This window comes from Coptis chinensis, chromosome 8, assembly GCF_015680905.1.
Source record: "Coptis chinensis isolate HL-2020 chromosome 8, ASM1568090v1, whole genome shotgun sequence".
Classification (NCBI taxonomy): Eukaryota; Viridiplantae; Streptophyta; class Magnoliopsida; order Ranunculales; family Ranunculaceae; genus Coptis; species Coptis chinensis.
In genome coordinates, this window is record NC_141463.1 from 59,610,215 (window position 1) to 59,682,303 (window position 72,089).

The 72,089-nt window shown below is 37.7% G+C and overlaps 1 long non-coding RNA gene and 2 pseudogenes across 3 annotated transcripts; 1 reads left to right on the top strand and 2 right to left on the bottom strand.

Moving 5' to 3' along the window:
• Positions 1 to 9,724: 9,724 nt before the first annotated feature.
• LOC147482210 (putative pentatricopeptide repeat-containing protein At5g37570 pseudogene) lies at positions 9,725 to 13,122 on the top strand (annotated as a pseudogene). 2 transcript variants are annotated; one of them, XR_015204391.1, is made up of 2 exons: positions 9,725 to 11,975; positions 12,813 to 13,122. The product of XR_015204391.1 is annotated as a putative pentatricopeptide repeat-containing protein At5g37570 pseudogene, transcript variant X2 (transcript). The 2 variants fall into 2 exon arrangements; XR_015204390.1 differs by having other exon boundaries at positions 12,816 to 13,122.
• A 1,007-nt stretch (positions 13,123 to 14,129) lies between these two features.
• LOC147482211 (uncharacterized) lies at positions 14,130 to 24,892 on the bottom strand. Its single transcript, XR_015204392.1, has 2 exons — positions 24,474 to 24,892; positions 14,130 to 21,642 (listed from the first exon to the last, which is right to left on the bottom strand). It is a non-coding gene; the product is annotated as an uncharacterized LOC147482211 (long non-coding RNA).
• A 6,273-nt stretch (positions 24,893 to 31,165) lies between these two features.
• On the bottom strand, positions 31,166 to 33,232 carry LOC147482212 (chaperone protein dnaJ 49 pseudogene; annotated as a pseudogene).
• Between the last annotated feature and the right edge of the window lie 38,857 nt (positions 33,233 to 72,089).

The following is a 72,089-nucleotide window of genomic DNA, read 5'->3' on the forward strand; positions in this document are numbered from 1 at the left end:
ATAAAAAGATGTGGTAGTATTGGATGGACCTGTTGATGATGAAGGTGTCATAGGGTAAGAAAGAGTCATGGATGATGATGATGATGATAGTGAAGTCCAGGTATTGGATGGAGATGATGGTGATCGATGGTCTACTCCGAACCGTGGTGAATGGGGGCAAGAAGGAGTTATGGATGATGATGATGATAGCGAGGTCCATGTATTGGATGGAGATGATGGTGATCAATGGTCTACTCTGAACCGTGGTGAAGATTTTTTTTGGGGAGGCACGCCTATGACAATTACTAAGAATGGCGAAGGAAGACAAAGTCAATTTGATTTTGATTTGGAGGAAATGGTTGATGTTGTGGTAGTTTCACCTATTGACCTGAAATCCGAAGACTTACATCAAGGATGTCAGAATCTCGACTCTTCCCATAGTCCAAAGACCCCTGAAGGTACTAGTTTGAATGTTACTCATGCTCATTTGTAGGTGAAGTTTATCCCTCCTAAAGTTGGACAACACTACCCTACTCGAGATGATCTCATCAAAGACATGAAGTTGTATACAATAACAAACATGTTTGATTTGTGTCATGCAAGTACTGCTCCTGAAAGGGTGGTGATGAAGTGTAAGGGTGTTGGATGTACATTTCATATGTATGCAAAACCGACCACTGGTTCTGATATATAGGTTATTATAACCTTGACAGAGGCACACACTTGTCCACAAGATGAAGCTGTTGCAACTAATCGACAAACAAATGTTAAGTGGGTCTTAGAAATTATTAAGTCAAAACTGAAGGACAACGTGGAATTGTGTCCAAGACAGTTGCAGCTGGAGGTGAAGAACTCACACCATACCAAAGTATCTTATAAAGTTGCATGGAAAGCCAAAGAAATTGCAATGCAGAAGGTATCAAACTTCAAACAATCAGCAAGTACTGAGTGGATATGTAGCAACAGATAACTTACATTGGTTTGCCTTGTTTTCGTGTAGATAAGGGGAAGCTTCTCTCAGTCGTACCAAATGTTGCCAAATTACTGCAAAGAACTTAAAAGGGTTGATCCATATTGTTACACCGAGCTATTGACGTCGTCATCTCCTGAGCACAAGTTTGAACGCATTTTCTTGTGTTATGGGGTAACTGTTTGTGTTTAGAAAAGATGTCTCCGTAAGTTGATTATGATTGATGGGACATTCATGAAAGGTAGATACAAGTCAGTTATCCTCACCGCTCTAGCTGTTGATGGTGACAACTACGTTTTCCCAATTGCAGTTGCCATAGTCCCGAAAGAAAATAATTAACACTGGGATTGGTTTCTCAAGAAGTTGAGAGACTATGTTGTTGGGACTGAGGAGAAATTTGTGCTTATGTCTGATAGGCATCAAAGCATTCTTCAAGTCGTGCCTAAAATCCTTCCTAATGCTACACATTGCTTTTGTGCACAACATATCTCAAACAATGTTAGTAAGGAAGACACAAAAAGGAGGGTGAAGAGGGCGGCTGAAACTTATGAGAAAACTGATTTTGTTAGAATCCTGAGTCACATATCCTGTAGCGATCTGAAGGGGTATGCAAAACTTGTTAAGATTCCGAAAGAGTCATGGTCCTGTGCATTTGCTCCAATGAGAAAGTATGGTATTTGATATATAAATCACATTGAGAGCTGAATAAGATGATACTGCCAGAGCGAGCAATGCTTGTTACATCTCTTCTGAACGGAATTCAGTTTGACATAATCAAACACTTCTATGACTATAGGTTGATGGCTTCAAATCTTAAGAGCAAACTGACCAAATATGCAGAGGATGTGATTGTCAATTCAAGATACGTTAGTCGTCCGTTCACAGCTTCGAGGGCAATTGAGTATGTTTACTCTATTGTAAGTATAAATCGTACTGACACTGTAGACCTATTCAACAAGACATGTACTTGTAGTTTCTTCCAACAAGTTGGTCTTCCTTGTAGCCATGCTATGAAGGCAATCAATGACGGTAAATTCTCTGTATATGACTATTGCTTGTATTGGTACACAAAAGAAACTATGATAGACACTTATCAAGAAGAGTGGAAACCAATAAGAGGTAAAGAACAATGGGTTTGGGTTTTGATGGAATCATGGCCAAACCATCCGTAGATGAGGTCATGCCTGGTAGGCCAACGAAGAAAAGAAAGCGATCTAAAGGAGAGGGGGTTCCAGTGCAAAAAAGAAGGTGTTCTCGTTGTGGTAGTCTTGGACACAGCATGACAACATGCATAAGGGCCACTGATGATGTAGAATGGATTGATTTTTTAGCTGGAGTTCCACTAGATTTTGAATATGAAGAGTTTATATGATTATGGGTTGCAATAGGTAAGTAGAATGCAAGACAATGTCAGCTATTTTGGTTACTTGAAAATTACTAAGTCCAGTTACATACATCTTTTTGTGGGTTCATATTGTTCTATGTACTGACATGTTATTGTAATATTAATATCAGGAACAAGTACATATATATGAACTTAATCTCTAATAGATAACTTCTTAACAAGTTCACTCACATTTTGAACATTGTCTTCGATATTCATTTTAACTGGACCATTAATGGTGACCGTCCTTAACAGGTCCATTTCCAAGTGCACTTCCAATAGGTTGTTTATCGTTGGTCTCTCTACTTGCTAGATCAATCCATCTAAAACCGTTGCACCATTCACCATTCACCATTTGCCTGCATGAGAGATACCGTCTCCCCAGACTGCATTCCTTTTTACTGACTGCATATCGCATATTTGTGGTGAAGCATCTTGGACACTTATTAATATTTGCCCATGGACAATTGATTTTCCAATGGCCAATTGATCCGCACCCAAAACAATTGTTTGTTGATCTTGCTGAATCCACAGTTGCCTTATTACTGCTAGAACCTTCACCTTCTCCTTCTCCCCCACCCATTTTGTTGGACACAGAAAATAGAAATACCCAATGAAATACAAGTCTGAGTGACTACTAATATAGCAACACTTTCCCGCCCAAAAGGTTTCCCGCCAATATGGTCATATTGTGCGTTAAATATTTGTTGCAACGGTCATACTACATTGAAGTTACCATCAGCAATTACCTACCAAGGTAGACAAAACAAAATAATCTAATTGGTGACATAAGATTCCACACAAAACATATCCATTTATGAAGAAATATCAATATAGCAAAGTAAGATCTTACATAAACGTTAAAATTTATCCTTACAGCTAAACACATATAATGTCAAACCATGTGACACATGAACAGTCAAACTCCCATGAAGATACTATCAGCAACTTACGGGAGTTACAAAATTGAAGCAAAATAACAAACTTTGACTGTAGGAGTTTAACAAAATTTCAACATGTTGATAATTTATGGTCTGTGTCACTTGTTTCCATGCGCCTAAATTGCCTCTACGCCATGGTGGGTAGCTGCTTTTCTGGCATCCATCAAATGCTTCTATAATTCCTGTTGTCGACTTTTACAAACACTATCTGGATTCAATCCACAATTAATGATATCCATTCCAATCCTCTTCCGCATTCGATGGGTTTGCATATCAATTTTGTTAACTTGGTTAGGCACTCTCCTAAGATGGCAATCCAGAAAAGCTAGGCAAAATAGCCCACAACTGTTCCCAACAGGTTGTTTGGTCACAGGCATAAACTCACGAGTCCAAGATGTGTTCATATCATGATCTGAAGATGGATCAGCACACTTGATCACATAAGCAAGACATGACTCCAATGCTAGTTGCTCATTACCAACATTCTTACCACCAAGAGAATCATATGTGTAGATTTTTCCCTCAGAATAATTGTATGCCTCAAGAATCCAGTGACTATGTTGCACTTGAAGTGGAATGATAATACCTTTGCCCTTGGCTGGCTTTGCTTGATTTCTAATTCTTCCTTTAAAAGTGTCTAGGTGCTCTATAACGACTTCAGAAGGACTATAAGATAAACTTTCTAGTCTCTGCTCAGGTGACGCTGCTCTAAAACTTGGCTCTTTAAGCTTATTCTGGAAGGTTTCATATTCTCTCATTATGAATTTCTACATCAACAAAGTCATCAATCATGAATTAATGAATGAACATTGTCTATAAAATTGTTCAACGAAATATCAACAAATGAGAGATAACTTACAACAAAGTAGACATCCTGAATGACAGTATATGAGTCTTTTTCTAGAATGTCATTATCCTTACAATGTTGGGTGTACCACCTGGACAACAGCTGCACATATATGCTCATAACCTACAAATCACATAAACCAATTAATTAGGGAATCTAATATACATGTGACTTGCGTACTTACCTCATAGTTAGTGTATGAAGCCATGGTAGTTGTGTACTTACCTCACCATCCACCCATTGTCTTCCATGTAGTGAATGAAAACTATGCACTGAGATGGACTGGTTATATCCAAACACTCTCACATCCGGAGAGCTATGTGCATCTTGTTTCCTTTTATACAGCTGCCAATAATACTGGAGTATGTTCAACTCACCTTTGGTTGTGGTTTTCATGATAAAGGTTGAAGACAAAGCCTCCTTGATCAACTCATCACATTCCTTTCTAATTGTTTCTTGCCATGACCAACCCTTCTTCCCTTCTCTTCGTTTGTTAGTTCTTTTGCTTGTCTCTTTAGTTTTTTTTCCATGTGAGCCTCCATTTGAGTCTCAATCTTGACCACATCAGGAACCACCATATCATCCTCCACACACATCATCATCATCATCCACATCATTATCATGTTTGAACTGCTTAGCAATAGTTTCATCATCATCCACATCATTCTCATGTTTGGACTGCTCAGCAACAGTTTCATCATCATCCGCATCATTCTCATCTTTGGACTACTCAGCAACAGTTTCATGTTGATAGTCCATAACATCTTTATCAGTTGTTCCTCTGGTACGTGACAAAGTTGGCAATACGGTTATGTCACCAGTGGCAGAAAACAAAGTAGAGAAATGGACCTTATCCATTTCATTGTTAAGGAGTGCCTCAACATTATCTTCATGAAAATCTATGGTTGTAGCCTCAGGAGTAACAACATCTGAGATAGCATTAGGCATTGTTTGTTGTAAAGGAGTAACAAATATGACCAACTGTCTAGAAGGCAATGGTGTAACATCCTCTGCAACAGTCAGTTGATTATTCTCCTTGGAAGGCAATGGTGTAAAATCATAATCATCTTGATCATCTTGATCATCATTGAAAGGCTCTTTGGAAGGCTCCTGAACCACGTCCTCATGTAGATCTTGCTGACTATCAACTTCAAAATCCCCTCCAGTCTTGGGCATCTCTTCACTAATCTCTCTCAAAACATTAGCTGCAAATCTCTCACCTGCAGTTTCTTCTACATCATTTTCATCTTCTGACTCATGTGCACAAATAAGATTTTTTCTTCTTTTTGGTTTCTTTGCTTCCTTTTTAATCTCCAATCCTTTTGTTTTCTCAGTTATTTCACATATGTTGCAAATTTTTCGGGTTTTGGTAGCTTGTACCGCTACTTTTTTACTTGATCTTGATGGCTAGACTATCACTTGCTCCCTGGTCACTGATTTCCCCTTCTTCTTTACAATTCTAAACTCTGAACGGATTTTGCCATCTTGGACGACTTCAATGTGAGATCCATCTTTCAATGGTCTTTTTCTTTTCCCCGTAGTCTCAGCAGAAAGATCAAATGAAACTTTCTTAGAAGATCGATGATGACTTCTTCACAATTGTTGAATCCATAACTTCTTTCTCATAACATTCTTCTGAGCAGACTTTGTACTAGGTTCTTAGACAACAACATCAGCAATGGGAGACCTTGAATTCGTTCTCCTTGTTCTCTTTGATCTTGAATCCATAACTTCTTTCTCAACTGATTTAACCTTCTTCTGAGCAAACTTTGTACTAGGTTTTTGGACAACAACATCAGCAATGGGAGACCTTGAATTCGTTCCCCTTGTTCTCTTTGATCTCGGTCCCTTCATAACCCCCTCCGATGAACCTTCACCTACACTACCTACTTTCCCCGCAGTTTGAAAAACTCTTGCATTATTGTCTCCATACCTGCCCTTATTTCACTCTTGATCTCCTTCCTAACCACCATAACCTCCTCACTTACCTGCATTGCAAAGGTAATATCCACATTTAAACATTTAAAGATATATATAAATAAATTGTATTTGCTGATATACAAAGTTATACAACATATCATATGAGTACTAAATATGTAAGCCAATTAATACTACAGAATTGTTGATATATCAACTTGAGGAACATATTAGTAAATCATCCAACACATAGAGTAGAGTTTTACACTTACAAACCCTTTGAGCAATTCAACATATCTCTCAAGCATTTCATTAGTACTATAGGGCTCTAAAACTGATGCAGCACTTTGGGTGCCCTGTTGCTGCAGAGCCTCCTTGATTACGTACATCTTCTTTAATTTCATCTTCACCAATATCTTAAGTGTAAATAACTATAACCTTTCCCTTCAAAGGCTGGAGTTTTTTCTTCCAAGTTCGGGGATGTAAGTTCTTGGAAGGCAACTCTTCCCAATCAAGTATTCTTGGGAATCTACCTTCCACTGCCCTACGAGCCCCAAAAGATGGGTTGTGAAGGTATGCCAAAACATCGAAGCATATCACACAACCATAAACTGCAACATCTCAAACAAAGGAGTGCCCCATGGAAACTTATCAAAAGCAACTAAATCCTCTACAAGATCAATAAACCTTCCATTTATAGTCCTAGAAGATCCAGGAAGAACAACTTGAAGCAACACATACAACCTATTGAGCCTAAACATATCAGTTTTATCATCATTACCATTGGATTTTGCAATTTGTAGAGCTGCTAATATTTCTTTCTCACCAGCTGTAGTTCCTTTAAAAAACCGCGAACGAAAATCAAATGATTTCTTCTTCACATCTATTGTGTAGAATGAGTTTGCTACAAGTTTCACACTGAGACCTATAATCAAAGCAACATCGCTCTTTTTAAACACCAAATCTTTCTTACCGATCCGGTAACAAAGTCTACCAACTCTGTGTGCATAAATGGCACAAACAAGTGTAGTTGTTGCGTGCATATTTCTTTGGATTTGCATAAAACTCCCAAAGCAAGATTTCTGAAAATCCTCTTTTTCTTTCTCACTAAAAGCATCGAACAATTTGTGCATTTTATCTAGTGACATTCGACAAGTCAAATTTAGCTTCCTCATTTCTCTAACAAGTAACAAGTAAACTCAAACTTTCGAATTTGGACAATTTTAATGAAAGACTAACAATTAGGTTTTCGAATTTGACTATTTTTTTCATAATTTCGCATTTCATCTGAAATAGCAACTTTCCCCCCTCAATTTATGTAATTAATTTGGGTTTTGATATATATTGAGATGATTGACACGCGGCACTCAACAACCTTAATAAATTTTCGGGGAAATATGTCCTAATTTCTTTCCCACCAAAATACACTTATCAATGCAGCCACTATAGACATACTTTATTTCTTACTCTATTGGCAATTAAATTTCATTCATTATTCCAGTATTTTTATGTTATTTTATGTGTCAAACTTAATTCACTCACACAATTAATTATATTTAGACTATTTCACTTCCAATATATGTTTAGATTTATAGATAAGTTATATTTAGACTATTTCAAATGTACCACTTTAGCTGCGAGATAAAGGAGCAAAAGTCGCCAGAACTCCAAAAGTCCAAAAGAGCTTTTGCAATGGTCCAAGCCTTGACCCAATCAGTTTTTTGATCGAAGAGATTTTGGATCCTGATGTATAAAACAAAAGCTTAAGTCTTTGTTAATGGTAGATAGATAATGGTAAGTTGGAAAAAATAATAGATAGCTTAATAGAAAGTAACCATTAAAATTTAGTTTTATTTAATTGTTTTGATTAAGTATAGTTTCAATATCTAATTCATTTCATTAGATTAAACCTTGAATTTGTTCTTCATTTGATTAGATAAATAAAGTAGTATTTTTATCAATTTTATTTTGTCAATTCCAATTCTAGATCTAATTTCATTCATGTCCTTAGTTCAATTTATCATTAAATTAGATTTCATTATTGTTTAATTAAATAAATTTCAATGCTTTATATTATGTTTAAATTTAATCTAAATGGAAATGATTTAATGATTCAAAAGCTAAACCTCCATTAGAGGGGGTTGTAGAAGCCTTGATGAAAGCTTGAGTCCCATATGTCATCGTAGAAATCGTCAGATATTTTTCTATTCCACTCTAGAAATGATTAGTTCACCATGAGAATGGGTTTAATTGTTCACATTAGTTATGATTGGTAGAAATGCCATGTATAATTAGGGATTAGAATAACCAATTGTTCCTTCATTCGATTACTTAATTATCGTCGTTAGTGGATTAAGTTGAGTTAAGGTGGAATCAATCCCCCTCTAACTCCTTATCATAGAATCAACGTAGCCTTCCCATAATTATTTAGATAATCGCATCATCTTGTGGGTAGTTGCATCGTAAGATAATTCCCTTCAAAAACTCTCATAGACTTAAAAAACCACTAGTTAGATTAGAAAACATCCATGCCAGAAAGCACTAGAGTGGAACGAACTCTATCTACATATCTCAATTGGTTGAGTATAAATCTTTGATAAACAAGAGCAAAAAGTAAAAAGTTTAGTTTAGAGAACTATTCATTTTATAGTAATTTAGCATTGTTGTCATGCTATGCTAGTATTCATTTTACGTTTATATCAGCATCCAACATACTCTTCTTTGTAAAAGGTAAGCAAATACCTTCAACATAACAACATGTCTCTAAATAATTTGTTCCTGTTAATTTTAGTAGTTTTAATGCCATCTCCAGCCATCCCAACCATCTCAAATTATGATACCCCTCATACAACCGACTATTCCGACGAAGAGAACTCGAACAAGTGGGATGAAACCTACTATACTGACGATTACACAGACGAAGAAGAAGAAGAAGAAGATGACTGGCTTCATGATCCCTACTGTACTGGAGATATTCCTATGAAGAAGAAGAAGAAGGACAATGACGAGGAGGACAAAGATGATGGGGGTGCTGATGACGAGCAGGACGAGGACGATGATGATAAAGAAGACTAATTTTGTCTGGTCTTATTTGGTTGTTTAGGTTTTATTTTCGTTAGTTATGTTATCTGTTCTTATGTTGTTTTGTTTTACCATTGTTTTTTTATGCACTTTTTGATACATTTTGTACTATAATATGTCTATTATCTTTCTTATCATTTGAACCATCAAACTTCACTTTCTAATCTCAACAATCAAAACTTCACTTTCAACAATACAGTAAAAAATGACGAAAATGATTTTGCCATTTGTTATATCTGGATGAAACTGTATGATTTGATCTAAATTGGCGAAACCGATCTTGGCCCTTCATTTTCAAGTTTTCATCTCAACATAATCGTGTGGTTGCTAATTAACACAAATCAAATCACATTGGAACCGACGGAACTAACAAAAGCAAATTTGCTTGTCCACGTGGTTCTTGTCTAGAAGTATGCGCAAAGGCAAAACAGTAAAAACAAAACCTTTGAAAAGTCAAAATGTGTGGGCGTGGTCTAATTGAGAAGGAATTGACATTATCACGGTCTAATCGGAAAATTACCCGTTAGTAAATGAAGCCCAACTAACAAAATCCAAGCCCGGCCCATATAAACCCAGACCCAATAAGCCAATAAGTGGCAACATACTCTCTCTCTTCATTTGTACATGCTCAGATGATTCTGTTCCATCCATCTTTTCATCATAGTATAATAACACGGAGTAGATTATTATTCATTCAGGTAAATCTTCTCCATTCGATTGATCATTACGATCAGCTTTTGAAGAAATCCAATGGTTTAAATGAACTGAACAAGACACATGGTCAAATGCTTGTGACTGGGTTTTGTAATGATGATTATTTGGTAGCAAAGCTTATAAGAGGTTACACGTGTTCTGGATTTTTTAAAGAAGCTATTTTATTGTATGTAGAAATGAGACGTTATTATTACGTATGGCCTAATAATTACAACTTACCTTTTGTACTCAAATCATGTGGGGCCCTTAAAGCTTTTTTTGAAGCTGAGCAGATACACAGTGATGTGGTTAAACTAGGATTTGGTTCAAATGTTTATGTCCAGACTGCACTGCTTGACATGTATGTGAAATGTAGTAGAATAGAAATTGCGAAGCAGATATTTGATACCATGACTGTGAAGAGTGTGGTTTCTTGGACTGTCATTGTTGCTGGCCTATGTAGGAATGGTTTATTAGAGCAGGCTGAAAAGATATTTAATGAAATGCCTATTAGAAATGTCGTCACATGGAATGTGATGATTGATGGACTGGCACGATATGGAGCTATTGAAACTGCACAATGCTACTTTGACCGTATGCCATGGAGAAACACGGCGTCTTGGACTATTATGATTGGAGGGTATTCAAAGGTGGGAAATGTGGACAAGGCAGGGTTTCTGTTTGATCAGATGGTTGAGAGAGAGGTTGTAGCGTGGACTGCTATGATTACTTGTTATGTTCAGAATGGCAAACCAGAAGAGGCCGTTAAACTTTTCAATGAAATGGTGGCAGCTAATGTGAAGCTTGATGGCGTCACCATGTTGGCACTAGTTTCTGCAGTTTCTCAATTGGGAAGTTTAAACCTATGTGCATGGATAGAAGATTGTATTATGGAAGGTGGTTTTAAGTCCCACCTTCGCATTCTAAATTCTGCTATAAACATGTATGTGCAGTGTGGAAGCATTGGAAAAGCTTTTGAGATTTTTGTAAAGATGCTCAAAAAAGATGTGATATCCTATAACTCTATGCTAACAGGATATGCCACTCATGGTGATGCCAAACAAGCTTTTTCTCTGTTCTCCATGATGAGTCAAGACAGTGTTGTACCAAATAGCGTAACCTTCGTTGGTTTATTGAGTGCATGTGCTCATAGTGGGTTGGTGGAGGAGGGTAGGAGGTACTTCCGTTTGATGCTTGATCTTGGGTATGTTGAACTTAAATCAGAGCACTATTCGTGCATGGTGGACCTTCTTGGTCGTGCTGGTCATTTGGAAGAGGCTCACAACCTTATATTGGGCATGCCAATTAAACCCGTGGCCAGCACATGGGGGGCTCTGCTTGGCGCATGCAGGATCCATGGAAATATTGGCTTAGCTGAGGTTGTTGCTCAAAGGCTTTTCGAGATGGAGCCTGAGAATTCCGGAAATTATGCTGTACTGGCAAACTTGTATGCAGATAAAAGAATGTGGAATTCAGTGACTCGTGTGAGGAGAGTGATGAAGGAGAAGAGTTTGTTCAAAACACCAGGAAGTAGCTGGGTTGACGTGCGCAAGGCTTCAGTATGCTTTCCAATTAATGTGTGAACTGCTTTATGTGCTCTATTTTATGGCTTAACCAGCAGCGTCCTTTATGTTGGTTAGACTTTAAGCGTGCACGAGACTTGATATAATTTTAACGGAGGCAGAGATGAGGGAGGGTGGGACAGTATGAACCAGGATTAGCATCCTGGTTTGTGTTAGTTTCAGTTTATATGGGGTTTAATTGAACAGTACAAGCTAGGCGATCTACATCTTTGTGGCTCACTGGTTATTTTCTAGTTTTTCAATCTCTGAGCCACAAGTTCTTAAGAGTTCAAAAATGCTCTGGCCTTGCCATCAATATGAAAGTCGACTCGAATTCTGAAAAGGAACCGCAAAACATTGGCATGGCCCAAAGTGTGTTGTCGCTTAGCTTTGACTAACAGCAGTGGCTGGTCCAATATTCTCAAGGAGTACACTTCCCAGAGGATGAATCTGCTGTTTGTTAGGGACAAGATCTAACATCTCTATATCCTGGCCAGGAGGCTTGGAGCCATTATCTCTGAAAGTTTTTGAATCCTTTTGAACTCTTAGCTGATTTGCATCTGCATGTGTGCGTAATGCTTCAGTGATTTTGCTATTTCAGGTATACTGAATTGAAGTTTGATATGTCCAATTTTGTAATTGACTGTTGGATTTAATGATATCCTTGGAAAAGATTGTGTGTTTACGCATGTGATCTGTAATTTATCGAATCTGCATATTGCATAGAATATATTAAGATCACTCACAAGGTTCAGTCTATTTCAAATCTTTGTCTACTCTGTGTGTGCAAGTATAGATGTCATTACATGCCATTATCACTGCACTTCATCACTATGCACACAGTGCAATTGGTCTCGCTAAATTGAATTGAAAGAAGATATGACAATTATAGATTACGAGCTCACTACAGTGAAAAGAAATACAGAACTTGATCTTCTTAGTTGAATGAAAATTAGGCCGAACCTACTATAGCTGTGTAGAGGGTGTATGTTGTGTTATGTTCTATATATCCTAGAGTTAGTGTGAAAGGCAATTTCAGGTATATGCTTAATCAAATGTATGCTTGGTATAGTTCATATATAGTTTCACAGTGGAATCTGTTTGGCATCTTATTCTTTTATTAAAAATGTATTGTGGGTTTGTTTACATCTTCATTGAAGGTCGTACAGTCAATGGATTGTATGAAAAAATTATTATTCTTGCTCTCTTTAATCAGTGTAACTGTGTAATGGTTGCAAACACCTGGTAGAAAAATAATAATTTGTGTGGTCATAATAGAGTTAGTTCTAACTCTTCGTTTTTTCCTTTTTCTTTTTTTTCCAACTATTATTTTGGCTGATAAATTTTCATTTGACTTCATGTAATTCCAAAATTTTCCCCAATATATGTATATATTAGTTTTTGTTTACTTTACATTTTTAGTTTTTGTTTACTTAAGCAGGGACTCTTTGCTTACAAAAATTTCTCAACTCTACAAGGATGCTTGGGCATTTATCATTCTCGCTCTTGAGGTACAACACACTTGAGGTACGGACCAGTTGGTTTACATCATAAGATTTCAGATCTGGATTGTGTCTTTCTTGTTGTTCTACTGAAGAATTTGCACTCTTATGTCACTTGGTCCTATACTGTTTAGCTTAGACAGAATCTCTTATAATCTCTAGATCTATTATTGAAACTTTGTTTTAAATAGTGATATTGCAGAGTTGGCACGTATCTAGATTAATGGAATTTTATTCTTGTCGATATTTCTAGGGTTCATGTTCTCCAATTGTAACTTTACTGGAGTGAACTTACATGTATAGTTCCATTATAAAACAAACTATGAAATATTCCTTAGAATGGCGGTTTCTTGAAGTTGGTAACATTAGGCCTTTTTATCTTCTTTTCCTGAAAATCGAGCAGAGAGGGTTTCTGATCGAGACTTCATCAAAATATAGTTTGTCATAGTGACCTTAAATTTGAAAAAAATACTGCATAATAAGAACTAATTAATTGATATTTTTAAAAAATTTATAACGTTCTATAGCGCTTTCGTCATGCTGCAGTTAATTGTCTTCTATGATTATACATAGCCTAGCACATCAGTTATTCTGGTGCAAACGAGTCTAAACAGAGCAACCAGAACATTTATGGACTATTAATCTATTAGTCACGCTGTGGAATAATCTGATGTGAAATCACTTAATATTGCTCATCTCGAATTTTCAAGAATTTCAGTTAGGTGAGAAAGTGATGAAGATGTCCCTTAAGCCTTGATTTTTTGGGTAATCAGCTCCATGCTGCAAACAGTAACATCTGAACTTTAACCAAGTATGGCTATAACTTATATGTTGTTGAAACTTGAAAGAGATAATGAGCTGATGGGAGAAATGTTGTTTTTGTCTTTTGTCTTGTTTTTTCTTTCCTTTGTAACTTGTACTATAGAATATCTCATCCTATCTCAGTATGCTTTGGATATATATATATACAGCCCGGCTCTTAAACGGACTAGTCCGTTTACGGACTTGTGTCTTGAACAGCTTATATAGTGTCATGAACAACTTATATAGTGTCTTGAACAACTTTTTTAATTTACACTTATTAATTTTTTAATTTATGTTTATATACGACACTATATAAGTTGCGCAAGACATTATATAAGCTGCGCAAGACACTATATAACAAGTCCGTAAACGGACGTCCGTTTAAGAGCCAGGCTATATATATATAAAGCTATACTTTACCGATAAAAAAAAACTCTCGAAAGAGATAACACATGCATATTAGTTAAGTTGTTCCCGCTCGCCCTATTTATTGTATTGTTGGGGGGGATTAAGCTAGCTCATGCTGTTGCCAAGATTATGAGATTGATGTAATGGGGTCACACCTCTTGAATTGTTATATATTGAGCTACCTCATGCAAGAACCTTTGTATTCTTTTGCTTTGAATGTTTGAAGATACGAGCCTTAACATGGTTCTATGATTTAACACTCGTACCTAATTGCTTTGGAGTTGTATGGAGACGGTGGATTCGAGTTTGTATATCTATGGCTCGGTTCTCTATACTTATCAATGGTGTTCCACATGGTTTTTTCCAAAGCTCGAGAGGATTAAGACAAGGTGATCCTCTTTCACATTTTTTGTTTATTATGTGCACCGAGGTACTTAGTAGGATGATATCGTCTTTGGTGGATGAGGGTCTCCTTGATGGGTTTAAAGCTTCTAATAAAGAGGGGGCCTATTTCTATTTCTCACTTGCAATTCGTGGATGACACCATGTTCTTTGCTAGTGCCACGATGGAGAAAGCTATTACCATAAAAAATCTCTTTGCTTGGTTTGAGTTATGCTCTGGATTGAAAATCAACTTGTCCAAGTCCATCCTTTATGACATTGGGGAAGTAGATAACTTGATGGGAATTGCAAATGTATTAGGATGTAAGGTTGAGATGTTGTCGACGACCTATTTGGGATTGCCATTGGGAGCTAGAAGCAAATCCATAGTTATTTGGCGGAAAGTGATTGAAAAAGTTGCTTCTAGGCTCGCGGGGTGGAAGTCTAAAGTCGGGAGATGTACCTTGGTCAAGTCAACTTTATCTAATATCCCTACCTACTTTCTCTCTTTGTTCCCAATTCCTTTGATAGTTGTGAAGAAACTAGAGAAGTTGTTTAGGGGTTTTATATGGGGTAGTGTGGGTGGAGAAAAGAAAATTCATCTTGTGAAGTGGGATTGGCTTTGTCTTTCTAAATATGAGAGAGGTTTGGGGTGCAAGCACATCTTACTCATGAATCAAGCATTGATGACAAAATGGTTGTGGAGATTTGGAGAGGAAGATTAGCATTTGTGGCGGAGGGTGGTGGTGGACAAATATGGTGTGGGGGCTACCAAATGGATCATAAAGAAACCTTCAAATTCTTATGGAAATACTCTTTGGAGGGGCATTGTGGATGGATGGAACAAGTTTGTCAAAGTTATCACCTATACACCCGACACCGGAGAATCTATTTCATTTTGGGAAGACATTTGGGTAGGTGAAGTATCATTGAAGGAGAATTTTAGTGATATCTTCGTGTTGGCCACTAACAAGAAAGCATTGGTATTGGATTACATGGAATGAAGGGAACAAAGAGTTCAGTGGAATGTGACTTTAAGAAGAGATTTAAATGATTGGGAACTTGAATCCTATGAATCATTTTGGCTAGTATTTATAAGGAGGGGGAAAAGTTTGGCGACGTGGATAAAAGGAATTGGTTGTGGGACAACAAAGAGGAGTTCTCGGTGCGATCGTTCTATCATGTGTTGGCTAAAGAGTATGTTTTGCACAACCTAGAAGACAAAGAGATAATTCGTGACTTTCCTTACAAAAAGATATAGGCGGATTTGATTCCATTTAAAGTGGCTTTCTTTTGTTGGCTTGCTTTCTTGGGGAGAATTAAAGCCATTGATGTCTTGTATAAAAGGGGTATGGAACTCCACAATGTTTGCCCACTTTGCAAAGTGAGTGAGGAGAGTGCAGATCATCTCCTTCTTGTGCTTTTTCGAAGAATATTTGGGACTCTTTTTTCTCATCATTCCTTAAACCTTGGAGGGCACCTTCTAACATCAAAGAAGCACTAAGTAGCAAACTCATACTACAACCACTTTCTCACAAAGCATCATGGATTGCGGATCACCTCCTTAGAGCTATTGTTTGGAACTTGTGGAAGGAGAGGAACACAAGAATATTTGAGCAACTAGAAAAGACATTCAAAAGGTAGTGGAAGGGATCAAAGAAGAGTTACACGATTGGGCATGTGCTAACCCATGTTTCAAAGGGGTGACCGACCAAGATTTTATTTGTAATTGGGATACCCTTGTACTATAAAAGGGTTTGTAACCGGGCATAGGGGATCATCTTGGGTATCGAGTAGCTCTTTGCTACTTAGCCTATTACTTGTAACACTATATCTTTATGTTATTATTAATGAATTGATTTTTACCGATAAAAAAGAAAAAGAAAAAAACAACTCATACCTAATTCATAGATCCAACGCGAACTCCCCACCCTATATTTATTTGACCAATCCGTAGCACAACTGGCCTTGTTCGTTCCGGCTGCTAGCGGAATTACACCCAAAAGAAGAGGGTTTGGAGAATTTTGCTCCCTTTTGAGGAAGTAAAACGACCAAAGGCAAGGAGTTTGATCTGGGTTTTTGTCCAATTCATGTATCATAAATGTGTTGCGGGGAAACATTTATCCGTTCGGTACTCTTTCTTATTGCAGTTGTCCCATATGTTCTATCAAATCTTTGATTTTCAGACAAAGGCTGATTCGCGAAGGAGGTGCTTGATGTCACTAAAATGACGAAGGCTCCTCCGTGAATTGCTTCCTTATTAACTTACATCAAACTTCAAGAAATGGAAAAAACCACCTAAAGGTATGGTTTCTGACTTTCTATGAACTCAGATGGTTCGGTGCAACAAAATGGTAATGCCTTTGGTGGTTTGGGTCGTAATGTTGATTGTGAGGTCATATTTGCTTACCATGGTTCTTGCAAATCTAGGAATGTAGTATACCAGAAAATGAAAGGCATTGAAGTTGGTCTTCAGGGATGTCTGCTGAGACTGACTCTTCAGGGATGGGCTTTTATCCGTGAGACTGGCTCTTTTAGAGCAGTGATGATCTTGAGGGATAAAGAGAATCCCCCATGGTACTGTGCAAATCTTAAAGCATCCATCAAAGCTCTTATGGGGTTGTGCAATGAGGTGCAGGTCTTTCATGTTTATAGAGAAGCAAACAAGTTGTGCCGTTCAATTTTTCTTTGTTGACCCTAGAATTTATCAGGGTTTCAACTCCAATCATTATACTCTCATTCCTAAGGACAGTAATGCTATGAAGCTGGGCCAACATAGGCCCGTATGTATGGTAAAGTTTCTCATGAAGGTCCTATCTAAGCTCATTCAGTTGGGACTTAATGGTACAGTAGACAAGCTAGTTTCTAATGAGCAAGCATGCTTCATTGCTGGAAGGAATATTCACTCTGGTATTGGATTGGCTTTATAGATGTTCAATGAACCGGATCTAAAGAGATTTGGTGGAAATGTAGCTCTTTAAGTAGATGTTGACATATATGAATCTTTAATATATTAATAGAATTGACCCTTCACATAAGTTCGAACTTATGGAGAAATTGGCAATTTAACATGGTATCAGAGCCACTGGTTTCTGAGAGGTCTCGGGTTCAACTCCTATCAGGCGAAGATGTTCAGTCTTTCTACCTGTTTCTTTCCAGCGTATCCTGCTGAGGTTGAGAATTCTTGTTGGATGTGTTACGGAGATTTGGATCCTCCCATCTTTATACACTGGATGCACTCACTCCATCATAAAGGGCTGGCAATGGGTCGGGTAAGAACCGATACCCGATCCGGTCCGAACCAATAAAGGCGGGTCTGGGACAGGTAGTTAGCATATTGGATCGGTTCTGGGTCTTGAAAATTAGAACCAGACTATTATTGGATTGGTTATGGATTAAGTATGTACCGAACCGTTATAGGCCTGATCAAATTAAAATTTTTAGTCTTATTCTTCCTAATTTTCCTCCACCATATATTTCTATTTCCACAACATTACAATATTTAAAGTTCCAAAATAAGATATGCAAAATACATATGTAATATTACGATATGTTTTTTACATAATAAAAATATGGTTTCTATCTAAAGGAAAATCCTCCCTTACAAATTTGAATTTTAAATTATTCATTATGCCTTTTGGATTTGTGTACCTTGTTTTTGTGTTTAATAAAAAAAAATTATTTAATATTTATATAACAAAAATTAGGATCCAATTATAAAAAACTCAGTTCACCGAGTTGAAATTGAGCTTAATGGTTCGGAACGGATCGGATCCGGAATCAAAAAAAAGTTTTCAGTTCGGTTCTGGTTCTCTAACTCAAATATCTGTTCGGGTCGGGTCAGGTTCTGGGTCTGTATTGTTGAAAAACGGATCGGTTTTGGATTTGCATATATCCAGACCGATCCAACCCATTGCCAGCCCTCGCATCATTAGCTCAGCCCAACTTCATATTCTTGTTAATGGAGGGTTCTGTTGTTATTTTGCTGTGGAGAGGGGGCTAAGACAAGGTGGTCCATTATACACAAAGGAATTCCTAGTCCTGGTCATCTCTTATTTGCAGATGACAGTATTATGTTTGCAAATGGTCATATTAGGGAGCTGAGGCAGTTGGATGTAAATGAGCAAAGCAAAAAGTAAACTCTTTATCTGAGGTATTACTCTTGCTAGAAGAAGAGCCATCATAGAGGAGCTACAATTTTTTTTTTATATTTATTGGTAAGCATGTTTTAAATGAGATCAGTAACTCTTTGATGCTGGCTGGGTTCGAGCCCCAAACTTCTGGTATCATCACCCAAAGATTTTACCGACTTTGCTAGTCGGCACCTGCTAGAGGAACTACAAGTTGAAGTGGGAGCCATTCGTGAAAAATATCTCAGTGTGCCGTTATTTAAAAGAAGGGTTTCAAGACCTTGGTGTTTGCATTGTACTTGATAAAAAAAGGAATAAATGTCTAGTCGGAGTAGTAGACTATTGCCATTCCAAGAAAGGTGTATTCTCGTCAAATCTGTTTTATCAAGTATACCCCTTCACAACATGGCAGTAAGTGGCCCCAAAGCTAAATTAAAGAAGCAAATGGAATATGGACCGGTGATCTAGACAGGAAGAGGGCTGTCACTATCAGTTGGGAAAAGGTTTGTAAACCTCTCTGTCCGTGTGTGTGTGTGTGTGGGGGGGGGAATCAGAAGGCTAAGTGAGATTAATTTGTCCATGCTTATGATGTTGACCTGACTTTCAAAGCAGGTGAGGATGATTTCACAACTTTTATGAGAACTAAATACATGACTAAGGAGGGTTCTTTTATAAATTATTATACGGTGTCTTCTATTTGGCCCGGGATAAGAGTTGCATTAAAAGAGCTCGAGAACAAAGTGCAATGGGTTATAGGCGGTGAAGAGAATGTGGATGTGTGGAGGGATAACTAATCGGGTATGTCTTCCATTGAACAAAGATTATAACTGTCTGATGCAGACAGTGAAAACTGTTCAGCTAGGGTTAACTATTTAGTGATGGGTTACCCCCCCCCCCCAACTAGATAGGAAATTAGGGTCTCCCCACCAAATACACTGCAAAAAAAAACACGGCCAATTTGGCTTTTTTTTTTTAATGTGTATTGGGGTGAGTAATACTAGTTAACCCTTTAGTGATTAACCCATCAGATCGGGTGTCCACCTCAGTTACAGAGTGTCCTTCAGAATGCAGAACTTAGGGTGCAGATAGATTGATGTGGTGTCCTGACTTGAAAGGGAAGTTCTCTACACATTCAGCACATCAGGAAGTTAGGAGAAAAATATGTACAAGCATGTGTGGAGCAAGTATGTCCACCCTAAAGCGGTTGGGACTGCCTGGAAGCTGAGTCAGAACTGTGGAGCAACTGATGCAGCTGTGGAGAAGAGGGGTGTGAGACTTGCTTCTAGATGCTGTTGTTGTAAGCGACATGAAGAGGATCTGCAACATTTTCTTTGGGATTGTTTTTTGCTAAGAAAGTGTGAAACTGGCTTGCAGATAAGTTTAAGTTCAGACTAAGTTTCACAAACATGAAGGAAGCTATTCGTCTGGAGGTGAATGTCCTATAATTAAACAATTATGGACTGCATCAGTAGTAGGCACTATGGTTACATTGTGGAAACATTGAAATAAATGTGCTTTTGAGAATGCAAGTATTTCTTTGAACTTTTGTCAGAAGCAGATTAATGTCCATGTTAACGGAATTTCTCACTTATCCAAGGCTTTCATGTTCAGCACTGCTGACATTGAAAACTTAAGGAGTTGGGGAGTGGAAGGTAGATGCAGACCAGCTCAGAGAGTTCAGAGGGGTATTTGGTTGCCTCCAGCAGTTGCACAAGTTAAAGTCAATACTGATGGAGCAGCAAGAGGTAACCTTGGTCTAGCAGGGATTGGTGCTTCATATTGAGATAATGTGGGAACTTCCTTGCTTGTGATGGGCATTGCTTTAGGAGTTTCTGCAAATTTCTGGGCTGAGCCAGATTCTTCTGCAGCAGTGTCTGCATTTAGATTGAATAACATTCCCTGGCAGTTGAAAGGATGGTGGGAATTTTCTATGCAAAGGGTTCAGACTTTCTTTATATCTCACATATGGAGAGCGGGTAATACTGTTGCAGACAAAGCGACCAAGCTTGCAGCTGGTTTAGGAGTGAGTCAGAGTGTTTATAGTGGCAAACCTCCTTCGCTTCAGACATGGGAAATACCCTACGACTCCATTGTAAGAGAATTGCTTGAACTGATCATAGTGGAATACAGTAAGCATTGTGATTCTTTTATGTACTTTAATATAATATTAACTTACCAAGCAGAAAAACAAACCTTGCTTCCATTAGTTCAAACAACGAGGAAGTCATGTATTTTTGTTGAATGTGCTTAGTCGCAACTCATAAAATATGATAAAGGAGGGTTTTGTAACTTTTCGGTTATAATTAACACAGGTTTGGGTCTGCCTAACCCACTTGTCAGTTTTTTCGAAAAAGAAAAGAAAAGAAAAAAACTACGAAGAATATATTCTGGCGTATGTATCTGTGTTGTTACCTTTTTATTCCCAATAAAATGTGCTGCTAATGTTTATGTCAGATAAGTCCTGGTCTCATGAGTTTGCACAGCTACGCACAGTTATTAGATTATGTTCGAACAATAAAGATGTGAGATAACATTGTTGCAGAAAGTGCAAAAGAACACAAATTCTGTATTATGGATTTATGGGATACTTTTGGGGGAACCTAGTAGAGTTGAATAAAAGAACACTTCCGTCTGATTCTTTCGTCTTGGATGATTTGCTGAATCACATGTTCTGCTATTCCTTTCAATCCACACCTTAAACTGTTGCAGGACACTTTGTAGCATGTGCGATTGTAGACAATTATCAGTTAAATGATTCATGATCCACTGCCACTCCTTAAAAACTATTACTATTACAGTACTTGTAATTCCACAACTTGCAAGGACTTTTTACCACACCAACTTCGACCAAGGGCAATCGAGAAAATGATGCACCTGTTCAAGCACCGGAACCCAGCTTGAGCTGATAGGCAGTTGCTGCCGTTTCTAATAGAAATGGAGAACGCTAGAGAATTCTGCAGCTTGGGCAGTGGGTTCTCTCAGGGATATTCCATGTGCCATTGTGGATAAATCTTCTGAGTTATGTCGAATGTCCCTTCTTCGCCTAGCGACAGTCAAACATTTCTCTTAGTACCACATAGTGACCATGGATCACGTGATTAATAATCTACCTTCTGAGACTATGTACAGATGTACTGTGTGAATCTCTTATTTAGTCTGCACAATTCCCGTCCATATCCATGAACAGTCCAGGGAACTGTAATGGTCCAAAGTAGTTGGTATTTTATAAGATTGCCTATGGAAGCTCTAGTCTCTTCTTATGGCATTTCGAATGTCACAGTACCGTACCATATCATAGAGGCAGAGATACCAATCACACTATCACAGTGCCTCTTAGTACAGTGCATTAACGCTTATGCCTCACATTGGACACTTGGACAATGACTATAGCTTGTTTTAATGGAGACTATACTTACTAGCCAGTAATATACGTCGGTTAACTAATTAGTTAGTGGCGAGTGGTGAGTGGTGAGTGGTGAGTGGTGAGTGGAAGGAGTCTTCCAACTTCCAAACATGGACCTGGGTTGGGTCTCAATCTCTTACTGGTGCGTATTCAGACCTTTTCAGTGGGACACAAAATGGTACTATTTCACGGGATTAGGTTGGCGGGTGACCCGAATAAACGATTAATAAACTGGGAGTGACTCTTAAGAACAAAAATGTCGAAAAAGTAACTCTCAAGAACACATTTTTATTTTTGTAACTCACAAGGACCGGGTAGATGAAATGTCAAGTATATCCTTGACGCGAAATAAAAAACGGATCAGATAGATGAAATGTCAAGTATACCCCTGTCGCAAAATAATTAACGTTCCGACCCAGACGAAACAATCCGGTGTATTTAGTATGAACATTGAATGTTCATAGTCCTTGGGTATGAATATTGATTGGGTATGAACATTCAATGTTCATAGTCCTTTGGGTATGAACATATATAAACATTCAATGTTTATAGTCTTTGGGTATGAACATTCGATGTTCATAGTGAACATTCAATGTTCATAGTCTTTGGGTATGAACGTTGATTGGGTATGAACATTCGATGTTCATAGTCTTTGGATATGAACATTGAATGTTCATAGTGAACATTCAATGTTCATAGTCTTTGGGTATGAACATTGATTGCGTATGAACATTCAATGTTCATACCCAAAGACTATGAACATTCAATGTTCATACCCAAAGGACCAAGGACTATGAACATTGAATGTTCATACCCAAAGGACTATGAACATTGATTGGGTATGAACATTCAATGTTCATAGTCCTTTGGGTATAAACATTCGATGTTCATAGTCCTTGGTCCTTTGGGTAAGAACATTGATTGCGTATGAACATTGATTGTTCATAGTCTTTTTGGTATGAACATTCAATGTTCATACATCAATATATTATATAAAGTACATTCACCTATTTGGATATGAACAATCATTGTTCATACACCAGCAGAAGATATGAACACTCATTGTTCATAGCAAAATAACAGAAAGGGTAAAATCGGAAAATATTTATTTTAAATCCGGGCCATTTGTCTTTGAGGGTTATTTTCACTGAAAGGTATAACTGACATTTTAAAAAATGTAAAAAGGCGGGGCCAACTTATTTTGTCCTTGAGAGTTACTAATTTTGAAATAGTGGGTTCGTGAGTTACTTTTCTCCAAAATTTGTTGTTGTGAGTTACTCACAAAAAACCGTGTCCTCTAGACTTCATTTTCTCTAAAATTGGGCCTTGGGACCAATTTCTTCATTAATAAATGCACAGAATGACAGAAACTCTCAGCCTCATTTCACCTCAACACCAACAGTCTATGTTGCACGAACGCTGATGCGGACGTGGATGCAGACACAGACGCATCGACTCAGTTATATCTCAAAAAGGTAAGCCGCAGACGCGGCAAAAGACGCGGAAATTAATTAATATTTATAATTTTATTTTATATAAATTAAACATTAAAAACTAATTTAAATGTATCAACATTCATAAATTCAAAACTATTAAAGATAAATAGCCACAAAACTAAGTTTAATATTTCCTAATCAAACTTTAAAAATATGTCATAAGTTTTAACAAAACAAAAAATGAAAAAATTGAGTTTTTTAATATTATTTTTATTTATTTTTTATTTTTTTGAATCAAAATCCGCGTCCTGACCCGCGTCCAGCTTAGTTGACTGTGTCTTGACCGTGTTGACTGCGTCCATGCTGCGTTCGTATCTGCGTTTGATGCGTACACAGCCCAATTAGTAGGTGCGTCCGTGCTTTAGACCCAACAGTATGGGAAATGAGGGAGTCCTATTTTTATGACATGAAATATATGAAAGTGACTGTCCATCATCTGTCCAATCCACCAAGTATTTGTTCAAAGTAGTTTTTAGATGGTATGTGTAAGTGTGCACGCACTATATTGATAGAAGCCCCAGCGCTTTGATGTGTTCTTTGAACAACTGAACCAAAATGAATAGAAAAGTTATCCGACATTTATGGAGAAAGCAAAGTGGTTTTAGGATTTAATTCATCACGTATAGTTCCTTGGGGTACAAGAAGAAACAGTTGGGCCCTTTGGGCAAGCAAATTTAAAGATGGTGAGTAGAAAGTTAGAGAAGTGTGGCCAACATATCAAAATTAACAATGCAAGAATGTTAAATGATCCGATGTGCAGGCTTATTCATCCAAAATTTAAGTATGAAGTTTCCTTATTGGGCTAACGCATTTTGGGATAGAGGAAGCCATGCACCCCTAAATGCAAGAAAACATGGATATCCTTTCGTATCTCAACAGATATGCGATAGAATTACGATTTTGAGATATTTACTTTGTATATATATATATAACTATGGTACAGAATGTAAGGCAATCGTAGAATGTATAACTTACACAACTGCGCCTGGCTAGACGAGGCTTTGGATCAAAACAGATTCTACTTCAGCAGCCACATCTTTGAACATGTACAAAGTACATTGGCAGTGCAAGTCGGCTTGGGAACAGGCACCACACAAAATGGAGTGGCTACTCATTTCATCCACATGGAGAGAAACAAACTTCTCAGCTGACATAATGTCCAAGGAAAGGTGCATCACAAGGAAAGGTGCATCACTTCCTAAAGGAGCTAAACAATGGTGAAATATGCGCACAGACTTTATTCCGAGGAACCTAACTCTACATACTTCAGATTCTCTTCTTAATTTATCTTGAGGGGATTTGCACTGTAGTGCCCCCAATTGTAATGACTCTGGTCACTTGCAGCTATTCTTGCAAGTCATTCTTTTGCTTAATACAAGTTACCTTTAGCTAAAAAAAAGAAAAACTAAAAAAAAGAAAAAAAGTTGCGTGCATAATACTAGTTGGTTGGTTTGTCAAATTTCCAACATACATAGACTTAACTCAAGGTTTTAGTTTATTATTATTACAAGTATTATCGAGGTTTTTTTTTTTTTTGAAGTCTTGAAACCCCTCATTCGAGATCGATAATTAGTATGGTTTTTTTGGATTCTAATTGTAATTACATAGGGGAGGGACATCTAATTTAATATAAGGGATAATTATGTTATTTAAGTGATATTAGGGAGTTTTTTTTAAAAAAAATTATTAATAAAAGGGGACTTGTTCTAAATTCAGGGACAAAAATGGAGAATAATTATATAATTCAAGTTACATTAGGTGGTTCTTCTAAATTATTAATAAATGGGGGGGGGGGGGGTTTCTAATTTTTGTGAGGGAGGTGTTTATAAATTGAGCAAATAGGGAGATTTCAATTTGCCTACTCGATAATGGAGAGTGGGTTCCTCAAAACCCGGCTATCATATAGTGTAGAGATTATTATTATTATTATTATAAACATATAACGAGTCAAAAAAAAAAAACATTGCTCCATCAGTCACCAAATTGGTACTCCTTGTTTAGATCGAATATATATGACAATTTTTTCTTTAAGTTTCCTAAGCTCTGTTTCCACAGAAATTAAAAATCAAGTTTGATCATCTTTAAATTAAATTTGGTGACCATGACTTGGAATCTGACTCAATCTATGGTTCTACTAGGAGTTAAAACTCAGGCATGTAATGAGAACTACATAGCGTAAAATTACGATCGAGAGGAAATAAACTGAACGTACTCACTAGCAAAACATAGATTTCAAAATGGTTAACGAAGTGCCGAAGAGAAACGAAGTTACAATGCATAAGATACTGGTGCCTTATGGGCTTGAACCAGTCATAGGGCGACAAATCTTATCTCACGTGAAAGTGGTTGAATAAATTCTTTGAACCAACATTCCCTTGTAGTGAAATAGATGACATGTACTGACACTACTCTTTCATTATATGCTTGTTCTGCGGTGTTGTGCTTTTTGGCCCTGCGCTACATGAATGCTCTAGAATACTTGTCCAAATATCCATAAGAACCGACCCAATTCTACATTCACATGGGTGGATTTTCATCAGGTGTACATTGTAGTTTAAATACACCACCTCATTAAAATATGGGTTATGAAATCCATTAAGAGTTAAAAAACTTATCCTTACTCACCGCAATTCTAGTTATACAATGTATACTATAGTACCATCTCACCATAGGATGGGACGTCTCAGAATAAATAAGATGATGTAGGATGACGAGGTGACTTGTTTTTCCCTTTGAACCTACTTCATGGGATCTCTAATTACATAGGTACGGTTGCTGCCAGTGTCGCCCTATATATAGGCATAAACCCCATCCCCTTCGACATATAACCACTTGCCTCTAAAAGTGGCGCTGTCAGACATGTGACCAAACTAAGTTTGACTTATTATAAACTCTAGTAGCTGCTTGATTACATAATTATATCATAGACTTATATGTATACTTTTCCCATTACACACATTTCTTTATGTTTTAGCTATTGCAATGAGACAGTTATAAAACTTAGCTAGACACATCATGTGGTTGTTTAGAGCCAATGAGAAGATTTGCCAAGAGGTTGCTAACCTACTCAGCATCATCAAATGCCTTTTCTAAGGCGATTAGCTTGGATGATATCCAAGACACTCAATTTTCACTAAAGGTAAACCCATAAACACTACTGGATCTAGTTTATAACACATTACCCTTCCAACAATGATGAAAATCTACTAAATATAAGTCAATAATCAATGGTTTCGCTATAGTACTTGGATAATCTAACTGTATTAACCCCGATTATACCCTTTAACCTCACACCTCCTCGGTCTTTCACGAAAATGAGACTCCCTCTCTTTTGAACCTTTCAGCTGAACCCATTTGGGCTGCCTACGTACCCCCGACTTCCCGGGAGATCAAGCTATGCCGTAGTTCTCTCTCCTCCCTCCTTTCATTGCCGCCTCCTCATTTTTCTCTCCTTTCCTCTCCTCCTTTAGGTCAAAGTCCTTGGGCCTTTTCTCTTTGGGCCCATCTCTTGGGCCCAATACCATCCGAGGCTCGCTTGTCTCTTTGGGCCCATCTCTTAGGCCCAATACCATCCGAGGCCCACTTGTCTCTCTATCACTCGTCTTACCTGTGATGTCCGTGGTCATGATTTTGGCTCACACAAATGCCCCCTCTCGGGTCCGTCGATGAAGACGGCGGACCCGAGAAGACCTTGACTCGCCAAGCACCAGCGTCTCAAGACTCAAACAAATATACCCAAGATGTGTCCTTCCTGGAGAAATTTCGGCAGAACCTCCCCTGTACTTTCAACATTTCATAAACATAATCACCTGTCATAACCTGAACATTTAATAAGAATAAAGCCAAACCAAATATAAAACCTTGTGCCTCAGTCATACGCCCGACTACTACAAGATATATTGATCCATAGAACCAGCTATTTGACCATCTCGACTAATGCTAGTTAAGTCAAGTAACCAATCCTCGAATAAGAAGAAAACTATAAATATACAAACAACATTCCAGAAACTTTACCATACGACTTATACAATGCAACTAACATACATCTCCACGTTCCTAGATCAGTCTCAACAAACCCATCTAACCATACATATTCCAAATACACCCATACACAAAGGATGGATAAATGCCAGATCATTTAAGTAACAAACTAATATCGACTCGACAAATTAAACAAATGAAGATATCTCTAATCTTGCACCCATGCGCATACAAACATGACTAGAAATAGTGACACCCATAGCAATAAATATTCAAGTCATAGTAAAACTTATTCTCTGTGTAATTCCCGCATCTGCCATCATACATCATAAACAAAGAACTCTACAGGATGGGTACTTGCCTAGGGAAGCCTCCCGGCACAGCTGCTTCCCTTTCAGGGATCAAGCCATACGTAGTTCTTCCATCTCATACTAATACACTAGGATACCAAACTCAAAGAATACTCGGTCCCAGAAGCAGTCAATCGCCAAGAATAAAATTTAACAATAGCCATGCGCACACTAAAACCCTAGCTATAAAGGCCATGGGCAATGAGCTATACACTCCTGTACATACCGTACCATTAGAGCATGAAAGGGGATGATTAATATAACTAAATACACAAACGATCACCTATACAGCCATCACTTGACTCAAATATTTGGTCGTACCAATCAACTTGATTTTAGTGGTTAGCTACATGCATTTTAACCATGTCACCCCCATATTGATAATGACAAAACAAGGCCTAAAAACTCAAATTTGGGGTTTACATGACCTCTCCTGTACTCATACTTGAATTCTAAACCTTCTCCGTATCATGACTTGATCTCATGTTCTTTGTGTGTTCCTTCGACAATCTCAAGCTGCTTCCGCGAAGGGTTCATCCCTTCCGCTGTCTTAGAGATGTTGGGGGCAGCTCAGTATGCCCCTAAGTTGAATATGGACCTCCTCGTCTGCGAAGGGCCCCTCCCATCTGCTGCCTTGGAGATGTTAGGGCAACTCAGTTTGCCTCCAAGTTGACTATGGAGATGTTGGAGGCCGCTGAGTTTGCCCGGGCTACTCAGCTTGCACCCAATTTGCCTATCGATATGTTGGGGGCCGCTGAGTTTGCCCGGGCCACTCATCTTGCCCCCAAGTTGCCTCTGGAGATGTTGGGGCCGCTGAGTTTGCCCGGGCCACTCAGCTTGCACCCAAGTTGCCTATGGAGATGTTGGGGCCGCTGAGTTTGCCCGGGCCACTCATCTTGCACCCAAGTTGAATATGGAGATGTTGGGGGCCGCTCAGCTTGCCCCCAAGTTGCCTATGGAGATGTTGGGGCCGCTGAGTTTGCCTGGGCCACTCAGCTTGCACCCGCACCCAAGTTGCCTTTAGAGATGTTGGGGCCGCTGAGTTTGCCCGAGCCACTCAGCTTGCACCCAAGTTGCCTATGGAGATGTTGGGGCCTTTGAGTATGCCCGGGCCACTCAGCTTGCACCCAAGTTGCCTATGGAGATATTGGGGCCACTAAGTTTGCCCGGGCCACTCAGCTTGCACCCAAGTTACCTTTGGAGATGTTGGGGCCGCTGAGTTTGCCCGGGCACTCAGCTTGCATCCAAGTTGCTTATGGAGATGTTGGAGCCGCTGAGTATGCCCGGGCCACTCAGCTTGCACCCACGTTGCCTATGGAGATGTTGGGGCCGCTGAGTTTACTCGGGCCACTCAGCTTGCACCCAAGTTGAATATGGAGATGTTGGGGCTGTTAAGTTTGCTCGGGCCACTTAGCTTGCACCCAAGTTAATTGCCTTTGGAGATGTTGGGGCCGCTGAGTTTGCCCGGGCCACTCAACATGCACCCAAGCTGACTATGGAGATGTTGGGGGCCGCTGAGCTTGCCCGGGCAACTCAGTTTGCCCCCAAGTTGAATTAAGACCACGCCGTCCGCTGTCTTTGGCCTCATCGTCTGCGAAAGGCTCACCCCCTCCACTGCCTTGGAGATCTCTCTCTTTCTCTGAAACCTGAAACTTTCATGTGTTGAGTGTTGTACAAGTAATGCATGAGTTATAATGAATAACATTTAGCAGAAGTATATGCATACAAGAAATACCGACGACCATCTGCTCAAGCCTCTATATAATCCTTCTTATCCTGAGGTGTACGACCATGTTTCTTGTGCATGGTCCGTGACCTCCCAGAGCGAATAGGTTCGCGGAATACCATGAGGTATGGGGACAATCCCGATCTGTCCCCGCATACATCTCTGCCAAGGGCGGGGACAAGGCTTGCTTGCCCCCTGTGTAACTATGGCTGACGGGCGAGTCCCTACTCGTCCGTCCATTATGTACCTGAAGGTAAAAGAAACGAGTTACCTGCCGCTGTGTATGCCTCTCTACGCTTTTGTAATCATTTTACCATCCGTATTCAGACGCTCCAAACCGTTGATCTCAGCCCCAATCTATTGATCCCATTGTTCTTTTGTCTCCAACTTCCTCGCTGTCGACGTTGTTATGTTAAATACTCTACAAAAACTAAAATCCCCAATAACACAAAGGAGGGGACTATACTGCCCCATATTAGACCCGTCACCATTATGGCAATACTCGGTGTGATTACCACCTGAAAATTCACTTGGCACTACTACCATAGATGTTATACAGGCATGACAAGAAACTATGTTAAGAGAATAATATAGTTTGAATGCTAGAATCACATGGTATCATCTCAGGTAATGTGTTAAGCAAATGACATCATGATACTCATCTTGGGTTCCTTTGGATTTCCAAGTTATTCGTTGCATGCATTTCGCCTTCATATCACTATGCCACCTTCATGAATGACTCCCTTTTTCACATGTCCATAGAACAAACATCTTTACACGCATTTCGCCAAACATTCTGTATGCACTTACGCTGGTTGTGAAACACTACTATGATTTCTCTGGACTTTATGTGGAGGCCAAGGTTCGATCTCCAATACATACAAGTGACTTAAGCTACAAAGTATAACATTAGCATTTCTAACCCACACAAATTGATTGACAAAATGTATCCAATAGGAAAAGTATCGTTTATTAAAGATGAATCTACCCATGATAGAGGAAGAAGCAAGCACTAAATTTTTGAAGGTTGTTAAACTAACATAGTGAACTAGAGCCAGAACTAGCTAGCATATATTTTAATCGATGCATGCTACATAACATGATTTCCCTAGGAAAGAAACACTAAAGACATCGTAACCAAACTAATTAAGATCGATTACTTCTTCACAAAAAGCAACAATTAACTTATTACTAATGATGGAATGGCAAAACCATTCCAAATACTCATGCTCCTACCCAAAATGCACAAAGTTAAACGCACTAACAACTCTCCAAAATCCATTTTTCTTCCAATCTAAGCTTTCATAAACCCACTAGTCCACAAACGGGATTGTATAGCTCAGTAACCTTACCACGATTGGTAGAGATGCTGCATACATATATGACAATATCATGGAAAAATGTAGCATATTAATAAAAAGGGCTTCCAAACCTAACCGTTGAGTGCAAAGATCATAGATACGAATCAGTTGTCAAACTACAATTTGTGCCTCCATGGTTATAAGGATAACCCAGTACTCAGCCGTGACAAAGTGGAATGACCATTCCTGCAAAACAAACAAGAAAGACTGTAACAAGATACTGAGAACACCATGTAAGAGGCTTCCATTTAATTTCCACACTAGAGCTGTTCATCCTTTTAGCATTAAGGGGTTCTTTTGAAACATCACAACTAGCCCCTTTCATCCTCAACTCTTGAATACATCTAACAAGTGCCTGGTTATCACTCTTCTCCCTCGTCAACTGTCTCGACCTCTTCCACTACCTGCAAAACTCCATATACAACCACCAGTGGCTTCACCAACCGAGCTGCTGGACGCTTTTGAATTTGGGTAATGGACTACCTTTAGTGCAGATATCCCTTTTAGTACATTTAGACCCCGGAAGCCCATATCCTTTCTGAATCCAGCATCAACATTTTCTCTATTTCCATATCCATTCCAGCACAAACATAAGTTTCTCACCCCATCAATTCCATCACAACCAATTTTCTATCACCAAGTCCTTGAATCTTTAAAACCATCGATGATAGTAAACAGGACGATTCCTAAAACGCTTACCAGTACGACTTTTGTCAACAAAGCCAACTGACTTCAAGTGCATAGTTTTTGGATTATGCAACGAAATTGAACAAGGTAACTTGGTTTTTGCTCACTCTTCTTCTCTGCTATCGAAGTGTAAAAATCAGATAAGAACTGGAAAAAGATAAGCTTTTTATTCCTTTTCGATTTTCACCCGCCAAAATTTCATAACCAAATTCTTAATCGCTCTCCGAGGTTGTTAAGATGTCGACCGTTAAAAGACTTGGCAGATTCGGTAACTCCAAATCTTGAGTCCGATGAATATGAATATCTCCAGCTCTTGTTTCCGCAATCCATAGCTCTGTTGTAAATAACCAAACTCTTAATCAGATCTGACGACATACAACTTTACTAATCCGAGGACACGTGCTAATCCGAGGTTGTGTAGCTTGTCGCAGCGAGGTGTAGGATACTGTCTGTTCCATTGACGCCTTTGGAGTTCAACATAACAGTAGCGACCAAGCATATTCATGTAATCTTCCCGTACACGGTCCTCAAAGTTTGCTCTAGACCGACTTCCAATTGGATAACTCTGATCAAAATCAGATGACTTCACATAAAACTCTACACCATACTTTTGTGTGACCTTTGAAAACTGATAGGCGTAATTCCTTTGTAAATAATATTCAGGCTCCAAAAAAGGCAGATATGCAAGCAAGAAGATAATCCATGTGGGTGATAGTTGAATAAGAATCATAACATTAAACCCTCCTTGATCACCTTCCCTTTGTTGACTACTCGTTCCCCTAGTCCTATACACATGAGAATTACGAAACACCTCTGACTGACCAAAAAATGACCTGAAGATCTCATCCGGGTCAAAATCATCATGAAAGAAATCATTAGTTGCCGTTCTCCTCCACCTAGCCAGCCTCAATAGAACAACACGCCCATTTCGATATTCTGTAACTAACAGAATCACCTGTGCGCCAAAGCTGCCTTAATCGTCAAGATGGTAATAGGAACCACAAGACTTTTGGTCCCTGTCTTTCGTGGATCCCAGTTTGTTAATTCATGGGCGATGATTAGTTGGGTCCTTCCTAAATGTAATATTCAATTGAGATAAGAAAGAGTTCATCCCCGTTAATAAAATCATTTACTCTCTTAACTTCGCGAATCAACTTAACATTCTCTTCACTATAACTCCTCTCCACATTTATACTCTCATTAGAACTAGCCCGCTCGGGTTGTTTCAATCTTCGAGCTGACTGTTTAACCTCAGCATCAGTTTTATCACAGATGCAATTGCAGATTTAGCTATGCCCACCAATCATACAACTTCATCTTTATTACCAGCCATGATTTTTAACCTCAAATCTCAATGCCCAAAGAGATTGTATTGTTGAAATTGGAGTCATCTCGTTTCTGTAAATGTTCATCGTATGGGCCGATGGCTAACAGATGACATGTAGGTCTCCGCAGATTGTATTGGGGTTGGAATTTTGCTCTATTTCGCTACCCCCACCGCATCATTATCAAAATCTGAGGAGACGACCTCTTTATGGTTTTTGTTGACCCCCAAATAGCATCCACGACCTCCCTCTTCCTCACCCCATCTGCTCCACTTATTTACTCGGTCCCCACAGACGGCGCCATTGTATTAACCCCGATTATACCCTTTAACCTCACACCTCCTCGGTCTTTCACAAAAATGAGACTCCCTCTCTTTTGAACCTTTCAGTTGAACCCATTTGGGCTGCCTACGTACCCCCGACTTCCCGGGGGGACCAAGCTGTGTCGTAGTTCTCTCTCTTCCCTCCTTTCACTGCCGCCTCCTCATTTTTCTCTCCTTTCCTCTCCTCCTTTAGGTCAAAGTCCTTGGGCCTTTTCTCTTTGGGTCCATCTCTTGGGCCCAATACCATCCGAGGCTCGCTTGTCTCTTTGGGCCCAATACCATCTGAGGCCCACTTGTCTCTTTATCAGTTCTCTTACCTGTGATGTCCGTGGTCATGATTCTGGCTCACACACTAACAATATACATCTAATGTTCCTTACAAGGACAATGAGTTATCAGCTTAGTATGTCATTAACATAAGCAATGCCATGTCTCACATAATCCATCAAGTACAATAGGCCACCAATGATTTCGACATATTTAGTATGAAAAACACAAGTAGAATATTTTTCATGAGATGGATATTTGCCACCAAAGGTGTTGACACAGGCTTACTATCATAATACCTAAACTTTTCAATAAAAATATTTCTACAAAGTGCTCTAACAACATGATGAGACAACCATGAGTTATAATTCATATATTCACCAATCATTCAGTTCTAAACTACCCGAAATTCCCCTATACCATCCGGTCGGTCTAGTTTAAGGTATGTTGTGGGCTACAACCATATTCAAGCGTCAATATCTTGATAACTGAATATAGCTGTTACATAAATGAGATAAACAACATAATGAACTATCATTTATCCAATGACGGCCTATTATGTGTTTCAAATAGGAATTTTTCTGTCTCATAAACATTCTCAATGCTAGCACTCATGATATTAAATCATATAAACAAAGAGAGATAAACACACATGTCTTGTTTTACACTAAAGAAAGTATACACATTTATCAACATCGTTATTTTGATATCCAAAAGACACCAAGATATTGTCGAATTTCTCATACCTTTTTTTTATATGCACTTGTATCAACTCATTGAAAAATTTAATTAAATTGTATACTTTAAGCTCATCACCTGGTACTACTTGGTATTGTAGTTCCTTAAGTTGATCCATACAATTTTCTTCATCAAGATTGTCATTTTAGGAAAAGTTTATAGAAAACTATTTGATGATTAAAATTGTGGATCACAACTACTCAACTAGAGTCTTTAGAATTATGAATAATAAATTCTAGTTACATGAGCTAGGTTCTAAAATAGTATAAATCTTTTCTCTGAGGGAAACCCCTTGGCTATTTATATTAGCCTTGTATTTTGCAATACAACTATCACGTTTTAGTTTCCTCTTGAAGATCCAAATTCAACCTATAGATCCCCCAAGAGGTAGATTAACTACTTCCCCTTAATGATTGTGTAAATAAGGAGTCTAGTTTAGATGAGTTGTATCCTTAAAAAAAGAACACTTCTCATAAACAGACAACATTCTTATAGGTTAATGAATCTTCCTTAAGAAATATGTAAACGCCATCACTGTGAACGCTTGATATGATGTACTGATAAAACATAAAATTGATAGTTTACCTACGAAATGAACGATGAAACTCAAAACGTAAGTAAACTAAAACTATCTTATGCTGCCTATGTTTATCAAAGATTCTACTCTCAATCCTATGAGATATAGTGGAGTAGGAAGTTCGTTCCACTCCTAGTCCTTCTGCATGTTAATGTTCTCTACGTATAAGTACTCTTACTCTAAAGTCTAATGAGAGATTTACGAAGTGGCAACTAAACTACGATGCAACTACCCACAAGATGCAACTAGTCGACTATTAGGACAACTATGGGAATGCTACGTTGATTCTATGATAAGGAGTTAGAGGGGGATTGATTCCACCTTAACTCGACTTAATCCTACTAACGACGAATCGTCGTAATCCGAATTGAACTGCTTCGTAGAACAATATGGTTACTCCTAATCCCTAATTACACATGACATTTCTACCAATTCATAACTAGTATGTGAACAATTAAACCCATTCTCATGGTGAACTAATCATTTCTAGAGTGGAAAGGAAATTACGACGATTCTACGATAATCAGAATCAAGCTTTCATCAAGGCTTCTCAACCCCCTCAATGGAGGTTTAGCCGAGAATCATCACGCTATCATTCCCAATAGAATTCAAACAAGACATGATATAAAGATTGAAACTTTGCTTGTTTAAACCCAATTCAAAACTACTAATGCAATAATTTGGATTAAACTAATAATGACAAATAATTAAATCTACGAATTGAAATTAAACAATTAATGGAAATGAAACTAGATTATGGAGAACACTATTTTATTAATCTAATGAATAATAAAGCAATGATTCAAATACTAAATTAATAATCTAACTAATCTAAGTCTAGCTATCTACGTAATAAGGGAAATTAGATCTACACAATTGTAAATGACAAGAATCGAAATTGACAAACTAGCTAATTTATTAATCAAACTAATTAAGAATAATGATTCTAAGAGTTTAATCTAAAACAAGAATTGAAATGGAACTAAACTTAATTAATCTACTGAAAACTAGATCTAGAATTCTATATAGTTTTAGGTCTAACTAGCTACCATTAACTATCTACCCTTATCTACCCTTTAACCAAGAGTGAAGCTTTGGTTTTTATACATTCAGATCCAAAAAGCGTGTATGGGCTTGGAGCCATGTTTTGGGCCAGAGAATCAGGCCCAAAACCCAATTCTTTCAGTCCAAAAAGGCCTCTACAGCTGCAGTTGGCTTCAACAGACTTTTCGTCCACTTTTACTCCTCTGATTAGGTCAACGCTTGAACCATTGGAAATCTCTTTCCGAGCCGGTCGTTTTGACATAAGATAGGTCCCATTCCGAGGTCTGAGTCCAAAGATACGGCCTTCGGAAGTTCTAATGACTTGTGTGCTGTTTCTGCCCGCGTCGACTTTTCAGCTTTTGACCGGGCTTTAGAAAGGCTTTATCTTCTTGAATCTTGGCCTTTAATCACAGAACTCCTTAGCAACCGACCTTTGCTTCTTTATCTTGCTAAAGTGGCACATATCTGCACATAATGGACTTTGAAGCCTGAAATGCATAAAAACACGTAATCAGTGTTAACTCTTAATTATTACTCACATAATTGGTCTAAAAGTATGTCTGTTATAGGGTTAAAACTACAGTTTTGGGCTCTTATCAAACCACCTCCAAACAGCATTTTTCTTGTCCTCAAGCAAAGATGAGAAATTAGAATAAGTGACCAAAAATGGAGTTCTAACTACTCTCGTTTCGCTGAGTGCAATTGCATTGACCATATGCAACAAGGCCTTAAACCACTAGGAATTCCCTAGTGGACGAGTTATAGCCTCGTGAGAGTTATAACCACTAGGAATTCGCTAGTGGCCTTAAACCACTATAAATAAAATGGAGTTCTTAGCCATATTTTTCTTTTTCTTTTCTTTGGCTTTTGACTCCATTTTATTCTATTTTTGGAGTTTTTATTTATTTCTATTTTTTTTCTTTTCCTTGGATGGAAGCTTCTTTTCTTTTTCTGAAGCAACTAACTAATTTTTGTTTACACAGGTTTTTCTCTTCTTCTTTCTTCACTCATTCTATTCTCAGACTTATTCTAGATTGGGTAAGTTGAATTTTTTTTATTTTGTTTTGTTTTTGTAACAGGGTAAAGGAATTGTGGTTTATGGAAGGTTAAAGAAAGGTTCAGAGGGGCGACTAGCGGAAAATAATTCATAGGTTTGAATTTTTGGCTATATCGATCCAAAAAGGGCCTAAATTCTCGCTTAGGATATGGTTTAGTGATCAAGCAAGTGGACGTGTGATATCTCTATCCGGATTTTACTTCTCCCTTGTGTTATTTCTCAAATGTTTCACTCATATAAGGCTTTAGGCTATATTCTCACAGGATTTGTAGAATAAGTACTCTAGCCTAGATTTCAGAAACTTACTACTAACAATCATCGATACTCATGTAATATATTTATAGATAGATGCAAAGATTATTTCCTACATATTAACCTAAGTTTCTAACAATTATTCTAATGCAAAAGCTACGTGAGACTTCTAGATTGTTAAGAGCATAGAGAAAGGAAACAATACCACTATTCCTAAGTGTATAACATAACTTATTTATTTATATTTTTTGAATTTTTGAAATTTTTACTAGAAAACAAATGCATATTATACATATCTATATCCTAACAGATGCCTTAATTACACGTGTTTCTATGCCCCCCCCCCCAAACAAGAAGCATGCTTTGTCCTCAAAGCATATAAATAAAGAGGGGGTAGAAAATTACCATTGAAGCGTGAAATTCGTGAACATCTGCAAAACAAAGTTAGAACGCGTGCTAATATAGGAAATAAAACTGACTCAACTCTATAAGAGTTCTACCCATTATGGGGTTAACAAGAATGAAATTGCTTGGGACATAAAAGCGGACACTAACTAGAATGAAAACTTACCTTATCTCCAAAGATTCCTCATCATCTTCCTCATCCTCTTCTTCCATAAAGAAGTGAGGTTCCTTTATCTGCCATGCCATGATAATTTGCCGGGCTTCCCCGCCATTTATCATCTATTATTGCTAACCTATTAAGTGCTACTTGGTCCGACGGGGTGTAGGGTGCAACCTCGATGAGGTTGTATCCTCCACCCTTTCCAAGTCATTACGCGGAAGGATTGAATAATACTATTGGTGGGTCGTCATGCGATGTCGACCGTAATCCAATCCGTGAAACGTGTACAAAAAAGCGAAAGAAACATAGCATAATACGGAATCGAAATGGGCATAAGAAGGTACTTATGCCTCATGCTATGGGATCGAGCTAAACTAGACATCAAGGTTCGGGAAGGTCATGACACATCGTCCCCGCGGGCTAAAGCAAGGAAAACGGCGCTGCAAGTGGCATCATTCACGAAGAAAAAACGCCATTCCCTAAAATGTTTAGCATGATCCAAAACATAACAGTTCCTATGTTCATGGACCCGGGCTACCAAAGGCGACGTTATATTCCCTCGGTCCTCGATCACGGAAAATGCCCCCCCATACGACTCATGCAAAACTCATAAGTGTAGACATACATATTATCTACCCAATAACACCATGGGTCTTGTATTTCAGTGGGCATAGCAAGTCCAAGAACAAATGCTAGCAAGAACACCGTAATTTCCATTGGTTCATTATCAATGTTGATGGAGAACACTTGTTCTCCATCCGGTCTTTCAAAGAAAATGCAGTTATCGTAAAAATAAGATGCTAGTGTTGGAGAATAAAGTGCATCGAGTCTTACCATAAGCGGCTCCCGTAGCCGTATGTGATCGCCACGAAAACCAAGCACCATAAGTAGTGCTTTGGAACAAATCTTCGAAAGACTGTTCCGGTATCAATGTTGGAGATGTCATCTCAAAATTACGCTCTGGAATAGCTGCGAATGATCCGGAAACTACCCGCAGAAAACTAGAATTTTTCTGGTCCACGGAAGTCAGGGCGCGAGTGCGCTCTGAAGATTTGGAATTCCAGTGTTTGAGCTCGGGTCGCGCTCACCTTGGGTGTGAGTGCGCTCTGACAAAAAATCTGAAAAAAATTGCAGAGCGCGAGTGCCCTCGGAGTTGCTGAAACTCGGAAAATGAGACGAAACGTGGGAATCGTGGGAGTGAAAGGTGAGTGATGGAGGTTAGGTGTAGTGTGAGTTGTGAGTGTAGAATGTATGAAGTTTATATAGGTTTTAAGTTGCTAAAACGGATCGAGAAGTTGCCAAAAGGTTTTTACGGCAGTTTCCGGAAATACCAAAATTTCCAAATCCGAAAACGGAAACAACTCATTTTCTTGATTCTAAAACAAACCTAGTATCTTTTAGATTGAATTTATGATAGAATCTACCTATTTAATCGAGATTTCATCCTACCATGATACTTATTCATAGATATGCCTAAACGGCCATATTTTTACCTTGACTCATAATAAATTCTAAGGCGAGGTCATATAAAAATCATCTGGAATAGATAAAACCACCCCCAAACAATTTAGGAAGGTGGGATCAATATTAAACAACCACGCATAATGAAAATAACCGCATTATATTAAAATTTTCATTCGAAGTACATTTCACTACAAAATTCAAATTACGGAAATAAAACTTATATTAAAATAAATGGCAATAATGAAACTATAAATAAAAATAGAAACATCAAACGATACTATCCCTAATCACTCCGGTATTGGTAGCAGAGGGCACACGGTCCGGGGATGGCTCCTGAGCTCCCGATGGGCCAGCACCATTCGTCCTTCGGCGACGACGCTCGTGCCTCGATGGTGTGTCCTCAGAAGGAGAATCCCCGTGAGGTGGGAATCGTGCAAGCATGTCGGTCCGGGCCCGGGCCCGAGCTTCTAGCTCGACCCTCATCTGTTCCCACCTCTCATCCTCTCTGCGGATGCGGATCTCGAAGTTATGATGGATAGTTGCCTGTCGAGTCCGGTCTTCGCAGATAGTGTTGAGTGAACGCGATGCCACGATGAATTACGGCCATGCGTTACATCGACCAACACCTCTCCGGGCATCCGCGTCAAAACAAGTCAAGTCCTCCTCATCCTCTGAGGCATTTTGATTTCCCCCATCCTCCTCGGCATTCTCGTTTCCCCATCCTCCTCGTCTTCTTCTATCCTCAGCCAACCTCCAACTTGTTGGACACACTCCTTATAGATCGCGAGGGTTTGATTGTAGGGTGATGTAAGACCTATCGGGGCGAAGTCGCTCTCAACTTCAAAGATGATCTTGGTTATCAACACGGGGAGAGGTGCAATAGACTTCCCTACTCCCCTAATCATGCTAAGCAAAACTCCAAGATACAGAACTTCGTGCTTCGCTCTGGAGTATCCATAAGATGTGGAGGCAGTTCAGGCCGATGTCGCCGACCTTCTCCTTCCCGGGCGTTCACCAATCCAATCCACGAAATTGCGTGCCGGTGGTTGGTTCTGAGGGATGACTGGCGAACACAATGCGATCTCGCATTGTAGTTCCCTTCGGTAACTGTCACGTTCATCAATGGTTCTACCCCATTATATTGGGACTCCTGCAACATGACATCCAGATGGATTCTAGGCGGAATGCCTAGAATCTCAGCCAACAACCCAGTAGTCACTTCCTTCCTCCTCTTCGCCACCATAACAAAAATCCTAGTCCCCTCCAACTCCCTCGTATTGTAGAACCGTCGGACTAAGTCTTCGTGGTAATAGGCTTCAGTCGAGTACCACAAACTATTCCAGTCTCTACTGATCATTTCGTCACCATAAAACGGCGCGAAGTGGTCGCCAGTAAAAGCTTGCTTCGGTAAAATTCCGCGTTGTTGAGCCATTGGAAGTTTGAATACGGTTTGAGGTTTGTAGAAGGTAGGGGGAAGCAATGAGGGACACCTCACTAAAAAGAACGATGGTGGTGGTGGTGTGGTGGTGCGGCAGCACCGATTTTTTTTTTAATTTTGATTTTCTGGTGGTTTTTGTTGATGTAAATTGGTGGAGGTTGTGGGGCGGCGCGGTTGGAGTAGATTTGGGTTGGGTCTTGGATTGTGGGCGTGGGTTAATTAGGTTTTGTTTTTAATTTATTTTTTGGTCGGGTTTGAAGCTTTGTTAATGGCGGTTTGTGGAAAAAAACGATGAACTGATGGTGAAGGTAAGGGCGCGGGTGCGCTGTCGGTGGGCGCGGGTTGGGCCCAAGCCCAAATCGAAATTTGTGAATTTTTCGATTTTTTTGCGAAACTTCAAATCAAAATTGCCGCTTCGTTACCGGTCCGATTTTTACGAATGAGATATGGAAATGATCAGGAGAGAATTTCCAATCCAATGATCCATAAAACACTCTATTCCGACCGTGGATGACATATAAGATAGTGGAAAATGCCTCGAAGTGCGTGCCTGATGTACGTTATGCGAACGACTGATCTCTAAATTCAAGATTATGTCAACCCGGATCGTAATATAATTAAACGGCCGAAGCAACTGTAATGGGACATAAACATTCTAGGATGGAAACACGAACACCCCACCCCCAAACAAATTTTTTTACAACGAATCTTAGAAAATTTATTTTTAGCAGTGGGTTTTTTAAAGTCAGATTCCCGAGACTTCCTAGATTACTATGTATATAAAATATATATATATATTTACTTTTAAAAAGAAAAACAATAAACAAGAAAGACATAATTCACCCCATAGAGAAACGTGACTAAAAAATCCAAGAAAATATGCAAGAGTGGAAAACGTGAATTATGTCAAACATGGACTTAGGATCCGGTACTTACAGCCACACACTCCGTAGGGGGAGGGCCCGGTTACCTTAATGGTGCACTCACCAATATATGGAAATGAAAGGAAATGCACCAAACACAAAAGTTGAGTCGTTTATAGTCAGATACTCGAGACTTTATCTAAACATATGTATGAACATGCAGTTTATCATATATCAACAACCGAAATAGTTGTGGATCATTCCATAAATAAATATCACAGAAAACATATCCAAACACAATCAAGCACCAAGATTTCCTATGACGCAACCTAGTGAAATGAAAACGAAGTCGGATAACCCTATTAGGTAACCTAGCATGTACCTTCTTTTTCATTTTTGAACGAGTGGGTGTTCTAGTAAATAAGTGTGGAAAAGTGAATGGTTGTGGAGAATATGGTGGATATGGATAAGTTGTAGAAGGACAACATATAAACAATGAGGATGTGGTTTTAGCACAAAACTCATTCATGGTGTGTGTAGAGACTGTTTCAAGTCTGAAAATGAAGGTGTCAAACGCTTTTGTCTTCTGAAGTATTTGTTTACTAGGTGGATTTAAAAACTTATGAAGCATAGAAGACACAAAAGGATCGAGTGCAAACTTGAGATTCCTTTGAAAGGGTGGAAGGAGGGAAGTCGAGGTGGATGTTGTGCAAAGTAGTTCTTGATAGGGTGAATCATCACCTGCTCTAAGAAACTCATCGAATTGCTCATCTAGATTGGTCATATCCTCGTTACTATGATAGTCCTCTACATCTTTGAGAAAGTCATCTATCTCATCCTCATCCGTAATATGTGTATCGACTAGTGTAGGGATGGAAATGTTGGAGTCTGAACTTCCAAAGGAAAGAAATTTGGGCATATGATTATCAGGGAATGTGTTGTTAAAATAATCTCGAGCAAAGCTCTCGATCATGCTAACCTTTCCATCCATAGACGAATCGGATAACTGTGTCTTTGTTTTAAAAACATTGACTTCAACAGCAAGATGGCCAAAAGACATGGACATTGAACGATCGCGGCAATTAATGAGCGCATTGGCAGTTGCCAGGAAAGGACGCCCTAAGATGATCGGGACAGAGTCATTAACGACTTCTGTATCGAGGATGACAAAATCAGCTAGATAGTAAAAATCCTGAACTTTTACCAGAACATTTTCGACCACACCCTTAGGATACTTAATAGACCGATCAGCTAATTGCAACGTCATTTTAGTGGGTTGCATCTCGTCTAGACCTATTTGTCTATATAAATAAAACGGGAGTAAGTTAACACTAGCCCCCCAAGTCTAATAACGCGGTCGCCGTATAAGAATCTCCTAAGGTGCATTGTACAGTAGGACGACCATGGTCCTTGTACTTAACAATTCCATTATGTTCTGATAGAGTTGGAAATTGTTCTGTTAAAAAGGCGTCTTTTGGTATATTGGTCCTACACCTAGTAGTACACAACTCCTTAAGAAACTTAGCATGGTGTGGTAGCCTTTTAATAGCTTCGAGGAAGGGGAGATTTATAGTTAGATTCTTGAAAACATCCTTAATCTCCTCATAATTTGTATCCCTAGTTAACACGGCTAATTTTTGTGAAAACGGTGGTTTCTGTCTATATTTAGCAATAGTATCACCTGGATGTTTAACCGTGACTTTCTGTTTCTTAGGTTGTGTTGTAACTGGTACCTCTACAGTGGTAGGCTCTTCAGTTTCTATTTCGGTATCTAGTAAAATAGCAGGTGCAGGGGCAATTGGTGGGGTAACTATAGGCATAGTTACTTTGTTATCAACCACTCTGCCAGAACGGAGAGTGGTGATGGCCTTTAGCTCACCTACATTTTCATATTCATTACTAGTATTATCGGTTACCTCAAAGGCTGTATTTGTTGTTTTAGGATTAGGTATTTAAGTGACACGAAAACACACCTTTGGGTTGGGTTTTATCTTGAGCCAACCGTTGGGTTAAATTATTAACGGATTGTAGAAGGCTTTGGTTAGATTGAGCCATGGTTTGGAAAAGTTTTGGCTTACTTGTATGAAGGTGTCAAGACGATCCGGTTGTGTGGGTGTAGTAGTCACGGGTGGTGTGGATGGAACTATTTCACGTGAATTATTTATGGGTGGATTTTGATAGTTATTATTTACCTAAACGATACCTCTATTATCATTATAATTATTATAACTACCTTGACCTTGTGCTTGACCTTGTCGAGGTTGCACTTGGTTGTTATAATTATTAAAATTACCCCGACCACGCCCTTGTCGTGGTGGAGCTTGGTTAAAACTTTGTGTTGGCCTAACATATTGATTATTGTACCACGGAGGTGTGGCGTGTTGGTTATTTCTCCAACCGAAGTTGGGATTTTGTCTCCACGGGCGTTAGGTTCACTATTAATGGAACAAGCCTGTTCATAGGCTATAGGACGATGGGGAGTCGGGATGCTTTCGGGGCTCAACCCGAAACTACATGGATTTGAATTTACATTCATGACGGGGATAGGCTTTTGTTGAACGTAAATGGCCTCTACCTTTTTAGTGAGTGATTCGATTAGAGTTTTAAGCTCGGGATCGTGTTTAATTTCAAACATACCGCGCCTTAATCGTATTTGATGAACTAGCGGGCCGATTGGATATCATCACTACCCCCTAGTTGTTATTTAAACTTAGTTTGATCCTCTAAAATTTATAAGCCTTGAGGCTCCTTTGCTTAAGAAACTACCCCATTCATTATGTCTAGGACTTCTTTATGGTGGTGTAGAAGTCCTTTGAAAATGGCACGAACTAACGTGTCTTTTCGCTAAGTTATGATGTGGACACTCTATAAGGAGATCGGTGAAGCGATTCCAAGCCTCTGAAAATGTTTCATGAGGATTTTGTCGAAAAGAAATGAATCTTGGAAAGCATCTCATCCGTCTTTAGGGGTGGGTAAAATGTTCCATAAACAGGTGAACAAGTTTAGCCCACGAGTCCACGAGAATTAGGCTTGGGCGATTAACCAAGACGCCTTATCGGGCTAAGGTGAAAGGGAATACCCTTAGTTTAATTTGTTCTGCACCAACCGTAGGATGGTGGAATGTTGTTAGGACTTGTTCAATCCTACGCATGTGCTGATAAGGTTTTTCATGGTCTAATCCATGAAAAACGGGTAACAAATTAAAATATTTGGGGATTCGGAAATCCCCTCCGGGTTTGCTAGAAACGATGCAAGATTTGGGGCTATCGCTCAAGGCTTTGTAGAAGTCAGAGAGAGGAGTCTCTTCTTCGTCGGGCATTGTGTCAGGTGATGTGTGTGAAATAGTAGCTAGAGGTGTAGTGGGTGGTATACTAGATAGACTTGTTTGTTGACGTTGTTGGGTAATTACGTTCGGTGTTTTTGTTCGGCCAGACCTTAATCTCATACAAGGCTAAAACCAAACTTAGCTAAAGACGTCAACACTCCAAACAATTCTGATATAATAGTATAAACCTCTAACAGGAGATGCGAGGTGTGGAAGAAAGGAATACCTGATTGCGTCCTTGCTTCGCTTATGAATAGCGTCTTGTTTACGCGTGTTCAATGTATATAACAAGTTAGAACACTGAAAAACTTGAAAAATCAAAGTTTGAGTCAAAACTGTAGAATTCCGGAAAAATTAGCAAAGGGTGCGGGTGCGCTCTCATAGGGTGCGGGTCGCGCTCGTGTTCCAGTAACTTAGGGCGGGTCGCGCTCGTGTTCCAGGCTATAGGGTGCAGGTGCGCTCCTTATAGGCGCGATCGCGCTCAGTGTAATTTTGTCGCGGAATTTTTCAACGATGAAACGGAAAACCACAGTATGAATCAAACAAGGGTGGGTGGGTGAAATGGGACTTTAAGAAAAGTACTTACACTACGAAAACAATGCGAATGTGAAACTAAGATGGCAGCGGCGCCATTTGATAAAACATAAAATTGATAGTTTACCTACGAAATGAACGATGAAACTCAAAACGTAAGTAAACTAAAACTATCTTATGCTGCCTATGTTTATCAAAGATTCTACTCTCAATCCTATGAGATATAGTGGAGTAGGAAGTTCATTCCACTCCTAGTCCTTCCGCATGTTAATGTTTTCTACGTATAAGTACTCTTACTCTAAAGTCTAATGAGAGATTTAGGAAGTGGCAACTAGACTACGATGCAACTACCCACAAGATGCAACTAGTCGACTATTAGAACAACTATGGGAATGCTACATTGATTCTATGATAAGGAGTTAGAGGGGGATTGATTCCACCTTAACTCGACTTAATCCTACTAACGAATAAATCGTCGTAATCCGAATTGAGCTGCCCGGCGAACAATATGGTTACTCCTAATCCCTAATTACACATGGCATTTCTACCAATTCATAACTAGTATGTGAACAATTAAACCCATTCTCATGGTGAACTAATCATTTCTAGAGTGGAAAGGAAATTACGACGACTCTACGATAATCGGAATCAAGCTTTCATCAAGGCTTCTCAACCCCCTCAATGGAGGTTTAGCCGAGAATCATCACGCTATCATTCCCAATGGAATTCAAACAAGACATGATATAAAGATTGAAACTTTGCTTGTTTAAACCCAATTCAAAACTACTAATGCAATAATTTGGATTAAACTAATAATGACAAATAATTAAATCTATGAATTGAAATTAAACAATTAATGGAAATGAAACTAGATTATGGAGAACACTATTTTATTAATCTAATGAATAATAAAACAATGATTCAAATACTAAATTAATAATCTAACTAATCTAAGTCTAGCTATCTACGTAATAAGGGAAATTAGATCTACACAATTGTAAATAATAAGAATCGAAATTGACAAACTAGCTAATTTATTAATCAAACTAATTAAGAATAATGATTCTAAGAGTTTAATCTAAAACAAGAATTGAAATGGAACTAAACTTAATTAATTTACTGAAAACTAGATCTAGAATTCTATATAGTTTTAGGTCTAACTAGCTACCATTAACTATCTACCCTTATCTACCCTTTAACCAAGAGTGAAGCTTTGGTTTTTATACATTCAGATCCAAAAAGCGTGCATGGGCTTGGAGCCATGTTTTGGGCCAGAGAATCAGGCCCAAAACCTAATTCTTTCAGTCCAAAAAGGCCTCTTCAGCTGCAGTTGGCTTCAACAGACTTTTCGTACACTTTTACTCCTCTGATTGGGTCAAGGCTTGGACCATTAGAAAGCTCTTTCCGAGCCGGTCGTTTTGACATAAGATAGGCCCCATTCCGAGGTCTGAGTCCAAAGATACGGCCTTCGGAAGTTCTGCTGACTTGTGTGTTGTTTCTGCCCGCGTCGATTTTTCAGCTTTTGATCGGGCTTTAGAAAGGCTTTATCTTCTTGAATCTTGGCCTTTAATCACAGAACTCCTTAGCAACCGACCTTTGCTTCTTTATCTCGCTAAAGTGGCACATATCTGCACATAATGGACTTTGAAGCCTGAAATGCATAAAAACACGTAATCAGTGTTAACTCTTAATTATTACTCACATAATTGGTCTAAAAGTATGTCTGTTATAGGGTTAAAACTACAGTTTTGGGCTCTTATGATGTACTCATTGATAGTCTTCCAAATTTCTTGTCCAGAAATTATGGGACTATCTTTTTGTAGTTCATTATGAACATTCAACCACTCAATGCCAATTTCACAGAAAACACAACCTCAATTAAATTAGCATGTAAGACATTCAATAATAGTGTAGTATCTACAAGATTGTTATCACTTATAACAACTGAAAACAAGCATCACTATTATGTGTTTAACCAATGAACTTCTACTAAATAGTTCTAGGTCTCGAAAGATGTAGTTTTTTAGATGCATTCACAATAGCCTTGGCAAGACACCCTTCATTTTGAAGTATTTTTTGGATAGACCCAAGACCTTTCCGTACTTCGCAAACTGGTGTCTTTCTAGTATCTTGTGAGGTAAACTATGATAAAACAGTGCCATGCAGATGAGTCACAACCCCCCACATTTCAATGGTTACTTATCATTATCAAACTTACTTGCAAAACACATTATACCACACATACTAAAAGAAACTAAAATAATAATATGATATACTATGACAATAACATATGTTACTCAAGTCTATGATTATGGATCATATTAAACATAGTCATATTATGTTCATGTTATCTATATGAAAGAAAATCCACAATTGATTATGATGAATCTGAAGGAATAGAAGAATTATATGAAAATGTTTTCTCCAAGATGATATTATTATCAATATTTTTTTCATCATTCAACATTCCAACTTATATAGTAAGACAATCCACACACTTGTGCATCTCCTTGGCTATTTATATATAGTCATAGGAGGATAGATAAAGCCCAATAAGACAATCCACATGCGTTACATCTCCTTGTCTAAAATAACTAGTCACAGGAGGATATTATCCAATAAGACAATCCACAACATTACATCTCCTTGACTAATTAAAATAGGTTTAAGAGGATATTAATTGTCTCACATATTATTTCCTCTCGTAGACAATGATGCTTATTACATAAAAATTAGACATTGGTTAAGCTTCATGCTAATGGTAAGAATGTATTCATGCGGCCAAACATGGTTAATATCATACTATAGGTTCAAGAAAAGTAAACTTTAACTGTACCCTTCACAATAAAAGGTATACAATATTAAACAAATTCAGCCACTGAATATGCAAAGCAACATAAAACTCCACATCCTCTTCTTACATGAGTTCAAGAAAGATAGAATATCCTATAAAAAAGACCTCAAGTGCAACCACAACATCTAATACCTCAACCCATTAAGGTCTTCAACCAGTAAAAACTTACATATAAACTATCACCAAATTGAATGTAAATCCAAGATGATTAATACCCAAAGCTAGCATGATACACAACCTTAACATATATTATATTGGATATAAGCTACATGTTACTTCATTTAACAAGTATTCTCACAACATTATAATTATAATCATTGTCTATGACACGAACACCGTACTCAATAGACAAAGTAAGCAAATTATACATTGAATACATTATAATTACTAACTAAGATTTGAGTATGGTTGATATTAACTATCTTAAGGTCTCTTTTAGACCATCTATATGCATCTTCATATGTACAAAAACAATTAATATCACACTATATCTAGTCAAACCAATTAATATCATTAATGATAAACAAAACTCACGTATAACTTGTTGATTAGGTTATTAATAGTAAAAGGTTTAAGCTTAGGGATTTCTCTTCTAAGAATAAAAACTAGCATGCAACTCTAGGTAAGAATATCATCATATAATCAAACCAAAAGAATTGCAAGAGAGTGAAAGAATGACGATATCTATCCGATTAAAAAATCGGATTATCATGTTTTCCTCCATCCAGACAAACAATCCCAAAGAACTGTAAAACTGAACTAGCTCAGGATGAACTAGATATCAAGCCATATAACACTATAAAGCTCTTTGAATCAGCTATCCAACCCAAAATGTGGATTGCAAAACCGAGTTCTAAGCTGAAATTTATAGCCGTTTTCGTAATGAGTGACGCAGCAGTCCAAAAGACGAACTTTGACGTTTTCTTGATTGAAAAACCTATATTTGACTCCCACAAACGTAGGAAAAATATATACAATCATCTAGGGTTTAATAAACCATGAAAGATCGATAAAAATTCAATCTTTAAATAGTTTCCTTAGCAAAAATGAAATTATTAGAAAATTTCTAAAGCTATAACTTATTAAACCAAACAATAATTAAAAGTAAAACACTTATCTTTTTTTATTGTTGTCTAAAAACATTATTCTTTGTTCTACGAATATCTTTTCTTAAGATTGTTATAAAAAATGTTAGATATTGAATATAACAGAAAGACAGAGGAAGAACGGACTGTCAAGGCGTGTGAAAACGTTGTCCTTGAGAAGAGATTTTGCCTCCTCAGATGGTGTAAAAGGCTTCATAGGCATCTCTACTCACATGATTCAATGACAAAAGTAGACTAAGATAATCTACTCTACTAGAACAACAACATAATTCTCTCTGGCGGCTAAGACTTGAATGAATAAAGAGTTGGGTTTAGGTCTTAATTATTTAATATCTTTGGTTGATGACTACAAACTTTTATATAGATGTTCAAGTCACCCATAAAGAGTTAACTAACCAATGTGAGACTAAAACAATAATATAAACTGCAAAATTGGTTTCTAAGAGTTTACCAACTAATGTGGGACTATCACACAAAATACAAGGAGTGAAAGAACACATTTTTTAATCTTCTCAACCAAGCTCACATAAGTAATTTGAAATACCAAAAAAGAGATTCCAATGACTATACATATACAAGTGACACCATTAATTATGTCACCTTTTAGATCAAATAGTATAAGGGTATATATGTTTGGAAGTTTCCCATTAGAATTGGAATTGAAAATATAATTCCAAAACTTACAATTTCAAGTAGTTAAAATTTCTGAATATATGAAAATCTCAAGTTTCTGCCCCCTATAGAAACTTGTGATTCCTTGATTTTGGGGTTTTGTGGTTTCCATTCTGGCGCAAAAAAGGTTGCTAATTAAACAGGGTGACTCTTAAATTCAGAAAATATATATTTTGAATTCCCCTCTAAAATTCGGGGATTGATAGAGGAGTTCTGATAGATTTACAGATCGAGGGGATTTTTGTATTGATCAGAGGTGGACACTGTCAATCTTGCCTATCAATTGCCGTTTTACACTAATGCCATGCAACCTCTTTTTGACATCTATAGTATAGTGTGAGTAGAATCAATGATATATAATATATATATATATATATATATATATATATATATATATATATATATATATATATATATATATACTTATTTAAATATATTGGAAAATTATAATATGATACGTGAACATGCAAGAGAAATTAACCCAGATTTAGAACCAACGACCTTACCTTAAATACATCATAAGATTTTAGCTCATAAAAGATTCCCCTCAGTAACACATCATACACCATTTCACTATTAGCGGTCATCTTATTCTCGTTTAAAGCTATACAAGTATGCAAACCTTGCTACGCATTGGTTTTTTTAAGTCTTGAAACCTGTTCCTCGAGATCGATATTAGCATGGTTTCTTTGGATTCTAATTATAAATGGTAATTGTAATTATATAGAAGAGACTCATCTATTTATTTTTTTAAAACAAAATGGGAGATAATTATATTATTTAAGTGATATTAGGGAGGTTCTTTTAAATTAACAATAATAAAATAGGACTTGTTTTAATTTCAATGTGGGAAATGGGGGTAATTATTTAATTTAAGTGACATTAGAGAGGTGTTTCTAAATTATTAATAAAAAAATGGACCTTATTCAAATTATATTAATAAAAGTGGGGCTTATTCTAAATTTAGTGAGGGAGGTGTTTCTAAATTAAGTAAATAAGGAGATCTTAAATTGCCTACTCGATATTGGGAAGGGTATTCTAGAAGACCCGACTATCATATAGTGCAAGATATGTTACAAAGATCTAGATCGTGCTTAACATTCCATTTTTAGCACAACGGTCATTATGGATCTCTCTCAGGACAATGTTACAGATCTAGCATTCATGATATTAGAAATTTTTCCATGTGTAGCCCAAGGCGTAATCATTCTTATTGATGATTGTGCAATCTCAGCAAGCTGTTAGCAACTCACATCTCACCTATAAATAAGCCTGAGTCTACAGTTATCTCGATCTCTAACTCTTATTCATGCAAGGACCCGTTCAGGTTCTGTAATTATTGGGTTGTAAATCCTTCTTTCAAGGACACTTTTATTAAGTGCTGGTCTATTCCTAGACAAGGAAATCCATCTTTCATGCTCTGTAAGAAATTAAAGCTGTTCAATGAAGCTCTCAAAGGCTGGCCTAGATTTAGTTCCACTAACCTTCAAAATCAAGTGGTAGCTGCCAGGGCCAATCTAGAAGATATCCAAATGCATATGCAAAAGCGACCTTTTGATTCTCACCTCTCTAATCTAGAAAGGATCTGTAGATCTGAACTTTGCGATCTTATGCTTATGGAGGAGTACGACCTCATGCAGAGGACAAACACTGACTGGCTATCCTTTGGTGACAAAGGTAATGCTTTCTTTCACAATGCTGTAAAGGAAAAGAAGACTAGGAACAATATTTGGTCTATATTGGATTCTCAAGGAATCCAGTAGGATGTTCAGGCTAATGTTGCTTAGGCTTTCATATCTTTCTATAAAAATTTGTTGGGTTCTTCTTCTTCATCCTCATGTAACCCTCGGATTCTAGAGCAACTTAATCTTCAAGTGTTGTCCCTTGAGAGTGCCGCTAGATTGATCAAGGATATAGATATCTTGGAAATCAAGGAAGCACTCTTCTCTATGGATGATAACAAAATGCCTGGGCCTGCCGGTTTTAATTCTTTCTTCTTTAAGAAAGCTTGGGATATTGTTGGTGAGGATTTTTCTCTCGCAATCCAACATATGTTCAATCAAAAGTCCATACCAAGAGGTACAAACTCCACTCTCCTATGCTTAATTCCAAAAAACCTTGCACCTTCAAAGGTTGATGAATTCAGGCCTATTGCTTGTTGTAATACAATTTACAAATATGCTGCAAAGATTCTAACAAGTAGGATGAAGGAATTTATGCCCTACTTAATCTCTTCGGCTTAATCTGCCTTTGTACCAAGCAGAAACATCCAAGATAACATTATACTTGTGCATGAGCTTATTCGAGGTTACACCAGAAAATATGGCACTAGGAATTGCGCAATCAAGATTGACATAAAGAAGGCTTTTGATTCAGTCAATTGGGAAGCTATGGGTATGATTCTGCAGAGATTTGGTTTCCCTCCTCTCTTTATAGAGTGGCTATCAATGTGCTTCACCACTCATTCTTATTCCATTATCATTAATGGAACCTCTGAAGGTGAACAAGGATTAAGGCAGGGGGCCCTATTTCACCTTATCTCTTTGTCTTTGTGATGGAGGTGCTCTCTGGCCTTCTAAATCAAGTCCTCTACTCTGGACACATTCATCCACATTTTAAATGCCAGAAGCTGAGTATCTCTCACTTATTTTTTTACGGATGATGCTTTTCTTTTTTGCAAAGGAGATATGGCTTCTATTCTTGCAATCAAGGAAATTCTTCTGCAATTTTCGCTCCTCACAGGATTGCATATCAACTCAGCTAAATCATCTCTGTTGGTTGGTTGTATGTCTCATGAAGCTGGACTGGACTTGTCTAATGCTTTGGGTATACTCCTTATATCTCCACCTCTTATATATCTTGGTCTACCTCTTACTTCTTCAAGGCTAGGTATACGAGATTGTCTTCCTATGGTAGAGAGATTGACTTCGCGAATCTCAAATTGGAAGAATATATCCTTGACAAGGGCCGGTAGATCCAGTCAGTTCTCTCATCCTTTCAAGTCTACTGGTCCAAAACCTTTGTCTTACCAAAGAAAGTCCTGGACAATGTATCTAAGATTTGCAATCGTTTTTTATGATCTGGTCCCAATATGACAAGAAAGATGCATCATGCCAGCCATGAAGTATTGAGGTATGCTAAAGAGCAAGATGGACCTGGTATGATTGATGTAAGAACTTGGAACAAAGCTGCTTACTGCGGCTTGATTTTCAAAATAGCTAAGAAGGATGGATCATTGTGGTCAAACTGGACATGGAGCCAACAGATAAAGAAGTCCTTCTTTTAGACTATGAAAACACCGGCAAGCTGCTCTTGGGTATGGAGGGGGATACTAAAGCATAGGAACATTGCTAGAACATATGTCTGATATGTTATTGCTAACGGGACTAACACCCTCTTTTGGTACGACCCATGGTGTTCGAGTCAGCCGTTTTGGGAATCAACAGTTGCAAGAAACTCATTCGCGTTGCCAGTTGATGCAAAGGTTAGTGATATTTTGAATCAAGGTAACTGGTCCTCTCTGGTGACGACAATTTCGGACAGTTCCTTGAAAAATCTCATCTTGGGTACTGAAGTGAATTGTTTTCTAGACAAAGATGAAGTTATTTGGTCACCGAGTAGCTCGGGTGACTTCTCAGTAAAATTAGCCTATGTAGCTCTGTGAAAAGAGAGACCAAAGGTAAAATGGTACAGAGTGGTCTGGGGAAAACTTTCTATTCCAAAATTCTCATTCAAATTGTGGCAATTGCTTTCTAATTGTCTTCCTACCTAGGATAGATTGATATAGAAGAATACCTTACAATTCTCTGAATGCAGTCTCTGTGGTATATCTTCTGAGCACTCAAAACATTTATTCTTCGATTGTCACTACTCTAAACAAGTCTGGGCCACTATGAAAAACAATCTTGGACTAGGGGAGCTTGTAAAAGATTCTGCTTCAGAATGGTATAGCATTTTCAGGTTATGTCGACAAAGCTCCACTTGTGTCGATATCTTTAAAGTCTTTGTTGGAGCCACTGTTCACGAACTCTGGTGTGAAAGAAACAGACAGAAGAAGAAGAACATCATGATGACGCCCCAACAGCTAAGTTCAAGGATTATGGCCTCTATGAAGCTTTACATCCAGAAAAATCTGTCAGATGTCAAAGATTCTTACTCCCTTCGAGCTCTTGTTACCAGGATGGGGCTGCAAATTAACTTCAAACCTCAGGAAGTATATTGGTGCAAGTGGAAGCCAGCGGAACAGGAAGCTTTCATGCTTAACACTGATGGATCGGTCCAGCAAAATGGAAATAGATATGGAGGGACTATACGTGATAACTTGGGGTTTGTTGTTCGAGCTTATGCAAGTTGCTCGTCAAAGAACTCTGTCATATATCAGGAGATTCAAGCCATTGCAGTTGGGCTTAAGCAGGCTCAAGAGTTAGGTATTGAAAATCTGGAAGTCAATTCTGATTCTCTGGGGGCCATTAACATCTTATATGGTAATGAGCGATGTCCATGGTATTGTTCTAATATGATCGCCTATATTAGATACCTTACTAGCTCATTTGAAAAAAAATGCTCTTTCAGTCATTTCTTTATAGAAGGAAATCGGGCAGCCGACTACCTTTCAAAGTTGTATAGATCGCCAGAAGAAAGTGTTGTTTTATTTTCTCTTCCTCTAGATGCAAAGTTACATCATATAATAGAGGAAGATAGAATAGGCACTATGTATCCCTGTTTTTAATCTAATACAGGTTGAGGTCAGCCATAACCTTTAGCCTTTAAAAAAAAAAAAAAAAAAAGGCCGAGTCTAATGGCTCTGTATCCCCACAAAAGTGGTGTGATTTGTGGCGGTTACTACTCTTCATACGCATTTTACTCTCCATATATAGAGAATACGTATTTTTGAGGAATGCAGAGTGAATTCTATACGAGTTGAAATGACGTGAAATGGAAAAACCCAAATAGTGGCGTAGATGTACAATAACATGTCATTTGACGCCATTTGAAGCGGAGTACAATTGTTTGTGTCCTCACCAAAGTAACCAAATCATTTGGCGTTGGTCGGAGTGGCGTGAAATGGAAAAACCCAAATAGTGGCGCAAAATGTAAAATATCATGTTATTTGGCGTCATGTGAAATTCAATTGTTTGTGTCCCTACCAAAATAATCAATTGATATATGACTAAGTGCTCGTTAGCTCTCAAACAATCAAAGAATCGTTCTTTAACCAAGAAACGATGATAAAATTTGATAAAATCCAAAAGTCTTTATTACAAACCCTCAAGAAACCTTAAATAGGCTTTCCAAAAACATAAACAACTAACCTTGCGGTGACCTAAAACCGACCTACCAATTCCTACATGACAGAAAAACAAAAGGCTTGACTAAGTTAGGATTGGAGTCAGAAATTAACATAGTCTTGAGAAGCTGAAAACTTTCCTCAGCTGCTGGAGACCAAAGGAACTTACCACCACGCAAACAATCAGTAATAGGAGCAGTAACAATACTAAAGTGGGGAACAAAACGATAATAAAATGAAGCAAACCCATGGAAACTACGTGCCTCAGTCAAAGTCGTTGGACTAGGCCAAGTACGGATGACCTCAACCTTAGAACTATTCATCGAAAGGCCCTTGCTTGACACCACATAACCCAGAAATAAAACGGCATCAGTACAGAAGACACACTTAGAAACCGCAACATAAAGTTGGGCTTGACGTAATACAGTCAACACCTGTTGAAGGTCCTGGAGATGAGACTGAGTGTCCTTCCTGTATATCAAAATGTCATCAAAATAAACTACCACGCACTTGCCTAAGAACGGCTTCAGGACTTGGTTCATGACCTGCATAAAAGTGCTAGGAGCATTAGAAAGGCCGAAAGGCATAACTAGCCACTCATAAAGGCCCCCCTTCATTTTAAAAGCCGTCTTCCACTCATCCCCAATACGAATCCGGATCTGATAATAGCCAGACCTCAAGTCAAGCTTTGTAAACATAGCAGCACTGTGTAATTGGTCAAGAAGGTCATTGAGCCGTGGAATTGGAAACCTATACTTCATAGTAATATTATTAATAACCCTACTGTCCACACATATACGCCATGAACCATCTTTCTTGGGCACTAACAAAGCCGGCACGACACAAGGACTTAAACTTTCACGAATAAAACCCTTATGAAGCAAATCGATAACCTGTCGTTGCAACTCAGCATGTTCTTTGGGGCTCATACGATAGTGTGGCCTATTAGGGATCTTAGAACCAGGCAATAGATCAATCTAATGTTGGATATCCCTCATGGGGCCAAGGCAATAGGCAACTCATCTGGGAAAAGATCAGAAAATTCCTATAACAAACCCTGTACACACTCTGGGACTGCGACTGTTAAGGAGTTCGGTTACACATTAAAATAAACACACGATCTACAGCTAGCAACTCAGTCTCAAAAATACGCATAGCTAAGCAAGAAGGCTTTGGTGCCGGAGGAGTAATTGGAACCGACTCTCTACTTGGTACTAGCACGATTCTAACATCGCCGAACAAGAAGCTATAGGTGTTTCGCCACCCATCATGGGATACCCGACAATCAAACTGCCAAGGCCGACCCAATAATAAATGACAAATATCCATTGTGATGACGTCACACCACACCTTATCTGTATACTTAGAACCAATGGAAAAATCAACCAAGTAGCATTTAGAGACGGTAACCTCAGTTCCTTTCTTAAGCCAAGATAAAGAATAAGGGGGGTTGACTGTTTCTTAGTCGCTAAACCCAGCGTGCGAACTGCCTAAGAAGAAATCACATTTTTCACAGCTCCCAGAGTCGATAACAAGTTTACAGACCTTACCCTGTATAGTACACGTAGACTAAAAAATAAGGTTATGAAGCCAACCATCTCCTTTGGAGCCAAACATAACCTGCGAACAACAAAAAGTTCACCCTTGTCACCCTGTACGAGCTCTTTAGGCACCTCCTTAGAGTTATCATCAAAAAGGGGGGTGCCAAGGATACCACCAACAGGATCCTCACCAACATCCTCATTCTCAGCAAATAAAATTTCCTAGGAGCAGGTGGTTTAGAGCATCGATTAGCATAATGACTGACTTCCCCACATCGACTAAACTTAACTGAAGTAGGACCACAAGCCACAACATCCTGAATACCATGCGGCCTAGGGATAGGAGCATAAGAGGACCACCACCCTGTCCGTTCAACTGTTTCTCTAGAATTAATGCCCGTTGATGAGCCTCAAACACAGAAAAAACATCAAACAGATTTAAGACATCCTTTAGATTAGAACAAAAACCCCCAATATAACGTGCCACCAACTGATCATCAAATTCCATTAGTTTTACACGAGCCAATAATTGGTAAAACTCCTTAGTAAAGTCATCCATAGACTTAGAACCTTGGCGCAAGTTCTGAAGTCATTGATACAGTTCACGAGTATAATTAAAAGGTAAAAAATCAGCATGGAGATGTTTCTTAAGTTTATCCCAAACAACAATTTGAGATTTACCTTTTTAGGCACGAGTCGCCTTCAACTGTTGCCACCAAGCCATAGAATAACCATGAAAACGAGTTGCAACAAGTGCCACTTGTTTGTTGTTGGGCACTTCTTTGAACTCCATAACTTCCTCCACAGTATCGAGCCAATCAATTAATTCATCCGGTTGCAAGCTACCATGAAACTTAGATAAATCAATTTTCAAGCCAGATTCCCAGTGCCTGTTCTCTCTAGGAGGTGGAACACGCGGGAAGTTGTCATTATCTTCTGCCTTAAGATTGCCCTCCACCAGTTGTGGTTCATGGTCTTGTGGGTTGTTGGTTTACCGATTAAGGGTTTCGACCTGGTGGGTTAGTGCTGCTACCTGCCTTGAAAGTTCGGTCATTTGATCACGAGCATACACATCATCCAGAGTAGCTTCTCCCTGTGGTCTACCACACTCTCTTCCTGCTAGACGAGTCATATCCAGATCGTAACTGAATCTGATACCAATTGATGTATGACTAAGTGCTCGTTAGCTTTCAAACAATCAAAGAATCGTTTTTTAACCAAAAAACGATGATAAAATTTGATAAAATCCAAAAGTCCTTATTACAAACCCTCAAGAAACCTTAAATAGGCTTTCCAAAAACATAAACAACTAATCTTGCGGGACCTAAAACCGACCTACCAATTCCTACGTGACAGAAAAACAAAAGGCCTGACTAACTTAGGCCCAAAGGGCGTGCGCCCCCACGAACACCCCAAACCAAGGTCATGCTCCCCTTAACTAAACAGTAGCAGTAACTTGAACTGCATCACCAATTAATTTGGAAGTTTTCAAACCATTGGATGAACAAATCTTACTCTCTATCCTTATAACACTATTTTTTTGAAGGAATATGGATAGGGTGTTTGACAACCATTGAACTTAGCCTAAGAGATGTAGAATTTGATTCCAATTAGTCTATATAATTGGATACGTAGGCATGCATCATCATCATACTAAATAACAATCATTTCCATCACAACAAAATCTTTTTTTTTTCCGTAGATATAGGTTATAATAGTTTATTCAAAGAAGATATTCAATTGATGTAGTATGTACCTACTTGATTAATTAATTTTATATTAAGACTTAAATATACATTTACATATAGGCATCATTTATTGGCCGGTTGCCACCAAAACTATCTTATTGGACAAAACTACCAGCTATATATATATATATATATATGCATTTACCCTCCCAGTGAACCCTAAAAGCCTATTCTTCCTTTACTTCATTCTCATAGCTTATGTTCCCTCTGAGACTCAGCGCGCTCTTACTCTCTAGCTTCTTCTTGATATGTTCACTAGCTTGTTCTTGGTCATTGAATTATATATCACATCATTTAGACAACGTTCCAAAATACTAATTAAATGATAATTGTAGTGGGCAAGTATAGTGCATTTAGATATTTTATCTGATATTTCAAAACTCGAGATATTGACATAAGGGTCAATATCTCGGTATATTTCGTGGTTATTTCAAACATTTGCATGTATTGAGTGGGAAAAGAAGGAAGAAGACAATGGACATGTGTCATGAGTTGATTGGGTTAAAGCTAATTGAAGACACTATATAAAGACTGGATGAGGAGAAAAAAGATTGATTCGAACATTCCCACAAAACTTGTTAGAAAATAGGAGAGAGAAAGAGAGAAAGAGAGTGATTGTAAAACTTCCATTATTGTTCAATAAAAAGCTTCGTTCCATTTAAATTCATTTCATTCATTCAAACTAGTATCGAATCTTAGTGATCTTAGAAAAATCAAGAAAGGTTGTTCATAGACATCACATTGGCGCCGTCTGTGCATCAAGATTAAGAAAATTTGAAGTTTTCTTCTTCTTTGATTTCGAATCCGTGGGTTTCTAGTTTTGAGTGAAAGAAGAGTGAGTAGTGGATTGAGAATTGAATTGTAATGGCTCCAAAGAAAAGAGCAAATAGCAAGCGAGTGGATAGTGATAATCAATAACAGACAAGGAATACAAGAGCTTCATTAAGTAAGTGATATCAGGAGGAAAACATTGAAGTAGAAGTTTCACTTCAAGAAGTCTTGAAGCGGTTGAGGGAAGTGGAAAAACAGAATGCTATATTAGTTAAAGAGAATCAAGAGATGAAGAATGCAAGTCCAAGTCAGGTTTTAAAAGATCCCCATATAGAAGAAGAGGAGGCTTGTAGTTTAAAGTTAATTAGTTACTATACAGAGAAGGCATTGGCAAGAAACGAAAGAATTGGGGAAGCATCGCCGATACCTATAATTCCGATACCATAACCAATCACCAAAGAGATGATATAAGAAATGATGCAGAAGCAGTTGTTAACTAGCTTCTCAAGAAAACTTCAGTATCGATAAGAAGGTTGGCAGATGATGTCAGCATAAACCCTATTCATCAAAGTGTCAAAATGATGCCTATTCCACCCAAGTTCAAGATTCCTAAATATACTCAATATGATGGGACGTCGGATCCTATGGATCATCTGTTTGGGGTATCGACACCAATTTTCAATCTATTAAGGAACAACTTATCTAGATTCGTTGTTATGGAAATCCTTCTCTTCAAGTTTGAAAGGGAAGGCTTTGAAATGGTTCTGCTCTTTGCAAGAGGGATCGATATCATGCTTTAGGGAGATCGAGGAAATTTTTTTGACCAATTATGGTCATCAGCGAGTAAAGCCAAAGCAAGTGTCGGTTTTGTTCCAACTCAAGCAAGGAAAGAAGGAATCTTTTAAAACTTTCTTGTCACAGTTCAAGGTAGAGGCATAGCTGGTAGAGCATTTAGATGAATCAGAAATGACAGTGGTGATGGAATTTCAAACATGGCTTATTACAGGTTCCAATATGCACAAGTATATACTTCGTAAGGATATTAAAACTCTGAGAGAGTTGCATGATAAAACTAAGAAAGATGTGCAAGTTGAAGAAGATATTCTAGCAGCATCGGTTTAACCAGTGTTGCAGGTGTCGAAATCAAGTAAGTCTACCAAGGAGGAGAACTATAGTAAATCTGATAAGAGGAAATCGACTGAATCTTATCCAAAATCAAAAAATCAACCTTCACAAAAAAAGAGGTTTGAGAGGTCACTGAAAGAGGAATTAGATCCAAGTAATTACATAGCTATTAATATTACAATGGAAGATATTTTAAGGAGGGTGGGGAAATAACCTTATTTCTAGCATCCGACATATAAGCTTCGGGAGATAGCAGATAAACCATTTTGCAACTTCCATAAGGTCAAGAATCACGAGACAAATAAGTGTCTGCAGCTGCTCAGAGAAGTGGACATATTAATGAGAGATGGAAAGCTTAGGGAGTTCAGAGCTGTTGCTAGACCAAAAGTGATAGCTATGGTAAATGATAAGCCCTTAGGGGTAATCAACATGATATACAAGGGGGTTATCTCACAGAAAAAAGATTATAAGGGATAAGATCTGTAAGATATCGACAGTGAAAGAGGAACTTGAAGTGAATGTGGAGCCGATACCGGTGAATCCTACACTAGTATCGGCAAGCATACCTGGAGCTATTATGTTTGTACCTGATGATCTATCAAAGGTAATGTTACCTCATGATAATGCTTTGTTGATTACATTAAGGATATCAAGATATGATGTGCAAAAGGTGCTGGTTGATTGTGGAAGTTTAGTGAATATTCTTTTTTGGAAAGCATATATCGGATTTGATGAGTCGCATATGAAAGAACCACAGTTTCATCTATTTGGTTTCAATGGAAGCTCTACTAGGCCAGTTAGGGAAATTAAATTACCAGTGAGAGCAGGTCTGCAGACAATTATGACTAAATTTATAGTCATCAAACATCATTCAGATCATAATGCTATCTTGGGAAGAAAGTGGATACATGCTATGAGAGCAGTTTCGAGTACTTTTTACTAGGTTATCAGATTTCCGACTACTTATAGGCCACATGAGATAAGAGGTGATTAGTCAGAATCAGAAAAATGTAATTTTGTTACTGTCAAGGGCATGATGAAAGACAAAAAGGTAGACACTAGGGGCGTCTCAGAGAGCACTATATAGTAATTAATAGAATCTTCATCTCCAAAATCCGATACCAGTAAACAGCAAGAGGATTTTAGGTTCACCTCGGAGATGAAAATAGAGTTAGAAATGGTTCCAAGCAAAATGATGAAAGAAGTACAGAAAGTAAATATCGGTCAGGACAATGAAAGTTGCTTTACTTTTATTAGTACAGAGATGAGTTCAAAAATTAGGCAAGATTTGATAGAATTCTTATAGACAAATAAAGATGTATTTGCTTGGTCGATGGCCGATCTTCCTGGTATTGATCATCTTATATGTTCTCATAAGCTGAATATGACAGAAGGAGCAATTCCAATGCATCAAAAGCATAGGAGGGTCAGGCCGATATACAAAAATGCGGTACAAGATGAGATTCAGAAGATGTTGGAATATGGAATCATCAGGGAAATCGATAATTCAGAATTGGTAGTGAATATTGTTGCCGTACCAAAGAAGAATGACAAGGTTAGAATTTATGTGTATTTCACCGATGTTAGCAAAGAGTGTCCCAAAGATTACTATCCGATACCAAGAATTGATGAATTGGTTGATTGAATAGCTGGGTTCGAGTTGTTGAGCTTTTGCGATGGTCATTCAGGATATTTTCAAGTTATAATGGCAATACTAGACCAACTGAAAACATCGTTCGTTGTAGAAGGAAGTCTTTACTTTTTCATCATAATGCCATTCGGTTTAAAAAATGCAGGAGCAACGTATCAGAGATTGGTGGAGAAAATATTTAGAAATTTGATTAAGCATATTGTGGAAGTATACATCGATGATATGGTGATAAAATCTAAGAAGGCAAATGATCATGTGAAAGACCTCGATACGGTGTTCCAAATATTCAAATAATTCAACATGAAGCTCAAACCAGAGAAATGTACTTTTGGAGTAAGTTCAAGGAAATTCCTGGGGTATATAGTCACAAAGAGAGGTATCACTGTTAATCCAGATCAAATTCGAGCACTTCAACAAATGCCTTCTCCGAGTACTAGGAAGCAGATACAAAAGTTAATGGAAAGAATTGCATCTTTGAATAGATTCATATCAAGAACTTCTGACCGATGCAAACCCTTATTCAAGTTACTGAAAAATAATACGAAGTTCATGTGGGAGGAAAAATGTGAATTGGCATTCTCAGAATTAAAAAGGATTTTCAAGAAGTGCCAACTTTGATGAAGCCAGAGGAAGGTGACACTTTGTTTTTATATCTAGCAGTATCTGACTTTCCTATTAGTTCGATACTAGTAAAATTAGAAGATAGAGTTGAGAGGCCTGTTTATTTTCAATCCAAGACCATGCTCGAGGCTGAAACTTGATATTCGATGTTGGAAAAATATGCATTAGCTCTATTCTATTCTACTCGAAGGTTGAAACCTTATTTCCAATCCCACTCAGTTATTGTCAAGATGAATCTTCCTTTAAATCAAACTTTAGCCAAGACAACTAAGTCAGGAAGAATGGCAAAGTGGTTAGTGCTTAATCATGAGTTTGGGTTTGAATATAAGAATATGGTTTCAGAAAAAAGCTAAGTCTTGGCAGATTTCTTAGCAGATTTTCCTGCTGAAGATGAAAATTGGAAGATTGAAGAAGATAGTTACTTAAATTTGCAAGAACCAGATGATGTGATGGATGAAGATGATCCATGGGCTGGCACAAATGGGTGGAGACTTTTTGTGGATGGATCATTAGGGAAAAAGGGGCGTGGTATCGAAGCTGTTCTGATAACCCCTGAAAATCATAGATTGGAGTCAGTAGTTACTTTGGGTTTTCACATTTCTAACAACGAAGCAGAATATGAGGCATTGATAACAGGATTGGAAATGGCTAAATCACTAAATGTCAAAGAATTATTTGTATTCAGTGATTCTCAGTTAGTGGTCAGCCAAATCAATGGAGGATATTCAGCAAAATGCGATAACATGATCGATTATTTGAATTTTGTTAGATTGAAGCTCAAAAACTTTAGCAAGATTAAATTTCAGCATCTCGATTGAGGAGAAAATTGACATGTAGATACTTTGGCATATGTTGCTGCTATGCTTGAAAATACAGAAGGACGTCTTTTGCACATTGGTATTTAGCAAAACCCAAGTATCGATATGGAACATTCAGAGGTTATGTAAGTAGATATGCTGGGGGCGTCATGGTTAAGCAACTATGTTTCATTTTTGTTTAAAGGTGAAATACTAGAAGATAAAAATGAGGCCAGAAGGGTAAAGGCAGGGGCTGAAAGATATCTGCTAATTGATAATAAGTTGTATTGGAAAAATCCTGGTGGACCACATTTAAAATGTATATCGGCTGCCGAAACTAGCCAAATTATTGCGGAGATGCATGAAAGGGAATGTGGGAATCATTCGGTTGGAAGTTCATTAGCTAATAAGATAGTGAGGCAAGGATACTTTTGTCCACAGATGCGAAAAGATTATCTTCAATATGCAAAGAAGTGTATCCAGTGTCAGAAGTACGGACATGCCATTCATGTTCTAGCAGAAGAGCTGCACTGTGTATCGAACCCATGGTCATTTGCTTTATGGTGAATAGATATTGTCTGCCCCCTAATACATGGGAAAGGTAAGAAAAGATTCATGCGTGCTGTAACTGACTACTTCATGAAATGGGAAGAGGCTATAGCATTGCAGCATATCAAAGAACAAGATATTATCAACTTTCTGTTTGGAAGAGTGGTTTGTCGATACAGTTTGCCGTGTGCCATCATATTGGATAATGGTCCCCAATTTATTGGTGGCAAGGTGAAAGAGTTTTTAGAATCATACAAGATTAAGCACTTTATATCGGCACCTTATTATGCTCAAGGTAATGGGCAAGCTGAGGCGACAAATAAGAATATTATGGATAATATCAAAAAGAAGCTGGAGGACAAGAAATGTTTATGGGTCGATGAATTAAACAACGTGTTATGGGCATATAGAACAACACCAAGGGTAGCTACTGGGGAGTCACCATTCACTATGGCTTATGGTATGGAAGCAGTCACTCCAGCCGAGATGGTGGTATCGACATCCAGAACAATGCTTGTAGAAAATGGGTTTAATGACCAAGGGATGCATGCAAAGATCCTAAACTTGGAAGAAAGAAGAGAACAATCAAGAATAAATCTTGATTCTTATCACAGACAGCTCTGAAAGGCATTTAATAAAAAGGCCAGGGGAAGAAGTTTCCAAGAAGGTGACCTAGTGCTGAAAGAGGTAACTCAAGCGACAAAAGAGAAGGGAGATGGAAAGTTATTGACAAACTGGGAAGGCCCTTACATTGTCCATAAGGTTGGAATAAATGGGGCATATTATTTGAAGAGTGCTGATGGAGAGTTACTACCAGAACATCAGAATGTCAATAATCTGAAGGTATTCTATCAATAATGTATTTTTCAATTTTATCACGTAATGAGCTATATAGCAAGAATTTTTAGTTCAATAAAAAGTTTTAAATTCCAAAAGTAATGTTGTTATAATATGATAATAAAGCCCTGATATTGACAGAAATGTTGATATCAGGCATATCGCAAAAAGTCTTGGTATCAGAAACAATGGCAGATACCAGACACATTAAGCCCTGATATCGACAGAAATATTGATATTAGGTATATCGTCAAAAGTCCTAGTATCAGAAACAGTGGCAGATACCAGACACATAAAGCCTAATATCGACAAAAATGTTGGTATCACGCATATCGTCAAAAGTCCTGGTATAAGAAACAGTGGCAGATACAAGGCACATAAAGCCCTGATATTGATAGAAATGTTGGTATCAGGCACATCATCAAAAGTCATGGTATCAGAAACAGTGTCAGATACCAGGCACATAAAATCATGTTATTGACAGACGTGTTGATATCAGGCACATAAAGTATTGTTATCGACAGACGTGTTGATATCAGGCACATAAAGTCTTGATAACGACAGAAATATTGGTATCAGGCATATCGTCAAAAGTCCTGGCATTAGAAACCGTGGTAGATACCAGGTAAATAAAGTCCTGATATCGACAGAAATGTTGATATCATGCATATCGTCAAAAGACTTGGTATCAGAAATAGTGGCAGATACTAGGCACATAAAGCCCTAATATCGACATAAATGCTGGTATTAGGCATATCGTCAAATGCCTTATTATCAAAAGCCGATATAGTTCCTGGGCATAAAAATTTCTGATTTCATATATATCACCAAAGACTCTGGTATAAAAAATTGTCAAAAGATAAGGAAACTTATCAAGAATTATCTAATGATTAAGGTATGTGTTTCAGAGCGATATATTTTAAGTATCAGTGATAATCTTTCTGTTTAGGGGTATCGAAATTTTCATTGTCGAAGTTATATATTCTAAGTATCACTGATACTATTTTTTTGTTTTTTGTTGGAGGGTATCAAATTTTTTAGTTATTGCAATGTGAAAAATTTGAAATTTTAAGCACAGATAGTAAGGCAATAAACAACTTATTCTTCATTTTTTTTCAAAAAGTTAAACAGAACATTGGAAAATGAATAGCAAAAAGAAGACATCAGTCATCATCTTCATCTTCATCTTAATCTTCATCTTCATCTTCATCTTCATCATCATCTTCATCTTCATTTCATCTTCATTCTCATCATCACCATCATCACCATCAGTGGAAGATCCATCATTGCCTTTTTCATAGCAATATGGGTCTCGAAACCATTCATATTCATATTCTTCTTTTTCTTCTTCTTTTTCATCTTCTTCTTTTTCTTTTTCTTTTCTTCTTCTTCTTCTCCATCATCAGAATACTCAGTGGTTGGGCAATCTAACCAATGAGGCCATTCTGGAAGGACCATGAGAACAACAAGAGCGGTAAGAAAATAGGAAAGGGGAGACATTTTTCTGTTAGTTTTGTTGTTTTCAGTAAAAGGTTTGTAAAACACAAGTTAGATTCATGCTTTTTGAGGATCTTCTTATCCAAATAAGAAATTGTAAAAACGAGGAAAATTAATGATGTTTAGCAAGAAAACGAGAAAAATTAATGATGTTTATCAAGAAAACGAGAAAATTTAAGGGTGATTAGCAAGAAAATGAGGAGATTTAATGGGATTAGTTGAAAAAGTAATTTTTTGGCTATCTGTGTGCGGAACGGTTTAAAGTGTTAATTCATTCAATGATAATTCAGTAAAATTTAATGGGTTGTTATTTCAATACATGTTGGTTTTGGAGTCAGTTTTATGATTTCATTTATTAAGGATAATATGAGCCTTTAAGTTTCAAAATAGTGGGTAAATATTACAAAATTCATTATCAAATGTCTAAGTATCAATAATACTCTCTCTTTGTTTGAGGGTATCGAAAATTTCATTTTTTGATGATACAAGTCTAAGTATCATTGATACTTTCTTTTTATTTGAAGGTATCGAAAATTTCATTTTCTGATGATACAAGTCTAAGTATCATTGATACTCTCTTTTTGTTTGACGGTATCAAAAATTTCATTTTCTGATGATATATGTCTAAGTATCAATGATACTCTCTCTTTGTTTGAGGGTATTGAAAATTTCATTTTCTGATGATACAAGTCTAAATATCATTGATACTATCTCTTTGTTTGAGGGTATCAAAAATTTCATTATCTAATGATACAAGTCTAAGTATCATTGATACTCTCTTTTTGTTTGAGGGTATCGAAAATTTCATTTTCTGATGATACAAGTCTAAGTATTATTGATACTCTCTTTTTGTTTGAGGGTATCAAAAATTTCATTTTTGATCTGATGATATGTGTCTAAGTATCAATGATACTCTCTTTTTGTTTGAGGGTATCGAAAATTTAATTTTCAGATGATACAAGTCTAAGTATCATTGATACTCTCTCTTTGTTTGAGGGTATCAAAAATTTCATTTTCTGATGATATAAGTCTAAGTATCAATGATACTCTTTCTGTTTGAGTGTATCAGAAATTTAATTTTTTCAAAGATATATATTATAAGTATCATTGATACTCTCTTTTTGTTTGAGGGTATCGAAAATATAATTTGCTGAGGATACAGGTCTAAATATCAATGATACTCTCTCTATTTGAGGATATCGGAAATTTCATTTTTCAAAAATATATATTATAAGTATCATTGATACTCTCTCTTTGTTTGAGGGTATCGAAAATTTTATTTTTTGAGGATACATGTCTAAGTATCAATGATACTCTATCTATGTGAGAGTATCGAAGATTTGTCATAAATATATGATTCTATGGAAAGATATCGATGGTATAGAGTTCAAAGTTTTATATGCTCAAATCCCACTAATATTCAGAAAAATAACAGACAAAAGCATGTGATAAAGATTGAAGAAGAATCCAATTGTATCAATATTGCAAAACCATGAGTAAAAGTTTAATTGTTGACTGGAGGAATATTAAGGAGATTATCCACATCAGCTAAGTTAGCAGAAATATTCTGGGTAGTCTCAGAAGAAATGCGAGAAGATGAGATAGTTGCTGGGTCAGGATTAGAAGGAGTCGCAGTTGGAGTTTCTTCTTCATCAGCATCATCAGAAATAAGTCTGTCTTCTAAAAGGATAGCATGAGGAACATATTGTTTGAAAGCTTCCAACCGATCACCTAGGAGGTTTAAAGCTGAAACAACCTAGTTATATTCAGCATCAGAGGCTTCCTCATACTTAGCTTTTTCTTTAGCAAAGTCTTTAGTAGTTTGCTTCAGAATTTCAGCATGTTCAGAGATTTCCTGGTTTAAAGTCTTTTCAGCGGTTTCAACACTAATTTTCAGCCGATCTACTTTGCTATTCAGCTGACCAACTTCTTTGTTCAACCGATTCATTTCTCAGTTAAATCTATCAACTTCCCGCTGCTGAGAATCAACTGTTTTTTGAAGATGACCAAGATCACAATTTTGTTTGTAATGAATATCAAACTGGGCTAGGGTGGCCACTTTAGCCTATAGAAACAAGGGGAATAGATAAGCAAATAGAAAGAGATAAAACCATTATTAAATGATAGAAGTGAAAGTAAGAATACATTTTCCATATGATCACAAATTAATGTCAGGCGTTCGGCGGCAGATATATTGCACATGGCAATTTAGGGTTTTTTTAGACATTGGTCCTACTATTACTATATGGTAATTAGACTTTGGTCCAGAAATGCTAAAATATTAGGTTTTGGTCCTACTTCTGTTACTTGACCTTCAGTTAACTTAGTTGATTGTGGTCATGCCATTTGCTCTTTTGAGCGTGCGTCACATATGCTTACAAGTAGGACTAAACTCTAATATCTAACTTATAATAAGGACCATGTCCTAACGATGATATTATTATCAGGGTCAAATACTAACTTATCTTTAAGAGTGAGAAAGGACGATGGTTTAGACAATGTATATCTTCCAATACTCCTGTTTCGATCTTCTGCAAGTCTTCCTTATGCTCTCTAAGTTTTGCAAGTTTTTCTTCCAGTTCCATAGTATATGCTTCGCAGAGAATCAAAAAACAAAAGGAAACCAGAAAAATTGTTTAGAAAATACATGCATAGAAGAAGGAAACTAGAAAAGTTGTTTTGAAAACACATGCATAGAAGAAGCACTATGGTGTTGTGAGTATCTCACTACAAAGTAAGTAGTCACAAAAGAAATAAATATGCATATTTCTAGTAGGATCTTGGAACATGTTATCCAAATCGAGGACATAAAGGTTCATATAATCTTTACATGTTCGGTCCATTATATATGAGGTGGAACGATGGAACATATTAAGTTTTTACTTTAACATTGAATGACAATTTTACTTTCTGGAATTATATCCACAATCTTTTCCTCGGATACACGTTCTTGATACCCACAGAGATTCAATACATACACTTGTAAAATATCCATCGATCAAAAACTATGTCGTGAAAATATGAACCCTAGCACGATTAAAAATTAACAACAAGAAAAATCCTTACTCTAATAGAAAATCTTAAGATCCTTAAATAATTATAGTGTCCGATGCTAGTTATATGTTGTTTAGTTTCTTATCTATCATACATATTACTATTTCTAGCGCAAAAGATGCCACTAAAGGCAGTGATTTGAATTTATTCCCCTTGAGAGAATTGGTTTATGCAACATATCAGCCAATTTCGAGGCAATTTATTGTAGAACGTGAAAAAAACTTTCCTCAATATGGGAATCAAATTACATCTAAATGGTCAATTAGAACTCTCAAGTAAGGAATAGTTTTATTGTAAGTTAGATATTAGAGTTTAGTCCTATATGTAAGCATATTTGGCGCACGTTTAAAAGAGCAAACGACATGACCATAGTCAACTAAGTTGACTAACGGTCAAGTAAAAGAAGTAGGACCAAAACCTAATATTTCAGCATTTCTGGACCAAAGTCTAATTCCATAATAATAGTAGGACCAATGTCTAAAAAACCCCAATTTTATGGTTGGGAAGAACGCAATTAGTAGACAGAGTAACACCTAAATTGTCACTGGGTTTATCAGCAAAAAACGAGGCTGTCAAAGGGATATCACTTCCATCAACCAAACGGAAGATAGGTTTGAAGAGGTGAGTAGTATCGGCAGATGTAACAGAGGCAAGAGTTTGACCAGCATCAAGACCACTTCCACCCTAGGTAGTTTTTCTTTTCTTAGCACTAGAATTAGTATGGGTATCTTGTGAAGGAGCAGGATGATTCTCTTTGGAAGGAGCAGGATGCTTATCCTTGGAAGAAACAACATGAGTATCTGGGGGAGGGGCAGTGGGTTTATCCTATGGAGATTTAGCCAACATATTTTCGGCAACTTTTTTTTTCCCTTATCAGATAATTGACGACCAACATTTGGGTTTATCGCCACTCAAGGTGCCATATCTGTATACAACAAAATATGTTGGTCAAATACATCTTGCAAAAAGGGATATTGATAAAAGTCAGGAACTTCTTTTTTAAGCCGGGGAAAAAGATTTGGAGTCATTTTAAGGTTATTATTTAAGTAATCAATATAGCATTGGGGAAGAATAGGGCAGTTCATACAAAGCGATCGAAGGAGGACAGAAGAAAAGAAAGATCATCTAAAGGATTTTCTAAAAGAGACTGAGTTGGAAGTGGCGACTGACCCATTTTATGAAGATCCTTACTTTTGAGAACATAAAGAGGGGCACAATAATTATTGATGTCTGGAAGATGAACATCATCGTTGGGTTACCTTCTTTATCAGCCCCAGTCTTGGCATCGACTTTTTCATCAGTTCCTTCCAAAAGTTTGAGTACTCTTTTCGAATTCCCATGAACCTTATCAAAATGAGGAAGGAGAACTGAAAAGATACAGACATGTTTGGGTCAGATTGGAATTCCGATACATAGATATCAAAAATAAATAAAAGGGATATTATACCTGAAGAATTGAAAACTTGATGTTTTAGAGGAAGAATGGCTTCAGTATCGGCACTCTCCCAATCACTAAAAACTTTTACGATTTTTTCGAATGATACCCACAAGGTCTTTCTTTGAATGTTTTTTGGGATAAAAATATCCAATGTGCTTCTCACAAAATTTATAGTGAAGAAGGATGTCGGATAATTGAATTCTACAAGCTTCATATTTTTCTGGGGAAATGTGGTTTTTGTAATAGTTACAGACAAACATCAACCTCTAGAAATTACCCATGCCCTGACCAGGGGAAATGTTCAGATGGTTTAAAACTTCGTGATCGAGGTTTGTTAGAGGAAATCTCAACCCTGTGACGATTTGGCCAACAGTGACAACAATGGCTTTCTTAGTACCACTTTGGCATTCGGTATATCTCCAAGTCCCAGCATAATGTTGAAGATAAAGGGATTGGGGAATTCGATAGGTGGCCTGGACTAAAGCTAGATTTGGCCGTTTAATAAAGAGGGGTTGAGACCATGTTTCCATCGACTAGTATCTTCGATAGTCTCGCGTTCAGATTCAGAAGCAGAAGTTTCAAAAAGATGACAAGGAATTCCTTCTACAAAATAATCTTATTCCCAAGGGGTATGAGGTCGATATGTCCTAGTAGAAGTAGAGGCAAAGTTATGGCTATCAGTTCTATCTTCAGAATGAGTATCTTCACTATTGGTACTAACATCAGAAAGGGTGTCTTCACTCGCCATCAAGATGACTATAAACAAAGAGGTGATGACAAATGTATTTTTAGTATCGTCAATTTAATCTATATAGCACATAGTCAATAATACTGTTTGAGATATCGGAAATATTGATATGAGGGTTTTCAATCGATAAATCTGATATGCAAAACAACATACAAAAGGTTATACATACAAATCAAGTTAGGTATGTAAAGATGCAAACTTTTAAGTATGTTAAAGAATGATATAGTGCTTTCTACTATTATGTAACATGAACACACACAGATTTACAGTTTTCAAATTTCAAAAATCTTCAAATCCCTAAACTGTCGATTTTATTTCTTTCAAAGATTATATAATAATGTGTGTTTTTAGATTAACAAGTAAAACACAGGAAGTAAAGAACGCACCTTATAACTTGCAAAAGTTGGTTTCTTCTGGA